The sequence below is a fragment of the Lissotriton vulgaris genome, chromosome 2_1, assembly GCF_964263255.1.
Source record: "Lissotriton vulgaris chromosome 2_1, aLisVul1.2, whole genome shotgun sequence".
Taxonomy (NCBI): domain Eukaryota; kingdom Metazoa; phylum Chordata; class Amphibia; order Caudata; family Salamandridae; genus Lissotriton; species Lissotriton vulgaris.
In genome coordinates, this window is record NC_141687.1 from 1,653,348,707 (window position 1) to 1,653,420,795 (window position 72,089).

The window sequence follows — 72,089 nt, forward strand, 5'->3', positions numbered from 1 at the left end:
CTACTCCTGCAAATTCAGCGGCACCGAGAACATCTCCGCTACGACCACACCACAGACTCCCGATCCCAATCACCTACAATGCATCCTTCTCAACACCCGATCGGTCCACAGACACGCCATTGACCTATGGAATCTACTAGACACCATCTCTCCAGACGTCGCCTTCCTAACAGAAACATGGATGAACGCTTCCTCCGCCCCAGACATCACCATTGCCATCCCTGAAGATTATAAGATCACACGCAAGGACCGTACCGGCCACACAGGAGGAGGAATCGCTATCGTCCATAAAAAATCAATCCACATCTCAACCAGCTCTGACGTCAACCTCGCCAACTCTGAACACCTTCACTTCCAGATCCACATCGACCCCAAGACCACACTCAGAGGCACCCTCCTCTACAGACCACCAGGACCCCGCGCAAAATTCAGTGAAGACATCACGGACTTCATCACTCCACACGCGCTCCCTTCCAAAGATTACATCCTTCTGGGAGACCTCAACTTTCACCTTGAAAAGAACAACGACCGCAACACCACCACCCTCTTGGACAACCTCGCCAACCTCGGACTTAAACAACTGGTCACTTCCCCCACCCACATCGCAGGTCACACACTCGACCCCATCTTCACCTCCAGCAACCATGTCTCCTTCAGCCACACTACGGATCTTCCAGGACTGACCACAGCTGCGTTCACTTCACCTACAACAAGCCGAAACCCACCAACCACCTCCAACCAACTCTGCAAAGAAACTGGAACAAAATCACCATCGACCAGATCTCCTCATCGCTCCTTCTAAACACCCCAGCCCACTCTTCTAACCCAGACCAAGCCGCCGCCAACTTCACCCTATGGCTATCCAACACCGCCGACATCCTAGCACCACTGAAAAAACGTCAAAGCAAACCTGGCAGGAAGAAGGCCTCATGGTTCACCGATGATCTTAAGAAGTCCAAGAAACTCTGCCGCTCCCTTGAGAAGGCCTGGAAAAAAGACCCAACCACTAGCACCAAGGACGCCTTCAAAAACGCCACCCGCACACACCACCAACTTATCCGAAAGGCCAAGAAAACAGCATTCAAGGATCGACTAGACAACAACGCCCACAACAGCAAGGAACTTTTCAACATCGTCAAGGAATTTACCAACCCCTCGGCCAACTCCAACGACATCACCCCCTCTCAAACACTCTGCAACTCCCTGGCTTTATTCTTCCACAACAAAATTGCAGACATCCACAACAGCTTCGACAACCAACCCGGAGATCAACCCACCCAACCATATGCTGAACATTCTCCCCCCTTGAACACCCTCAACGACTGGAACCCAATCTCCACTGAGGACACCATCCGCCTGATGAACTCCATCCACTCAGGATCCCCCACAGACCCATGTCCTCACCACATCTTCAACAAAGCAGACTCCGTCATAGCACCGCACCTCCGAGACGTCATCAACTGCTCCTTCAACTCCGCCACCTTCCCGGAAAGCTGGAAACACGCTGAACTCACCGCCCTTCTGAAAAAACCCACAGCGGACCCCACCGAACTCAAAAATTACTGCCCCATATCGCTCCTTCCTTTCCCGGCCAAAGTCATCGAGAAAGCTGTCAACAACCAACTCGCCGCTTTCCTCGAAGCCAACAAATCCCTCGACTCCTCGACTCCTCACAATCTGGCTTCCGAGCAAAACACAGCACTGAGACCGCCCTCATCGCAGCAACAGACGACATTCGAACTCTACTGGACAATGGAGACACAGTCGCCCTCATCCTCCTCGACCTCTCTGCAGCCTTCGACACAGTCTGCCACAGCACCCTTTTACAACGCCTCAGAAACATCGGAATACAAGGAAAAGCACTTGAATGGATCACCTCGTTCCTCACCGGAAGAAGAGTCCGCCTTCCACCATTCAAGTCCGAGGCCACTGAAGTCATCTGTGGCGTACCACAAGGATCCTCACTCAGTCCCACCCTCTTCAACGTATACATGAGCCCCCTTGCGGCCATCGCTCGCCAACACAATCTCAACATCATCTCCTACGCGGATGACACTCAACTGATCCTTTCTCTCACCAATGACCCCAGCACCGCCAAAACAAACCTACACGAAGGAATGAAAGAAGTTGCCGAATGGATGAAACACAGCCGTCTGAAACTGAACTCAGATAAAACAGAAGTCCTCATCTTAGGTACATCCCCCTCTGCATGGGACGACTCTTGGTGGCCAGAAGCCCTCGGAAAAGCACCCATCCCGACACACCACGCACGGAACCTAGGCGTTATCCTGGATTCCTCACTTTCAATGAACAGACAAGTCAGCGCCGTATCCTCATCCTGCTTCAACATTCTTCGCATGCTCAAAAAAAATTTCGCTGGATCCCCACTGAAACCAGAAAAACAGTCACCCATGCTCTGGTCACGAGCCGACTGGACTACGGAAACACCCTCTACGCAGGTACTACCGCTAAAATCCAGAAGAAACTCCAACGAATCCAAAACGCCTCAGCCAGGATCATATTAGACATCCCGCGTAACGAACACATCTCTGGACACCTGAAAGACCTCCACTGGCTACCCGTCAATAAGAGGATCACTTTCCGACTGCTAACCCACGCACACAAATCACTCTACGACATCGGACCAGAATGCCTCAACTCACGACTGTCCTTCTACACCCCCTCCCGCCAACTACGGTCCTCCAGCCAAGCCCTCGCCACTGTACCCCGCATCAACAAGACCACCATGGGAGGAAGATCCTTCTCATACCTGGCAGCTAAAACATGGAACTCACTCCCCACTTACCTTCGCCTTACCCAGAACCACCTAGCATTCAGAAAGCAACTTAAAACGTGGATATTTGACAAGTAATCCTCCTCCCCTCCCTAAGCGCCTTGAGACCCTATGGGTATGTAGTGCGCTATATAAATTCTTTGACTTGACTTGACTTGACTATGTACATGTTTTCAATTCAGATACCATTGTGCAAGCCTTACAACTGCCACATTTAAAATGGCCAAGTACGGGGGGAATGTTCCATAATGGTCTTTGGCTTTCAATCATTTGCTGTTTGAGCATAGAGTGAACTACATAGTCTTTGACACTTCTACCTTTACGGAAGGCATGCATGGGTGGTTCAGTCATACCTATTTCTTCTGCTGGTCTCTTTTATTTCCGTACTGCGTGTGTTGAAAGTGGTGACACATATGAGTCTATTTTCGTTTGAATCAGATCTTTGCTTGGGTTCTAGTAGGGATTCTCTGTTGCTAAACCATGCCCTTTTGCGAGCTTTTTTGGCTAAACTCCTGGGGTAACCTCGTTCGATAAGTCTTTTGATGAGAATGTCGGATTCCTTGAAATAGTCTGTTTTCTTAGAGCAATTCCGTCGCAACCTCAGGAATTGACCATAAGGTAGGTTATCCCTGAGGTTGCGAGGGTGGTGGCTAGAGTATCTGAGAAGTGTATTCTTTTCAGTGGGTTTCCTGAAGAGTGTGGTAAATAATGCACCATTTTCCTCTTTTGATCGTCAGGTCGAGGAAATTAATCGAGTTGTTACTACTCTCGATTGAGAATTGTATATTGTCATTCCTCTTATTGAGCCAGGAGTGGAAGGTCATTAACTCCTGCCCCGTGCCCCTCCATATGAGGAGCACGTCGTCGATATATCGACGCCATGCACCTATTTTCATTCTGTAAGGGTTGATGTCATCTAGGATCCACGTGTGCTCAAATGAGTCCATGAAAATGATGGCAAGATTTTGGGCAAAGCTTGCCCCCATGGCTACTCCACTCGTTTGTTCGTAGAATTGCCCATCAAAGATAAAGTAGTTTCTTTTCATAGCTATTTCTAGTAATGATAGAATGAAGTCGGTTGGTACCCTGTGGGGACGTATTCTATGGTTTAGGGCCTGTTCAATGGCAACCATTGCTGCCTGTTGTGGAATGCTGGTATACAAGGACGAAATGTCCATAGTTACCAGCAATTCCTGATGTGGATCAAAATTGGTGCCATCCATGAGTTGGATTACCTGCATAGTGTCACGTATGTAACAAGTTGTGGATTCTGCAATGGGTTTTAGAAAAATGTCCAAAACTGAACCACAGCCCGAGATAATCGGCCTCCCGGGTGGCAAGTCTAGACCTTTATGTATTTTAGGTACCGTATATATTGTTGGGACTCTGGGGTGTGCATTGTTTAAATAGTCACATTCTAATTTGGAGATTATGCCTTCCTGGTGTGCCGTGTCTGTCAGTCTTCTGATCAATGTTGCTATATCATTCGTAGGGTCTTTGGATAATTTCCTATAGTTACCCTCTCTAGATAACTGGGAAAGAATTTCCGCCTTGTATGCCTCTCGATCTTGAATCACTATTGCTCCCCCCTTGTCAGCAGGCTTTATTACTATTTCCTTATTCAAGTTTAAGTTGTGTAATGCCTGCCGTTCAGTCTTGGAGATGTTATATTTGACATATTTTTTCTCAGCAAGAAGCTTGGTAATGTCTCCCATTACCATTTGCTCATATGCTAGGATCCTAGGTGGCATCATGTGTGTTGGGGGGGTAAAGGTTGAGAGTGGTCTCAGGCCAGTGTTGCTGTTCAGATTTGTATGTGGTATCTTGTTAAAGTGGTATTTCAAACGAACTTTGCGAAAGAATTGGAGGAGTTCCAATTTTAAATTGAAACTATTCGGTAAGCTGGTGGGGACAAAGGATAAACCTTTTTCCAAAATGAGTTGTTCCTCACTTGTTAGATTGTACTTTGATAGGTTGACTAGAGGGCTGGTTTGTCTAGGTACCATAGTTGTGTCTACCATCTGTAATGTTGTGAGCGTGTCCTTATATCGCCATGGGATTCCTGTCTGAAATGTACCTGTTTCCCTGGTTTGTCTCTCCCTTGGTTCCAAGTTTGTTGTCCCCTGTTCTGTTTCCAGGATGCTTGGCCACGACCCCTGGGTCGACCCCAGGGGCGACCCCATCCACGTTGGTCCACCCATGGGTCCTGTTCTAAAAAAGTCTGGTCCCCTTCTTGTCCTGCAGTGCTAGTGGATGGTTGGTCTATTTCTGGACCACTGCTAACTGAGGAGTTGGAAAAAGTATTATATCTACGATACCCTCCCCTGCCTCTGGTCGTGTATGTGCCTCTTGATTCCTGGTTGTAATACCCTTCCGCTAGGTAGGGGTATACCTTCTTTTTATCAAAGAATTTTATGTCGTTGGCTAACTTGTCCAATTTAGTTGCCTGCGTAAATACATCAAATTCTTTTAGGGTCTTCTCTAGTCTCTCTAAGGCTTCCTTAGCGTTCTTTAAGGCTGAGTCTTCGGTGATCTCTTTTCTAAGGTCTGCAATTTCCTTAGTTAACCGGGTAACCTCTTCTAGGGCTGTTTCAACTCCAAGCACCATCCAGTGCCTGGAGCAATTATTTGATATGAAACTAAACTTTCCTTTGAATACCGGGTTATCCACAAATATGGCCGGTTCGTTGCGAACCTGGAGTCCTACTGGGATCACGTTAGCTTGGAGGAATTGGGCCAAAGCGTGTCCGTGAAGTCTAGTTCTTATAAGCTTTTTTTCAAGTCGCTCTAACTTGTTAATTTTGTCGTTTAGTGTAGGGTCTACTGTACTAACAGTTCTTCCAAGGAAGCTACCTCCTCCCTGTTCACCGATCAGATTTTTTATATAGTCTTCACTATATGTTAGAATTTCATTGTCAACTATGTCTATGGGTTAGGTACAGGTTTATACAAATTTAGACAAACTTTCTTACATATACTAAACATCAAAACATTAAATAAATCACAAATAACAAACACAACCCTCGCAGGGATTCCTGCTCAAGAGACCATTAAATCAATGGGGTATTACCCATAGAGTCAAAGGACCTGGGTGTCAAATGGTATAAAGAAAAACAGTGGTCCTTGACTATTGATCAAAGAAAATACTTGTCTGAGATTATTTTATAATTAGGGATGCAATTAAATCTGCATGTTTTGACTCAAGCAAGTGGGAGACATATATTTAATTTCAAACTGTTTTTTTACGCAAAACAAAAGGTAGTACCCAAGATTGGAAAAGAAGGGATATTACCACACTTCAATTATTTGTTCTTAACCAAATTTACATATTTATTTACAGTTTGATGGAAAACAATCATAATTATAAACGGCGCAAGTACAGTGAGGAAAGGAAAGGGGTGCTCAATTGTTTAGAAAGAAAAAGGAAAGCGTATTAAACTGTACAATTTCAATATTTACAACAAACAAAAGCGGGGAACCTTCCGCTTTCAAGATGGCCTGTCCATACAGTTTTAATGGGAAGGAAATGGGACAATATAGGTACAGGCACACAAATTAAAAGGCGTCGACGTTTTGACCCTGGTGTTTCCAATGTTAGCTTACTTTAGGCTGGCTTGCACCATTGCACCATAGTGCAAGGTTGTGTGTTTGATGTCAAGCATAGTTTTTATACTGGAAAAGTACTCCTCCATTACCGAATATTATGATTTGACAAAGTTTTACACTTTACCTCTTTGTATGTGTGCTGTACTGTGCAGTACGCATGCAACGTTGGAAAGGTTTGGAGAAAAAAGATCTTTTTCCAATTTAACACCTACTGGTTCAAAGAGGCATACTTTTTTATTCAAATCCCTTTTTACCAAAGTTATTACATAGGGATTAACATATAAATCCATGGGTGGACACATGGGATTGTCCATTTGCCACCCATGGTATGCTTCCTTGAATTAAAGTAGAACATAGTGCTACTTTCTGTTATTTTAATGCAATTTAGGATTTGTGCTGGAAAGTAAGCCCTAAAACAACACCTTCCATCGAGTGATACAAACATGCTGTGAGGTGTTTGTAAATCCACCTCATAACCTCAGGATCTGAAACGTAATACAGTGATTGGGGGTGTCATAGTTTTGTAATTGTATTAGTTCACAAAGAAACCACTTTTAGCAACCTTAGAATAAAGAAAGATTGTGAGGAAAAAAACAATATGCTTCTGAACCTATGCCTTTTACTTTGCATGCAGCAACTTGATGTCAGTTTACAGCTCAATGTTCTATATTATACAATCCAAGTACCATACCACGTGAGAGTCACGACTACTAAAACATGTTTTACTGTATTTTTATTTTGTGTATTTGAGTTATGTTGTTTATATCATGGTGGTAAGTTCCACCCTTTTTTATAATTTTAACAAATCAAATAAAAGTATTATTATCTATCACTCCAAGTAACCAATGAATCTCTGTGACAAAAGCAGCAACCCACTGATCTATCTACATAAAATACTAATATGTGATCTGTATGTCACACGTTGTGTTTGTGCTTTGAAGTGGAACCCTTAACCTTATATGCTACTTTATCATGAGTGAGTCCAAACTGTGACTAGAACAAACTACACATCTCTCCATTTAGTGCATTAACTATCACAGTTATCATGCCCTTTTAATTAACCTGTGAAAATGTAGTACACATTCAGATCTCTGCATTCTGCTTTTATCTCGCCTCAGCCTGTCATGCATAGGATGCCCCATTGAAGTTAGACCTGGTGGCACTGGTCCCACTGCCCTAAAGTAGGGACTTTTATTAAGCAGCTTCTGTTGATGTAGTTTGTCGGAATTTAGGTCTAGGGTGGGTGTAACTTGCATAATTTTGGGTGGCATAATTCTCTGAAATTGAGGAAACATTTTCAGAAATTACACAGAATTAGGCAAACTGCATCACACACTGAAATATTTACATGAACAGTCCGATCGGGTATAAATTCAACTCACAAATGTAATTTCATGTTGAATTCTGGTTGTTCGCGTTCAAAACACTGCTGCTTGCATTCAGATTTGCAGTTTTACATTTAAAAATTTTCTGAACTTTCTGCCCAAGTAAAAATATCTACCTAAAATGTTTGTTGACCACCCACAATAAAGGATCTGCCACTCACGTTCAAAGAACTGCCGTTTATGTTCAGATTTGGAGTTTCACATGCAAAAATTATCTGTATTGTCTACTCAGGTATAAAATCTACCTGAAAGGCTCCTCGTGTTAAAAAATTATCCAAACAGTACATCTTGTGTTAAAACTTCTCCCCAAAATTACGCAATGTGGAGTAATGGGCGTAATTTCTGTAATTTTACTAGATTTTGTTATTTGAAATTACAATTTTTGCCCAGGCTTATAAAGGTCCCATTTTAAGTCTCGCGACCTGCGTTGCACTCTCGCGACCTGCGTTGCACTGCGCAGCAGTGCACGCGCAGGTCGCGAGACCTCTAGTAGGTGAAAAAAGGGGTTTTCAAGCTGACCTGGAATCGCACACGCTCGTGGGTGTGCGTTTCCTTTTCAGCTACCCCATTGGCCTTAGCGTGCGTCTTTTAATGAAAGACTGCACTCTATTGGCCAAAGGCGGGCCCATTGCTCCGTCCACGGCCTATTGATGTCTATTACGCGCTTGGTGGGCGTAATAGACACCAATAGGCCATCACGTGGTTTCAATTATCTGTGCCCAGACACGAGCGCGATAATTAAAAGCACGTCTCGCTGTGGCGCACGCACCCCTCGCGAGCTTCTGTTTGGATCCATTTCACCGTGAGCTCAGCTAACCTGTGTCTGACAGCTGATACAGGAATTCTGTGGAGTGCTCTGTTGTGATAAGAGGACTGTTGTCAACGTCTCAGAGTGACGCCATGCCAGTGTGTAGTGTAGTTCCTATATTCCCAATAGGCTCTGCGCATTGGAATAACATAAACAGCAGTTTAGACGTAGGACTGAGGTCGACTAGGTCTCTACTGAATATGTTAGACTTAATTAGGTATGCCAGCTAGCTCAGAGGTCACTAGAAACTTTCTCAAATGAACAGGGAGGAGTTAACTTCCCTTATTAGACAAGAAGGGATTAGCTTCTGACAACCGCATAAACATGACAACTTTGCTCCCTCCAGAATAAGGAGTATATCTCCAGAGTTGTGTGAAAACAATAGATATCTATTTCACTCAGTCAATCGTGCATACTTAGTTTCACCAGAGTGCAGAGAAATAGAGAGACAGGCGTTTTCAATAAAAGGTGTTATTTATTGAGCAGTCTTCTTTCTCATGCAAGATAAATGAATTGCCACAATTGCAATACTTGTCATAAAGTAAAGTGCGTACAGTAAAAGGAGTATTATGAAATAATACTGTAAAAGCATTGATATGGTTTCTGAGCCATATGATACTTAAAACGGATAAAATATATACAATTACATACAATGATAAAAGTTGACTAAACGTACTCAACTGGTGCTTCTAAATACGCCTAGCCCAGTGTACCTAACCTAAGCCTAGTACGTGGGAAGGAGTAAGGGAGTTGCAGTTTAAGTTAAGTTAGTTTTGCCAAGAATCTGAATCAAGAATTCTCTAAGGGTCTAATCAGCTCTGTACCTTGGTTTTAGAATGAAGGAGGTCTTGTATCTCGTTCTCAGGACTCGATCTCCCAGTAACCTGCAAGGGTGACTGGAAACACTGGAGCCGGATTTTCTCGGCAGGAGAAAAGACAGCGTCTTTCTCAGTGCGTTAAATGGGAGGGACAGCTTCCTTCGGCACTCGCATCAGCTGGGCTTTGGATAAGTAGATAGCCGCTCTACTCCAAACCCCCGTGTGTTGCTTAAGGCAAATGCTGGTATATTTATACCTGGAAGGTGCTGTGTTTGACGTAAGGTTGGACATAAGACGTCAGTAAGTACCGTCACTAGGAACTGGAAGTTCTTTCAGGACTCGCAGGCGTTCTAAGAACTCGTTGTACTTTCTAGGAGTCTAAGGAAGTAGCCTTGCCGTATTTGGACTGCATTGGCTATTACTAAATATGGATATGATTTATATGCCTTTATAAGGAAATGATTTGTTTTAACTACATAAGGGCATAAATCGGGAATATTTAATTAGGGTCCTAGATACGTTTACAACAAGTGCACAGTGAAGTCTGATGCACTGCTGTAATATCGTGCAGTTAGTTGTGCAATGTTGTGACGTCATGCTCATACAGTAAGCTTGCTTGCACACTGCTTCATATCACTACATGCACAAACATACAATAATTTATTCTGCAATGCTACAATGCCATGTCCGTATTAGGCGACTTTATTTGTGTACTGTTGTGATTTCATGCCACCACCGCTGCACGAGGAGTTTGGTTGCACACTTTGTGACATTGCAGCCTTGCATAATGAATTCGAACACTTCTGTGAGCCTGTGATGTGTTCCAAATGTATAATAAGTTCGGCTTATTGCAGCTGTGATGTCATGCTAATGTACAATAACGTTTGCTGCGCATTGCAGCGAAGTCATGCCACTAAATAAAGAGTTAAGCTGGTCACTGCTCGGTCAGGTCAGTGTACACTAAGAACATGCCCTGCCATGCCATGTGTACCGAGAGTGTAGCAGCTCACTGCTGTGATGTCACACCAGCGTACAACAGTCTGGCTCGTCACTGCTCAGTCATGCCAGTGTACACTCAGCTAGGCCACACGCTGGCTGGTGTGTCGTCATGCTAGTCTAAGGCACCACGAGTCTGCTCATTGGTGTGACGGCATGTCACTTTACAACGAGTTCTGGTGCCTCCTACCTTTGTACATTGAGTGCCAGTGTACCGAGAGTCTAGCTGCTCACTGCTGTGATGTCACACAATGTAAAAGGAGCCTGCCAGCTCACTGCTGTGACGTCGTCACGCAATATAGAAGGACCCTAGATGCTGTGTGCTGTGACATCACGCAATGTAAAACGAGTCTGCTGTGGACAGCTGTGACGTCACCCAATGTACAAGGGCCCTGGCTGCTCACTGCTGTGACGTCACGCAAAGTACAAGGAGTCTGTCTGCTCATTGTTGTGACGTCACGCAATGTACAATGGCCCTGGCTGCTCACTACTGTGACGTCACTCAGTGTACAAGGAACGTGTCAGCTCACTGTTGTGAGGAGCCTATCTGTTTATTACTGTGACGTCACAACGGGGCGTGGCTTCCACATTTCTCCGCCGTGAGATAACGAACCGGGGAGTGTCTGGCAACCAAAAAAAATGCCCTAAAGTGGATTCCGGACTACGCAGATTGTTATTCCTCACTGTGGCATTTTATAGCGTCGGCCACGGATGTGTGAGCCACGCTTTGGACACGAGCAGTTATTATTTTACAAAGAAAGCACTGTAAATGGGAACCCTTTGGATCGATCACATGTGGCCTAACGGCTAGAGAGGCAGGAAACCAGGTTTGAGTCTCGGCAGGGACACTTAATGTCCTGTGATTCTGGGCAAATCACGTAATTTCCCCACACCTAAAAGGAGCGTGTCCGCCTGTAACGCAACTGGTGCTCATGTAAAGCGCTCCAATACCCTCGGGTCGTGGTCGCGTTAATTAAAACTCCAAAAAGAACCTGAACTTAGATCAAGTATATGACATTTAATTGAAACAGTCAGAGGTGGATGTGACAATCATCTGCCGAATTTTATGCAAATTCATTGTATGCAGGGCTATTAGCAAAACAAAAAGCGCTTTCTGTGTAAATAGTCACTAAACCAAAATCATAGAGCTACCTCCGAAAAATGTACTTGTACGACTTTTATCTTCAAACTGATCTTCTGTAGCTCGGACACGTTTAAAGGTCAAGGATTTTTTTTAATGAATTAACATTTTAAATACTCTGCACTACAGAGTTAGTTGTATCAAGAGTTCTCGTTTCTTCCCCCCCCCCCCCCCCCACCCCCCCTCCCCAGAAGTATTATCATATGAGTTGACACTGAAACCTGTGACCTTCGAGTTTGGAACCACTTCTCTGCAGCGGCGGCTGAACCCACTAAGCTTTCCTACATACACCACTTGCATCTTTCTTCTCCCATTGCTGCTCTCACTTTTCTGTTTTGATGGGCTCAAGACACAGATGAAAAAGCACATGAACATTAAGAAATTGTTTTCAGATAAATGAAACCAGCTAGCCAATTATTGCATGAAAAATAAAGATATACACACCCACACATTTCGAACGTGCCTGTGACAGGAACCTTGCGCAATTCACCAGTCATTTTTGCAAATAAATATGTTCTAAAGAGCAGAAGTTACCAAGGAGAAGGTGTCTCAAGGTGTGTCTCTGAACACCAGTGCAGCGGACGTTTTATATCATTTCAGGGCAGTGGCTTTCGGTTTCGTTTCTCTGTAATTTGTAGATTTAAAAAAAAAGCATTTGCAATGCAATAGGTCTCGCATTACTGAAAGTTTGAGCTATTGGCTTTGCAAATAATAAGCAACACCAATAACTCAAACTTTTAGTAATGCGAGACCTATTGCATTGCAAATGCTTGTTAAATATGCGTGTGAAAGAGTTGCTTTTTTTGTCAAAGCATAAAATGGCGAAATTGTGTATGAAATGTTATCCCCATTCTTGTAGCAATGCCTAGTGTGTGGCACCGAGGCATTCAACATATGCAATCTTAGTTTTGTCAGCCAGATTGGATTATGCGAATGGCCTCTTCTGCGGACTTCCGGCCTATCTGATTCATTGTCTCCAAGTCATTCAAAATGCCGCGGTGCGGCTTTTGTTTAATATACCCAGAAGTTCTAGTGTTCGTCAACCTCTTAGAACCCTTCACTGGCTTCCAGTTGCTCAGAGGATTTTATTTAAAATCCTTGTTCTGGCATACCGTGCAGTCCATCAAACTGGTCCAGTTTATCTAAGGAAAAGATTCTCCCTTTATGTTCCTAATCGCCCTCTCAGGTCAACTAATCTTCACCAAATGAATGTACCAAAGTTTAAATACAGCAGGCTCGGTGGCCAATCCATCTCTGTCAGAGCTGCGAGAGCATGGAATACCCTTCCTCTCCATTTGAGAACAACTTCATCCATCATGGTGTTCAGGAAGGGCCTAAAAACCCATCTCTTTAACATCACTGTTTAATGGCTGTTTCTCTACTCTGGATTCACTCCGATCTGTCTCCCCTCTCTCTCGCGCCAGGATACTATTGGTTTAGTAACAGAGCGCGCTACAAAAGCCTCTATAATAATAATAATAATAGTGCTTCGAGCAATACAGGAGATATCGGATGGGAGTGAGATGGAGGCGGCTTGGAGTTTCAAGATTGCATGGGTAATGTTGTTGTGTTGGTCTTGGCCCAGAAGCATGCAGTGTTTGCACAATGTGATATTTTCTGCTTTATTCTAAATCTTTGGGTGCATATCTATGGAGATTGCTAGCTGCAGAGTGTTGACACAGGTATGCTTGGGGGGTTGGTTACTCGGCTGACAGCTGACAGCTGACCTCTGACCTAGACATGTTTTTATTCCCTACCACGCTGGGATAGTCATGTCTTTCCTTATTTATAACCTGAAGCATTAATTTTGCAGTTCTGTCCTTTTTGGAAATGGTTCAACGTACATTAAGAGGTGCAATTATTTAACCCATTGCGTGCTCGTGACGGAACCGTTCCGTTACGAACCTTGGGTGGGCTGTGCAGGTGATGGAACGGTTCTGTCACGGCCCACTCGCCGCACCTGCGCGGCGCGAATTCCACGCCTGCACTGAAGGTTCTATTAGGTGGGCGGGGCCGTGACAGAACCGTTCCGTCACAAGCACAGCCCACCCGAGGCTCGTGACGGAGCGGTTCCGTCATGAGCATGGGAGCGCCGCGCGGCCCCCCTCCCCCTTAGCACTGCAACGGAATAGCCGCCGCAGCTAAGGGGTTAAACACTCAAAGATCTGACTGCAACCCTACTGTGAAAAATCAGTTACAGCAGTTACAATTTCAATCCTTTTTGCAATGTTAGGAAATATACTACATTTCCAACCTTTCTTGTCAGTCTTGTGCTGTAAAACCAGTTTGGTTGGGTATTTTCAAATGTCCTTCTCAGGCTCCCTGCATTTGTGTAAAGTGATGCTTTTCTCAGCAGGAAGCACAGGGGCTGGCTGCAGGAAGGAGTACCTACAGCATGAGGGTAATGAAGTGTAAGATCATTGGACCTGACTGTCATTAACCTTTCTAAAGCAGCAATTACAGTACAATCACAAGGCAGGGGTGGCCTAGAAACTTCCTCACCTTGAGCAACAGAAACTATTATCCCGCCCTTCATCCAAACCATATACCAAATAGCAGAGCAAAGAAACAACTAATAAGCACCCTATTGCTATCAAGGTTCATAGAATTGCCAAAAGTAGGCCTACCTACAGCGTCTTCTCTTCATTGTGTGGGTCCCCATCCTCCAGCAACAGGAATGCAAACAATACAGTTTCACTGTCTGGGAAGCAATCCACAACCTCTTGTGCCATGCCACCACCAAGGGAATCCAAAATGGATTCCACTTCATTTTTCAAATGAATACTGTGAGACAATCTCACCAGAAGACATCCATTTTAGCATTTTGCAGGATCTCCTTGTCAACGGTTGTGTTATGTACCTTTATACTCTCTCACATTAACCTGTATAATCGTGGTTGCTATAATGATGAAGTTATGGCTGCCTTTGAGTACAGCCTGTACTGGTGGATATTGTCCTGTGCATGCATCCAGGCTTTACTTTGCTCTTTCAGCCATTGAGCTGATCAGCCATTTTTGCAAAAGCAGTGGTCTGGGCATAGGTGATAGAATATTCACCTGCTTCTAGTGCTTATGAAAAGAACCAAATACAGCACAATAGCAAATGCAAATAATGTTTCTCTCTACAATTTAGCATCCTAAGTCTGAATGAAATATCAAGAAAAGACTCCTCTTTAGTCCCATGAAAATTAACTTCAACTTAAAACTTCAGATTGTTGTCTTCCTTTTTTCTTTTTAAAAAGGTCTCCTTATTTTCCATCCTCTGCATGCCTCCTCTCTCTGAGCACAGCCTACTCTAAGTCATATACCTGAGCGTCTTCATCCATATTATTGTCTTTCTGAAAATTTCTCACACCTCCTCTCAAAGATCACAATCTCTCCTTTACAAGTGATATGCCTACAACCTAACAATTCCTAATTTCCTGTAGTTCACCTACTAATACTGCTAACCATTTGCATGACTACACATACTCCCCCACTAAAGACCACACCTATCCCCTATTCATTTAAATCTCCTACATACAAACTGGAGCAAGTATATGGAATAATTTCCTTAAGAGCACAAGATAAACAATAAGAACTGGGAAAAACACACTTACCTTGGAATCCAGCGAAGCATGCTGTTTGGAGTAAAGTGTTTTAACACTTAATCAGGGGTAGTAATCACTATATAATTGCAATTAAAATTCAATAAAATATATAACCATCCTGGGTTACACTAATACTAATACCATAACACTCAGCAGTCGGGTGTGGAGCTCATAAAGACTGAACAATAATTTCCTTATAGTACTTGACACTGACACATAAGACAAAACTGCAATGGGTCAGGTCTATCACCCAGTACTGTACCAGTCCACACCAGCAAACTACCCATCACCAACTAAACAGCCATTAAATAACTGAAGAGTTCTGCCACCTGCCGCTGGAAGACTTTAATTTAGTCCACCACTGCAGGTCCCAACAAACTGCATACTATGACTGCTTCTTGACAACTCACAATGCCCATCATATATAGGATGATAATACCCTCCAAGCAGATTTCTCAAATATCCTTTGCCAAACCTATGCCTACTCAGGACCATAGACTTTGAACAAAATATCTCAGAATATACATCCTGGTAAAATGGACATCCTCTTTCAGAAAGCAGCTAAGTGAACTGTGATCACAAAATGTTACTATAAAGGGACCTGCAGACCTGTTCCAAGCTGCTAGTTTACTGAAAGCCATAAATGGTGCGCCTCTTTCTCACACTTCCTCGTCTAGTACATTACTAAGCGCATCATCCCATACCACAACTGCACTTTGGTGGGTATCACGCATGACATTGAAATACTTCCCACACAGTAGAAAGAGAAAGGCAACTCTCTTTCAACCACACACCCTACACAGTATAGCTTGCTTCCCTCGTAGACAAGCACTTTAGCACCCCACAAAGGGGTGGTGAGAATGTATAACTGGTATACAATGTAGTACAATATTATATAGAAGTAAATCCCACGCAAGGGTGCAGAGTGGGTATCCCAAGGCATTGTTTGTTTTCAAAATGTATGAAAACCCACAAATATGTGTGTTTGTATATATAGTAACTCCCTTGCTCACACATTCCCATCTCTCGAAATGTCTACCGCTTTAATCCATTGAAGAGAAGGATTCAATCACTTTCCAGTGTAGAGAGAACGGAACACCCCCAAACTTCGTGAGTGGAAGAGGAAGTGGTTTCTTCACGGTGGAAACTTTTTTCCTCAAGGAGAAAAACAATATTGCAAAAATTGACAATGCACAAAGGTGCTGGCATTGCATGATGCATAATTGTACCTTCTATTCAATTACTCATTGCTGATATACGGCCGCCCACTTGAGAAAAGCAATTCATCAGACATTTCGAGGGTGACACACTGAAAACTGCAACTGGTGCAGTTTTTCTGTGGGCAAAGATTGAAAACGTTTTGTGAATTCTGAAAAAACACGAAAATATACCCATGTACAGTAGGGGCCAAAATGTGTGCATGCGGTTTTGTGAATCTGGCCATGCGTTGTTTTCTACCAATTAATCGTTTTTATTGTATTTAACGTGGATGTAATGGCTTTATAATCAATGTTATTGCCACAATGTGTTTCTTAAATGTTACTTTGTAAAAGGCCATCCGTGGCCACCCTAATGCCAGTTTCCATTTGCAACATTTAAAGGTAAAATGAGTGAAGTGCTGAGAAACTCGATGCAACTAATTGTGTTTCTAATCTTAGTGAGTTTAATCAAAAGGGGTAATTCAAGGCCGCTCTGAGAAACATTTGAACTTTTGTGTCTGTGGAAGGATAGGAAAGATAGGAAGGTGCGAGTGGGTCAGGAGCATTGTTCTTTCTTGTCTAGGGTATTTAAAACGCTGACAACCTGACAGAACACCTGTGGGTTACTCTGTACGGTGCACTGCAGAAAGATTCTCATTCACTCCTTCACCTTCAGCGGGTTTTTTATTCATCTCTATCAGGCTGCACTACAAAGCAAAGGCGTAGATTGCTCTCTGTGGAGCTCAAAATCCCCCGGATCCAAGACGTGGGTGAATGTTAAAGACTATTTAAAGATGATTATAATTTTAAATGCAAATTTCTTGCATGAATATTAAAGTTTTTTTCCCCAAGAGTTTCTAGACTTGAGTCCCTGCGGATAAAGTCTTTTGAAAGAGCAAACTCTGTAGTTTCATGGTTGATATTGCTAAAAGAAATTGCAGGGTCTACAGAGTTCAATTTTCCTCTAATTGACAGAGTTTGCGCAATTTCTTAATGTGATGGGGAGGGGGGCTGTGGGGGGGAGTGCAAGCAAATGAAAGCACAACAAAAACACAGCAGGGGTTCGCGAATAATATTAAAAGAGGACTGAAAATCTGACTGACATCCTGACAGTAAATGTGGTAATCCGAGCAGGCCCTATTTGGGCACAGGTCACATATTATTTTGAAAAAAAGTATTACTTAGCTGTGGCTTCAGTTCTAAAGCTCTGATCCGGATTCAGGCACATAGTGGAGAATGATACCCCAAGGAAATATTTTAAAACAAATGCGTCTTCTGAATTTTAAATCAATCAATTAATAGATTTGTAGAGTACGACTTGTCGCTTTTGGGTATCGAGGCCCTGCCAGGGTCCAGAGTCTCAGTCAAAAAGCCTGGTCTTCAGTGTCCTTCAGAATTCCTGGTAGCGGGGGAGGTCCTGAGGTTCAGGGGTAGGCCGTTCCAGGCCCTAGCTGCGAGGTAGCAAAAGGAGCTTCCTCTTATCCTGCTCTGGCGTTTGCCGGTGTTGTGGGACAGCTAGAGGGAGGCAGAGCAGATGTGTCTGGCCAGGTTGTGCAAACTCAGGTTGCGGTTGGTGTAGGCGGGCACGGGACCGTGCAGGGCCGTGAATGCATGGAGGAGGAGCTTGAAATGGCATCCCTTCTGTACAGGCAGCCAGTGGAGCTCTCCAAGGTGGGGGGTGATGTGGGTATGATGAGGGAGACCTAGGATGAGTCTTGCTGAGGCGTTCTGGATGCTCTGGAATCTTTGGATGAAGAGGGCCTCGATTCCAGCATAGAGAGCGTTTCCGTGGTCCAGTCGACTGGTGATGAGGGCCTGGGGGATGATACGTCTCATGTTTTGAAAGAGCCACTTGAAGAGTTTGCATAGCACACGCAGAATGTAGAGGCAGGAGGATAATATGGCATTGACTTGAGATCTCGCAGTAAGTTTGCTGTCCAGGATGATACAGAGGTTCCTGGCGTACTTGGGCTGGGTCCGAGTTCTCTGGACCACAAAGAGGTGTCCAGAGGGATTCTTTGCTGCTGAAGATCAGGTCTACCATCTTCTCCATATTGAGTTTAAATCAGTTGTTCCTCATTTAGCTGGCGATGCATTTGTGGAGTTTTCAAAGAGGGAGAGGACGAGTTGTGTGTTGTCAGCATAGGAGATGATACTGAGTCTGTGGGACCTGACTATGTTAGCCAGGGCTGTCATGTAGCTGTTGAAGAGGCTAAGGCTTAGTGAAGAGCCTGAGGGACTCCGCAGATGATCGGTTTGGGTTCGGAGGTGTGGGGTGAGAGATGGACTTTTTGAGTTATTTTGTGAGGAAGGACGCAATCCATTTAAGGGTGGTTCCTTGGATACCTGTGTCGTGATTAGTCCTTAATCGCGATGAGCGTGTGGTGAGAGTCGGTTTTGAAGGTCGCTGAGAGATCGAGAAGGATGAGGGTGGCTATCTCCCCTTGGTTGAGCAGGGCCCAGATGTCATCAGAGATCAGGGCTGTTTCAGTGCTGTGTTGCTGCTGCAACTGGATTGGCAATCACCCAAGAGGTGATTATGTTCCAAGCTAATGGTGATTTGCTGGTTGATTGCTTTTTCAATGACTCTGGCTGGAGAATGGAGCAGGGAAATGGGTCTGTAGTTGCTTAGTTAGTTGGAATCCACTGAGGGTTTTTTCAAGAGAGTTTTGTTTTCAGGATGCTTCCAGTCTCCTGGGAAGGTGGCTGTATCCAGTGTGGTGTTGAGTAGGGTAGTAAGTTTGTGGCCAGTCCTGCATGTCCCTAGGTTGAAGATGTGGCTGGGCAAGGGTCGGAGGGGACTCATGAGTGATTAGATTTTATGATGATGATGGTGTCCGGGGTGAAGAGTTGTTTCCAGGTAGTCAGCCTTGGGTCAGTCATGGTGAGGAGTAATTGCAGTTGAAGAAGTCCTCTGGCTTGGGTTAGGGGTTGTAGTTTTTGTAGATTTTGGCAATATTTTTGTGAAATAAGTTTGCAAGGCTGTTGCAGTGTTCCTGAAAGGGAGTGATGTTGCTCATTGTTGCTGCGGTGTTGGTGAATTCCTTATTGATGCAGAAGAGCTCTTTGTTGTTGTTGGAGCTCGTTTCAATGCCCAACACCAGGGCTGTACTATTTGTCTCACGTAGTTGGCGGTGGTATAATTTGAGAACTGTTTTGTAGGAGGTTCTGCCAGCTGTGTCTTTGCTAGTGAACAATCTCCTCTCAGAGTTCTTTCCTTGGTGCTTAAAGGTCCTGAGGTCTTTGGTGTACTACCTTGCATGCTTGGTGGTTCTTCTTCTTTGTGTTTTTGATGGGGAATGCGCTGTTGGTGAGTCCTTGATCCAGTTTTTGAAACTCCTGATGTCCAAGTTCACTTTGTTGTGGTGTTTGGTCAGGTTGAGGGCATTGGTCCATTAACCCCTTGCCCACGGACAGAATTCTGCTCCTGTGCTGGACATTCTGATCGCGGGCGTGGTCATGACTGCTCCCGGCCGTCATCAGCACAGGAGCACTGTGACGCATGGCGGACGGGAGCCGTCATCAGCACGCAAGGCGTTAAGTCTCTGAAGCCATATTCCGCTGGCGATGGGCGGTATTGGGCAGCACCTGCGGGGTGGGGGCCTTGTGGTAGTGATATTGAAGTGGTCAATGAAGTTGCCAGTCCTTGTAAGTTAGGTGGTGTGGCTGTATTTGACATGGTCACTGGAGGTTAATATAGGGTTGAGCGTGTGTCCTGCAATGTGCATGGGATTGTGGATGAGTTGGGTGAGGCCGAAGTTGTCCAGGTTGTCAATGAGGTTGGTGGCGTTCAAGTCGGTTTTGTTGTTGAGGTGGGAATTGAGTCTCCCAGGAGAATGTAGTCCTTGGAATGTGTGGCGAGGTTTGTGAGGAAGTCAGTTATGAGGTTGCAGAAAGTGGTTCGAGGTCCCGTGGGAAAGTAGGCGAGGATGCCTCTGATGGTAGTTTTCTCGTCCACTTGAATTATGAAGATAAGGTATTCCATTGCTGGGATGATGTTGTTCTGGGGAGGTGGTACATCTGATGGATTCCCTGTGGATGATAGCGATCTCTCCACCTGGATTGTTGATGCAGTCACAGTTGAGGTTCTGTAAATTGCGAATTCGTTCGTGCTCAGCCTCCATTTTGTAGCCGCCGCCATTTTGTGTTGCCCTTACTCAGGCAGCACGGCGAGCGCAATGTTTGTGTCGTCTTTGCATTTACGTGGCAGGTGGTTTCTTCGCCCTTGTTTACTGACGAGTGTCAGGGTCTGGCCGAGTACACTAATTCCTGTCTGAGCTGAATAATCCCCGTCCGGACTATTTGTTGGTTCACACCATTCTTTCCTGTAGGTTATCTTATCTGCTGTCCTTCGCTACACATCTCATGCATTCTCCTGTTTCATGACTGTCCTTCTAGAACATACAACTGTGTTTTCTCTACTTGTAAACTGAATTGTGTGGATTCATTTGTAATTTACTTAAGGGGTCGAGTGACAAACATAACCACGGGAACTTGGGTTACTTTAGACTTAAAGTATTGTCTATAACATTTGCTTATGCCTCGTGCTCTTGTGTGTTTGTATTTTGCATTGTATTGTACCGTATATAAGCCTGTGCGCCACGGAGTTAAGTGGCAGTCTCTTTTGAACCTCGTTATATCAACGACTTCTAAGACCACTGTACTAGCTGCAGCTAATAAATACGATCTTCTACGCCAGACGAAGAGTCCGTGTCTCTGTATTTGACAAGGCACGTGAATTCCGGGGATTTCAGGTGTACCCTGCACCGCCAAGCCTAAAGGCTACGGTTCTCCAACTGGCGCCCAATGTGGGGCGACTTCAGCGGTAGCAGTTGAGCCCGAGGGTCGTGAGGAGCCCCGCAAGAAAATACCGGAGGAAGCGCACCACGTGACCGACCCCTGTATGTCGAAAGTGGAACGAAGGTCTTTTACAGTGCGGCTACTCCTTTCTGACGGCTGCTGACGACTGCTGCCCTGACTGTCGCCCTGCCTTGGACCCTTTGATGACGTTTGGTAAAGCGAGACGATAGACGGACCTCCGCTGGTGTAGGACGATTCTTAGTTAAGTATTTGGTGGGTCGCTCCCACAAACTTTGTTTTGTTTTGTTTTTGGTTTTTATTCAGTTATTGCAATACCTGAAGCCAAGGGGTGAGTATGTTTGTGCTGTTTTATTAATTTATACCCCTTGTTGTTTGTGAGCAGTCTAGAGAAGTAACGATGCCTGGACTGAGTACGTTTAAAATAATTTGTTGTTTGGGTTGTACTAGGGATTCCCAGTTGGAGGATTCATGTCCGATTCCTCCAGTTGGAACTCCCACTTATGAGCTCTATTCGAAACATGGTATTGGTCCCATTACCTTTAATGAGACATGGGTCCGATACACGAGAAATAGTGGAGTTTTAAGATGGCCCCAAAATGGTAGTTTTGACCCCGCCTTATTAGATAATTTGGAAGCGATTCTGTTTAGAAGGAAAGCCCGGCCGGCGATGTTTGACTCTTTTCGCCTTTGGCGTAAGGAAGCCAAACAGAAAGAAATTAAGCAAGCAAAAAAAGATAAGAAAGCACAAGACATGTAAATTGTACAGGCTGTGCAGCAGTTTAAAAATAATGAAGTAGATGGTGCGAATGAGATACTGGAAAGACAACATCGCATGGCGATAGATAGATGCTATCCGATGTTGCCTACTTCTCCTTCAGATAAAAGCAAGGAATTGGAAGAAGATTCCCTAATGTCTTGTTTATTGAATTCACCTTCGCCCCATGTCCAAACTCCTAACGTACCTCCATTACCCCCCCTGTTGCTCAACAAGTGGTTGCTCCATTTCCGGTTGTTCAGCAACTGGTTCAACCTAATAATGCTCCTTTGCTTGCCCCTGCTCCGCCTTCACATTCTGTAATCAGCCCCCACCTTCTCTACAATCCCCTGCTCCTGTTCCTCGATCGGCTACGTCTCAGTCTCCGTTTGCCTTCTACATCTGTCATGTCTCCTGTTCTTTTGAGGGATTCTCCTACCTCACAGAGGAGAATAGCAGATGCTGTCTCGAATTTCTTCTCCCCTTTTCTTGGGTCCTTGAATATGTCTCCAGCTTTTTCTAGACGACAATCTCGCTGTCAACTTCCTCTTACGGACGAGAAAGTAGTTTTGGGATCTCTTGCTCGTAAATGGATTGAGAAAGGACTAGAATATAGTACAGAGGACATTATGAGTTATTTTCATCAGTCGGTAGAGCCCACACAGAGATATGTTTTTAATGTTATGTGTCAAACTCTTATTAAAGGACACGGTGAATAAACTCGTTGCGTTTCGGGCTATGTTTCTGTCCCTGACTCTTTCCGAGACTGATTCTGTTCATAAACAGGGTATTAAAAATTATCTGATGCGTGAAGTTCCTCCCATATGTAGAGAAGAGGTAGCTGGTCCACCACAGATACCTGCCCATTTCCAGCGTATATGGGTCCACGAACCCTGGAAAAGGTCTGAAGTATTGGCACTTAAACCGACTCTTCCGGGCCCCCGTAAAAATCCTGCTGGGTATTATAAAGAATTGTCTCAAACAGTTGAGGCTTGTATTATGAATTTGGCCGATATTGATATTTTATTTGGAAATGTTGTCCCGCAAGCATTATGGGCACGGATTCGTAGAGAAAACCATGTTGCTGAATTAGGTGGTGATTGGGTTGCTCTTAGAGCCGCCGATGCAGGTCAAGTGGGTGGTGCGAAGCCCGATGATCTGATTACTGCCTTACCTGGCAGAATAATTGAATTGATGAAGACACTGATGCCTGCAGTGCGAGTAAATTGGGATAAGCTGGCCGCATGCAAGCAGATGAAAGACAAAAGCGTTTCGGATTTCTTCACTCGTTTTGAAGAGACGTTTATTGACCATAGTGGTCAGGATCTGAGTGTAGAGGGTGGTCAGCGATTGTTTGTGGATAAGTTTGTATATAATGTGCTTCCCGAATTATCGAATAAATTAAAGAGTTCTGAAAGTGCATGGGCTGTTTCTTCCCCTGCTAAAATATTGGCTACTGCACAGTATTATGAGAATAGAGATAAGGAGGAGAAAGAGAAACAAGAGAAGAAAAATAAAGATCTGAAAATGAAGGTTCTTTTGCAGCAGGTTTATCCTCCACGTCCTGCACAGTCTCAGTTTTCTCAACCTCCACAGTTTCAGAATGTGTTCCAGAAGCCTGAGTCTTTTGTACCGTGATCTTTGGTAGGTCCTAATCAATGTGCGTACTGTAAGGAAGAAGGACATTTTAAGAATAGTTGTCCGGTTTTATTACAGCGTAATAATGGGACATCTGCTCCACGAGGTCGTGGTCATTTTCAGTCAGGATCTAGAGGTAGAGGACGAGGTGTGTCCCCTCAGGAGCAGCGTTCTTTCCCTCCATCTGCTACGAATTTCTTTGATCAGCTGAGAGTTCAGTCTGCGCAGTATTATAATGATGATTATCGTGTTGAAGATAGGATTGAAGATTTCCATACTGAATAGAACAGCCAGGGACGAAGCAAGGGAGTTGTGTCGATTCCAGTAGATCAAAAAGGACTGTATGTTACTGTCAATGCTATGGGTGTTTCAGAGCCGTCTCTTTGGATACTGGTGCGATGAGAAGTTCTATTATTCATTCTAAACTCCCTGGGGCACCTTTGTCTGGATTAAAAAATACTTCTGTAGGATTTTCTGGCGCCCCAGTTCGTAATCCAGTTTCTTGTCCCTTGCCTGTTTCGATTGGTCCCTATGAATTGGATGCTTCACTTCTTTTGACAACTGGTTGTGGTAAGAATTTGTTGGGTCCGGATTTGTTGAAAAGGCTACATGCAACATTGTATTGTTCTCCTTCTGGTGTGGATCTTACGTTAGGGAAGAAATTGACATCTTCTATGTGTTTATCCCGAGATCAGTTTCCACCTGAGTTGCTCTCTCTTCCTGAAAGTCTTTGGGCTACGGGTCCAAATGATGTGGGTCGTCTTGCGATCCCACCGTATGTTGTCACAGTTAAATAAAACGTTAGAATGCCACGCATTCCCCAGTACCGTGTTTCTAGCGATGGTGAGAAAACGCTTTTGGCTATTGTTGATGACTTTATTCAGAAGGGCGTGGTCGAAGAAACTAGAGGCAATGTTTGTAATAGTCCTGTTCCTCCAATTCTTAAGAGAACTGATCCTTCACAGCCCCCTGTTTATCGATTTGTTATTGACCTTAGGGAAGTCAATAAAATTGTTGTGCCACAGTTTCCTGTTGTTCCAGACATTACAGCCTTATTGACGATGATTCCTGCATCGACAGCTTGGTTTTCAGTGATAGACATCAAGAATGCTTTCTTTAGTATTCCTATTGCTGAAGAAAGTAGGGATATTTTTGGTTTCTCTCTAGGTGGCTGAAGTTTCCGATTCAAAAGAGCACCTCAAGGTTATTGTGAAAGTCTCTCCATCTATAGTAAGGCTCTTAAGTCACAACTTGATGCTTTTTCCTTTCCTCCACGTGCTACGCTCATTCAGTATGTGAATGATTTGTTGGTGGCTGCTAATACGGAAGACGTGTGTAAGAGTGTGACTGTTGCATTGTTGCATCATTTGTCTGCTCTAAATCATAAGGTGTCGCCCGCTAAGTTGCAATATGCCCGCCAAGAGGTTACCTATTTAGGTCATCTCTTGTCGAAGGAGGGATGGCGATTGACCCCAGAACGTATTCAGACTATTTCTCAGATGTCTGTACCTCCTACGCAGAGAGAAGTGCGTGCCTTTTTGGGTATCACTTCCTACTGTAGACAATGGATTCCTAATTTTTCACTTTTGGCCAAACCATTGTTGGCACTTACGTTGAAAGATACGGCCCATCCACTACCTTGGATGGATGAATGTCAGAAAAGTTTTGCTGACCTACGTACTGCTCTGTGTTCTGCTCCGGTGTTGGGTTCCCCAGATTTTAGTAAGTCCTTTACACTGTACGTTCACGAGAGAGAGGGTTGCGTATTCTCAGTCTTGGCACAGCAATTTGGAGATAAGCAGAGGCCGTGTGCCTATTTCTCCGCTACAATAGACCCAGTAGCTAAAGCTTTGCCCAGTTGCCTCAGAGCTACAGAAGCTGAGGTGATTTCTATTAGACAGTCTGCTGGATTAGTGTTAGATAACACACTCATTGTTATGGTTCCTCATGCAGTGGATACCCTGTTGATTAGAACAAAAACACAGCATCTCACGAGTGCTCGTTTGTCTGGATACGAGCTGACACTCTTAGCGAGTCATGTGCATATCAAAAGATGTAATACATTAAATCCAGCTACACTGTTGCCACTCCCAGATGAGAAAGACGTTCAGGAAAAACATGATTGTTTTCTTCGTACGGAAGAAGAAACGAAGGGTAGGATTGATTTGAAGGATACTCCGCTCAAGGACCTGGATGGAATCCTATGGGCGGACGGTTCTTGTTTCAAGATTCCAAATGGGGAAACTACTTCAGCCTATGCTGTCACCACATTATGCACAATTGTTGAAACGGCACGTGTCGGACATGATTCAGCCCAAGCAGCTGAATTAATAGCCTTGACTAGAGCGTGTGTGTTGTCAAAGGGAAAGAGAGTAAATGTGTACACTGATAGCCAATATGCTTTTGGCGTTGCACATAGTTTCGGTAGATTATGGATGGAGAGAGGATTTTTTACCTCTCATGGGACAAAAATCCAGCATGGTCAATTGGTGACTGATCTACTTGAGTCACTTATTTTACCTACACAGATAGCGATCATAAAGTGCAGTGCACATAAGAAAGTTATGGATGATGTTGGTCGTGGAAATGCGTTTGCAGATGAGGTAGCAAAAACTACAGCTAGAGACACTACTAGCCGAATGTATGTGGCAGGTCCTGCGAATTGGGTTAGGGAGATTGGAATGTGTGAAGACACGATTGAGAGTGTGAAAACGATTCAGGGAGAAGCTACTGAGAAGGAATTGAGTACGTGGAAAGAAAGTACGGGAATGTTAGATTCGATGGGTTGTTGGACGGAGTTGTCGGAACATCAGCAATGGTTATTACCAGACGCTTACGTGTTGCCAGCTGTGACTATGGCCCATGGTCCAGCTACATTAGTGCGAAAGGTATATGTAAGCTTTTGGCTCCTGTGTGGCAGAATGAAGGAATTATGAAATGGGCCGAGAATGTGGTTAAGCATTGCATTGTTTGTTTAATGCATAACCCAGGAAAGGGTACCCCAACTCCGGCAGGTCATTTTGCTCCCCCATCATATCCTTTTGAGGTGTTGCAGATCGATTACATTCACATGGATCGATGCAACAACCTCAAGTATGTTTTGGTGGTGGTATGTGCCTTTTCCCATTATATAGAGGCCTACCCCTTGAAAGATAACACTGCTTTGTCCACTGCTAAGGTTCTACTTAAAGAGTTCTTTCCCAGATTTGGTTTGCCGCAAATTGTCTGGAGTGACAATGGAAGTGAATTTGTGGGGCAAATTATGCAAAAAGTGTGTTCGGGTCTTGGTATCAGATAGAAGTTCCATGCGGCAAACCATCCACAGTCAGCGGGTTTGGTTGAGTGCTACAATGGTACACTCAAGCTTAAACTAGCTAAGATTCAAGCTAGCACAGGTCTTGCCTGGCCTGATGCCTTGCCCCTAGCTCTTTTGTCAACCAGAACTACTGTGCACTCTTGTATGGGACTTAGCCCATATGAAGTGGTATTCGGACGCCCAGCTAATGTTTGGGGTGTCCCTCGTCCCAGGAAATATTCAGATATACCATATCCTTTGTCAATTGACTACTTGTATGACTTGACTGCTAAACTGAGTGTTATTCGCGAACAGGTACAAAGTGCTTTGCCAGAGGCTTCCACAGACCCAAGTCACACCATCTTGCCCGGCGACTGGGTCTGCGTCAAGAATTTTCAGCGGACTAAGAACTTGCAGCCTGATTCATGAAAACCGAATTCTGCGAATTATAAATTGCGATTGACAGCGAATCGCAATTTAGAATTCGCAGAACGGCATTCATCAAAATCTGCGATAAAATAAAGCGAATCGCAAGCAGCTGCAAAATGCGATAGCGATTTTTCAAATTCGCAGAAAAATCGCAATTTCCGTCAAAATCCGTGTAGGAATTGCGATCTCGCAATTTGCGAGATCGCAAAATGCGATCTCGCAAATAGCGAGATCGCAAAAACGGGAAGTCGCATTTCGAGCACAGTGATGACATCACAACCAGGAAGCAGGCAGTTCCCACCCCTATTCAGAACAGTGAGGCAGATATCGAAGCTGCATCACACAGAGCACCTTCCAGAACACCTCCAAACTTAGAAATCTTTCACTATTGAGACTGCAGCAATGGCAGAGGATGCAGCACCAGGGCCCAGTGACACCGGGCGTAAGCGCAAGCTTAGATTTTCTGAGCAGGAGTTGGAGCACCTAATAGATAGAGTGTGTGAAAACCACACAAAACTATTTGGTAAGGACTCCAGGAGGGTGCCAGAGGCGGAGAAACGCCGACTGTGGCTGGGGATCGGCGCCAGAGTCAACGCTGTGGGTGTGACACACAGGTCGATAGACGAGCTAAAAAAGAGGTGGTACGACCTCCTAGGTCGTGTCAAGGAGATGGTGGCAGAGAGGCTGGGCGAGAGCCAGGCTACTGGAGGTGGAGAACCAACAGTCCCTCCCAACACCCCCATGGAGGACCGTGTGGAGGACACACTTGAGCGAGAGGCGTGTATAGGGGTCATCACTCTGGACTCATCCCGACCCACCCAAGACAGCCAAGGTAAGTGGCATGCGACTGCGACCCTGTCCCCTAACAATGGCCATGACCCTATAGCATCCCATAATCAACCCAAGTCATGCAAACCATGCACATTAGGATATGCCCAAAAGCATTGTGGGACATGTAGTCTGCCCACAATGTACAAAAACTCCAATGCAGCCAGACATGTCCCAAAGTACGCAATGCCCCAGCCAGTCAGGGAATGTCAGCCAGCATGCATGTAGCAACTGCACATGTGAAAGATACATGCAATTAATCTACGTCCACTTTCCCTCACAGGTGACGCTGACAACAACAGCAGCGGCAGCGATAGGCTGCTGATAGACGAGGCACCAGAGGATGCAGATGAGTTGCTAACAGCCACACATCCATCACCATCAGGCGCTGCTCCATTGCCTGCTGCTAGAGCACCACCATCTGCGCCAGCTCCATCAGGCGCTGCTACAATCCCTGCTGCTAGACCACCACCATCTGCGCCAGCTCCATCAGGCGCTGCTCCAATCCCTGCTGCTAGACCACCACCATCTGCGCCAGCTCCATCAGGCGCTGCACCATTGGCAACCGCAACACCACCACCAGCGGGACCCTCAACATCTGGTGCTGCTAGAACGGCAACAGTGCGCACACCCACTGTGGCCAGCGAGCACACAAGGCATGGCAGGGATCGCCAGCAGAGCACAGCACGCAGCGGCAGGAGGGGGATGGCTGTGCGCGTGCCAGGGCTCAGCATAGAGCGCCCGATGCTGCGCATCCATCAATTGCAGGCACGACGCCAAGGGGCAATCCAACTCCAGCTCCACAACATTGGCAGAAATATAGCAAATGTGTCGGATAGGATAGAGCGGATGACAACTGCCATGGAGGCTAACACTGCGGCCATCATCTCGCAGCGCAACATCGCCCGCCGCCGCCACCGCCAGCTACTTACGCGGCTATCTGCCTGCACGCGCTCGAACTACGTAATTGGTAATGCCACCTTCCAGCTGTCACGTCGGTCCCTGGCTATGCAGCAGCAGATGGTGCAATGCTGCGAGGATGTGGCTCGAGTACTGGAGCAGGTCACAAGTGCCGTAATGGCACTACATCCAACTGGCCCAGCCAATGGTGGTGGGGACGACACTAGTGAGGGGACCTCCAGTGTCAGCAGCCTCTCTGCCTCACAGGTCGGTGTCCTGCGCCGCAGCAGCAGGCCCACTGCGGGTTCACGTGCCGTCCCTGAGGATGAGCCTGAGAGGCGATTGGGTGCCGCGCGCCGGAGGCGCACTTGACTTTACTGTCCATTGGCAGGGACATGCTGATTATAGAAGCATGTCCTGTGTATGATTTAGAGCATGATTTATACTACTCACATGTATATAATTGCAAAATGTCATTATTATTGTGCCTTCAACAATAATATTTATTCAAGCATCGTACATCGGCCTCCTGTCATTATTTCCATTGGCATGCATTTGTGAATTGTTGGGTGAGGGGTGTGGGTGCACTAGAAACTGTTCATTGTGATGTGGTTGCGGCGTCTGTGTCCTTCAGCTGGATTCTCCCCGCGTGCATGACGCACATGTGCAGGTGGCCGGTCGTCCCCTTCCGACTCACTGCCAGAGATCTCTACAGGTATCCGGCGCTTGCTAGCAATGTTGTGTAGTATAGCACACACAGCCACAATGCGGCAGCACACATCAGGACTGTAGTACATGGCCCCACCAGTCTTGTGCAGTATGTGGAATCTGCTCTTCAGTAGCCCAAATGTCCTCTCAATGCAATTCCTTGTGCGTATGTGTGCTACATTGTAACGCCGTTGCTGTGGTGTAGCAGGGTTGAGGTATGGGGTGAGGAGGTATTCACGGAGGGCGTAGCTACTGTCACCTGAATGAGAGGAGCAGAGGGTGAGTGCCTGTGCAGCGCAGCTACTTCATCACAGTGTAACATTGTGGGCCAAGTGTACTTACCAAGTAGGTGTCGCTCACCAAAGTCTCCCCTGGCCAGTCGTGTGTGGAGGCCACAGTGCCGGAATATGAAGGAGTCATGTGTGCTCCCCGGGTACTGAAAAAGAAACTTAAAAGAATTGAAGCACATGGGGAATTTATGCTGGCCTATCTTAGGCCTATCTTAGGCTAGGCATTATCCCCATGGGCCTCAGGGTGAGAAACATCCCGGGTCTATTTGTCCACTATAAAGCTTTTTTAGATAAATGGAGCAGAATCGCTAGTAGATGCTCAAGGGACCTGATGATGCTCATCGTGGAGACCGCAAAAGAATTAGCAGCAGAAGTAAGGTCCGAGGTAGAAGAATTAGAAACCAAGCTCAAACAAATAGGTAACATAGAAGAAGCCAAAAAGAAAATAGAGGAATGTAATAAAGAAATAGAATCATTTACGAGCTATTTAGAAAAAAGAAAAAATGATAAATTGTTGAAAGACAAGAGATATGCCACAATTGAAAACACATACCCCTACTTAAGAACTGATTTCTACCAACAGAATCATTACACCACTGAAAATAATGAACACCAACAACAGAACCAACGAGTAAACACCTTTTCAGAAACTTCTGACTCTGAAAATGAAAGTAATGAAGGTTACTATGATTCTGATTTACTCTACAATCAAACATCTAATAGAGGGAATCGCAGGCAGCCTTTTTTAGGGAACCGCGGGGGACGTCGGGGACGCCCCAGAGTCCATTTCCAGGGCCAACCGAGAGGCAACTACCAACCGCAGCACCACCATCAACAGGAAGAACCACAATTTGTACGAGAAACAAGAAGCAGACAGTATTGGAAGCAGGGCATATAATTCCTATCTTTAACCTAGCCAAATTAGAACTAGATGAACATAGTACAAATTTACTATCTAAAGGGTTATCTTATGTCCCACACTCTACAGTCAATTTGTTTGAACTGTACTGCGACATTATTTCCTTCTTGCGTAAAATTCGCCTGAAAAAATTCTTTGCCTCGAATACTACATCAGATGAGGAAAACTCCCCCGTCAAACCACTTTGCCTCCCATCCACCTTTTGTCCGGGTCTTGAACAACTAGGGCCAGAAGTAGCCACCTTCGAATTAGTAGTCCTAAAAAAATTAGATCAAGCACTTAGATTCATTCCTAAACCTACTTACAACCTAAGGAAAGAGGAACATCAAGCTTTAATATCCCTTTCTAACAACAAAGACCTTACCATTAAAGGATGTGATAAAGGTGGAGGGATTGTAATTGTAGATACCCCAGAATACGAAGCCAACATGTTAAAAATGCTGAATGACCCCAAATTCTATGTTCCTCTTAAATCTCACTCCACAATTAAAATATCTAAGAGAATTTTGTCTCTAACCAAAACTGCTCAGGAAGATGGCCTAATCAGTGCGAAAGAATATGACTATCTGAACCATCACCAAGGAAAAATTGCCTGCATTTATGGTCTACCAAAGATCCATAAAGATGCTAACAATCCCCCATATAGACCCATAGTTTCTACAATAGGAACACCAACTGAGCCACTCTCCAAATACGTAGATAACTATTTACGTCCTTTTGTCCCCAAGATCGAATCCTACATTCGAGATACAGGACATATAATCCAAAAAATTGAAGGAATTCCCTTCAATTCAAATAATGAATTATTGGTCACAATGGACGTAGAGTCCTTGTATAGCAATATTCCCTTGACAGACGCATTAACAACCACAAGTTGGTTCATTGATCTTCACCAAATACCATGCCCAAAAGAATTCCTGCTTAAATGTCTAGAAATTGTATTGACGGAGAATGTTCTCGAATTTGGCAATCATTTATACCGCCAAGTCAAGGGCGTAAGCATGGGGGCTTCAGTAGCCCCATCAGTAGCCAACATCTTTATGGCAGCATTTGAGAAAGAATTTATCCATAATGAAGTTGCCCCTTTCTATGAGTCTATCTCCCATTGGTCCAGATATATTGATGACATCTTTTTTGTCTGGATCGATGGGAGAGAGAATCTCCACGAATTCCTGCAATGGATAAATGGAGCGAATCCCAACTTAAACTTCACTTCTCATGTTAGCAACAAGAAAGTCGAATTTCTGGATATAGAAATTTTAGACAATGAAGGAACCCTGGAAGTAGACCTCCACATAAAGCCTACGGCAAGAAACACCCTACTCCACTACCAAAGTTTCCACCCTCGGACTCAGAAAAATAGCATCCCCTTTTCACAGTTCTTACGTGTCAGACGTAATTGTACAAATATTAAAGACTTCGATAAACAATCAGCAGTGATGAGAACTAAATTCCTTGAGAGAGGCTATCCACATCGACTAATAAGAGAATCATATAAACGAGCCCGATACTACGATAGGGACTGCCTACTCAGAACAAAAACTATTAAACCCAATGACCAATTAGTATGCATTACAAGGCATTCAACAATAAACGAAAAAATAAGATATGTCATAAATTCAAATTGGCATATATTAAATAGCAACTGTACAAATGATCAGAAACTGATGAAACCGATTTTTGCTCACAAAAGAAATAAAAATCTAAAAGAATTCATTGTTCACTCTCGCTTTGCGAATAGTTCCCAAAAAGATGTACTGAATCAACGTTCAATTCTAACCAACCACCCATTAAAAGGAACTTTTCCATGCTCATCGTGCAATTCATGTAACAGCATCTTGTTAGGTGAAGAATTTGAGCACAATGGCCACAGAACCAAGGCAAAGGAAATGTGGAATTGTAAAACAAATAACGTAGTCTACTTCATACAATGTCCATGTCTCCAAGGATACATAGGTGAGACCTCGAGAGCTATTCAAACACGCCTAAATGAACATCGTTCGGCGATAAGAACCAAAAAAACTGTATGCCCAATGGTCAAACACTTTTTAGATAAAGGGCACAGTGCTAATGATTTCAAATGGAGGATCTTAGAGAAGATCCACGTTCCAGACTCAAAAGGAGGCACATCTATCCGCAAGAAACGAGAAGTTTTCTGGATTTTTGTCTTTAACACCTTTAGACAAGGCCTAAACAGCGAAATCCCGTGGGAACACGCGATTCTTTAAAGTGAGTAACCCCAATATATAAATGACACACATTTATGTCCATATAACCAAAAGATAATGTTCAGTTAATGTAATCATATATGTTAAGCAGTAGACCCTTGATCCAACACATACTCATCATTTTTTTATGAATCTTCTACATAGATTAACATCCATAGCCCCCTTGAAATAATAACATACACCGGACCAATTTAGAAATCAAAACAATAAATTATAAACACTAAGATAAAAGTAACCAAACCCTATAATCATAGTCTAAGTTAATACCTATATGCAAGACTGAAATACGGACAAAGACTTCCTTTATTTGCATACTCTCATCATCTGAAAAGAAAAATCGCCGCGCTTTAACGCGACTTAGTAATAGGATCGATAGGAAGACCTTAAGTGAAATCACCCATTGTGCCTAGTAGTGGTTTTACGTAGATATATCTTTGTGATGCAACAGAGATATCACATCTTCTACGCTAGATATACTATATATAACTTAACATCGATATGTCAACATAAGATATTGACAATTTCATCCAGTTCCTTAACCGATCAGCCACAAAATAAAAGAATTCCACTTTAAACGTGAACTTTGAGAAAGAATTGAAAATATGATCTCACGTTGAACCATTGAGTCACCCATTAATTGTTTAAAGCATATATCGCTTCCTTGCTATCAAAGTACCATACTTTCATGTTAGAGATATAAACCACAAAAATATTCATTAATAGGAGCCATTCGGAACGCTCCATCTTGTAGTTGCTTGGGAAAATAGCGCACATTATAACTTCGACAAGAATGTAAACATTGCCGAGCCTCTCAAACATGAGAACAACCAATTACAAGTACCGAACGAGCGTATGCCAATCAAACGCGAGTTTACGAAATTCCGCTTCCTTCACAGACCCAATCAAATAAGAGCTCTCTAAACTCCGCTACTTCTAAATCAAAACTCCGCAACTCCGCACCCTCACGTTCTAGCTACGTGACTGCAGGTGCAAACAATTCAGAGTACTTAATGACCACATAAATACCGGCGCTGGGAAACAGGCTTCTGACCTTCATTTTTCCCGCGCTTGCCGCTCATCAAGACGTCTCATCCCGCCACCGGACATAGGGAGCCCTGCCGACCAATTACAGGTATGATCCTCACCACAAGCCCCCAAAAATAGATCACTTGAGAGAAGTAAAAGTAGATTTTGGTATTTAATTTCTAGTGACACCTGTCTCCCTTCATTTTTTTAAATCCATAGGCAGGGAGATCTTTTAAAAAAATTTTTTTGCTCGGAATACACCTAAGGATTAACATCCTTCCTACATCTGAAACCTGAAAAAGACAAGCATCTTTCTTCTTCTTAGGTAAGGCATGGTGTATTACTAGAAGGAGCATAGTAACCACTATATATACAGCATATGTTTAACCACTGATCATAATATTCATGTACTCCCCTAGGTTATCAGATCCTTAAGAAAAATACCAACAATAGACCAACTATCAATTTGAAGTCTATTTGACCAAACCCAAAGTAAACTAGATAAAGTCTAGGAGGTAAGAACCGTTAACCCATATATTCCAAATAAGTATGTTAAATAATGAGATAGATCATCTTTATATAAGAAAAGAAGCTGATAATAAATAAAACGCCTAAGCGTCCATTATGTTTATTCTCCCTACCATGGCATCAATCAGAAATCCAGAAATACCCAAGAACGAATTTTATCCAATATCATCATAAAAGGGTTCCGGTTGGCGGGATTTACTATCTAATCATCGAAACAATCAGGTAAAATAATCACCGAATTACACACCTAATTTGGTTTGCAAATTATAATTATCAGACAAACATGGTATTGTCCTTTCTATCCTCAGTTTTAATCCATTTATCATCAAAAGATTTTGAATGAGAGAACGAACATTTTTCTTAAAGCAACTCTTTGATAAAACGAACCATTAGTAAGTATTAAACCATCTAATATAAAAGCTTATCCCTGCAGTCTGAGATATAGGAATACCATTAATTAATTTGAAATTTCTTGTATCTATTGCGTAATATTGGAAATTGGTTACTCAACTCTGTACTTCCTGAATACCTCCGGAAATCCAACATAGACTAATACAGAATGTGCCAAAGATAAATGATAAGTTACAGAGAAAACATTTTTTCACAAATGCCCATCAATGGCATCTACCTTTTCTCTAAAAACTCCCCAACCTACAAAAAGAGACAGAACTAATTCTTTAAGGAAATGACATGACATATGTAAACTATTAAGTTGTCCTCTCTCTTTCTACAGCTGCTAAAATAATTTTAAAGCTTTTCTTTGTACTTAATGAGAATGTTTAGAAACTTGCTTTTAATCTGTGAGTTGGAATTGATATAATTTATATTTTATGCATCTTGACTTTGTAGATATTGTGTGGCTGCTCCAGGAAGAAGGCGCTGGCCGCCGAAACGCGCGTAGAGACCGAATTTTCATGCCACTTATCCCCATATTTTATATAAAAAAACTGTTTATGAATTTACCATGTGTAATTGTTAAGTACATAATGTGATTTTATAATTGTCATTTGATGTTACATAAATGATTTTTTTAATTGTGTTAATTGTTTAATAAAAGCCTGTTTTTTAGCCAGCTGTAGTTTACTTTTACATCTTTTTTGATCTATATGTGATTTGTACCGCCAAATGTCCTAGGTTGTTACTTTTCATTCGTGCTTATTTCCCTGGCCTAGGAATTGTGAGATTCGTTAATTCAGGGGGTCCTTGATACATACACATTCATTGGGGCTCCCCGGGTACTGTGCCACTATGTCCGTGATGTATGTCTTAGCATTGCACACCATCTGGATGTTGAGGGAGTGGTAGGACTTGCGGTTGCGGTACATGTACTCCGTTTCAGCTGGTGGGCAGATGTGGATGTGGGTACAGTCAATGCATCCTATCACATGTGGGAAATGCGCAACATTGTAGAATTGATGCTTGGTCTCATCCAACTCCTGTTGGCTGGTGGGAAATTTGATGTGGTGGTGTAGCTGGGTCAGCATTGCATCTAGGAAACTCCTTAGTCAGCGGGACATAGTGGGCTGGGATATCCCCCCAGCAGCGGCAACTATCCCCTGGAAGCTCCCGGAGGCCAGAAGGTGCAGGCTGCACAATACCTGGACATGTGTGGGCACGGCATTGGTCCGTCTTGTTGGGTGCTGCATCAGGGGGTCAAGGTCCTGAATTAGCTTGATGATCATTGGCCCATTCAGGCGGTACTTTGCGTATATTTGCTCTAGCCTCTATGGTTTGGCCCAGCAGGGTGACCCGCTGGCGGAATATCCTCTCCTGGATCCTACGTCTCATCCGTGCTGCTCGCTGTAGCCTTCGCCCCCTGACCACCATGTAGAGTCCTGGCATTGTGAGACTCCTTATGCTGCTGCTGCATCTCCTTAAGTGTGTTTGGTCAGGCCAGCACCTGTTACTTATTGGCAAATGGTTTTTCAAATATTTTTTTCCTAGGCTTTGATGGTTACCACCTGCTTTGGGTTGTCCTTAAATTGCGCCTCGCAAATAGCGATTGACGGGTTTTTCGCAAATTGCGATTTTTCTTTAATAGCGATTGCGATTGTATCGTGATTTCGCTATTTTATTCGCAAATCGAAATTTCCGATTCGTTAATGGGCTACTGCCGGGATTCTGCGAATAATTTTGCGATTTCGCTATTCTGTGTTTACGAATTCGCTTTTTTCATCAAGAATACCGATTTTGACAATTGCGCTCGCAATAGCTTTTATGCAGCTTTTGCGATCGCAATTTTGCTTCATGAATCAGGCTGTTGGAGCCTTGCTGATCAACGCCTAGACAAGTTCTGCTTGTCACTCGTACAGCTGTGAAAGTGGTCGGCAAGAAAAATTGGGTTATGGCATGCACTGTAAGAAAGTGCCTCTGCCATTACCCTTTGATCAGTGGATCCGCAGTGGCATAAGAGAATCCGAATCTGCTGCGATTCCTTGTTTTGTGCCTTTCAGTGACGCTCAAATTTATGGAACCCAGTCTGAGAAAGTTGATGACGACATTCTTCAAGCCGCTGTGCCTGCGCATCTTCGAATAGACACTACCAATCCAGAGACTTTGTTTAAGGACCAGACTGTGCCGAGCAAAACACGCTATAAACTGAGGTCGAAAGTTGGCTAGAAGAATTGAACACTTTGACATTTTATTTTTTCCTTTTTACCCAAAGACATTTCTTTTTTATCTTTTTGCCCCTTTTTGCCCCTTGTTTATTATGTGATATTTAGTATTAGATGTGCTATCCGTCTCCGTCGCAGTGTCACGGTAGGAGACTCAGACTGTAACCTGGTTTTTGTTCTTTTAGTAAGTGGCAAGTGCCTCAGAATATACAGAAGTGAGTAGCTGAGTGATTGAGGAAGATTGCCGTGAGCAACATTTTTTTAGATAAAGATGGATGGTACAATAATTGTAGGCAGGGAAAATAGGAAGCATGAAATGAGATCGAAGTATTGTAAATTATTACATAGTCGTTATGGCGTAACTTTGTGTGTTTCTATGCTTCTGTGTATTTTATTAGCTTGCACAGGTTGGATCGTACATGTTCTGCAGCAGAAAAATGCTGTTAATTCTACGACTTCATTGCCTACTCATCTTTCTGTCCTTTCACATAAAATGCATACTCTACCTCCGCATGAGCAGATAAGGAGAGAAGAATATATGAACAATACGTTTGTCCAGCTGTTACACCAGCATCAGTTGGCTATCAATATGACTGATTGTTGGGTGTGCGGACTTATGCCACACAATACACATAAGGGAATGCCATATCTGGTTCTTCCTTTTTCATATGAGGGTTCAGCTTGGGCTTACCTGGCTATGTTTTCGGCCGCATACCACAACAGACTTAGAAGTTCCGTCAAAACGTTTGGGAATGGATTGGATTTTAGCCACAGCTCTTTGATTAAGGGTATAGTGGTGATGGCTAAGATTGTAGAGAAGAACAAGGGGGCATATTACCAAGCAATAGCGATAATTATCGCTATTGCTTGGTTAGAGACAAAAATTTACCGCTGAGCTGCGGCGATTTTTACCGCAAATAAACCTTGGTATTACCAAGGTTTATCGCAAATGCGATAAAAATCGCCGCAATGCATTGAATATCGCTGAAAAGTCCGCGATATTCATGCATTACCGAGCTAATGCTCTTAGCCATGTTATCCACCTCCCATTGGATAACATGGCTAAGAACTGCTCAGGGCAGGTGTTAGCTTTTGGAGATATTCGCGCTTAGCGCGAATATCTCCAAAAGTTGGTAATAGGAAATAGCGATGTTAGCGACTGTTTTCAGTCGCTAACATCTTGGCACGCCCACTTTGCATGTCATTAGTGATAAATATCACTGACATGCAAAGTGGGGCCCAAGATGGTCGCTATCTCCTACTAGCTGTCTCTAACTGGTGTTAGCGACAGCTAGGTAATAGGGAGATAATTTTATCTCCGCTTTCTTGGCTTTTAAAGCCAAAAAAGCGGAGATAAACCCCTTGATAATATGCCCCAAGATTGCATTAGATGAGAAGAGAGCTTATGATGGATGGAATCTTACCCATTATGTTACTAGACTTGGCGACAAAACTAGAAAGGGTGGGTCTTCTCCAGTATTGACTGTACCCCATCAAGGTAATTTTTGTCTCCAAGTTAATGACAAAAAGACTGACAGCAAACAGAGTTGTCAGTACACTTACATTTTCTCGTCTCCTGACTTCCCTCCATTGGTTCCGTCTCAAGGAACATATTTTGTCAGTAATGACAGAGCTTATACGTGGCTCTCTTCTAACTTTTCTGGAACTTGTTATATAGCTTTTCTCCTTCCCCCTACATATACGGCTCGGTCAGACCATCACAGAATTAGATATAGCCAAGGTATATTTGATGCCAAAGACACGGCAGAACAAGAGGGAGGAGACTTTCTTAAAGGATTCCTTCCCTTTTGGGGTCCAATGGCCAACAGCAGACACATCAGACAATTGGTTTGCGTGGTTGAGACCACCATTAATGTTACTGCAGGTGCGCTAAGTAATATTACGGCAGAGCTTCAGGCTGACCGTTTTATGACGTTGCAGAACCGAATTGCGCTAGATGTGATCTTAGCAAACCGAGGAGGTGTCTGTAGATTGATCGGATCTAGTTGCTGCATTTATATTCCTGATGATGCTCCGACAATATACCAGGCCATTTCCAGATTGCATACCGTCTCCGGGTAGATTCATCAGGAGGAAGGAGATTGGTCTTTTATGGGATGGTTTTGCGGAATATTGTCAACTTGGGGATGGTACATCCTAACTTTCCTTGGAGCAATTTTGGCCATCAGATTCTCTTGTTGTTTGTGTATTCAATGTGGTCCTGCAGTATGTGGCCTACTGGCTACTCTATGTGTTCCACAGTCCGTAACTCCAAAGAGAGAGAATATTAGGATGATAGTGCAGCAACAGTCTGAGGATTTTATGAACATTGACGTTGATTCCGTCTCAGATTAGCATGAGTTGGTTTGTCTTTGCCTGAGTAATGGCAAAAGGAGGGGCTGAGGTCCTGTAAATTGAGAATTCGTTCATGCTCAGCCTCCATTTTGTAGCCGCCGCCATTTTGTGTTGCCCTCACTCAGGCAGCAAGGCGAGCGCAATGTTTGTGTCATCTCTGCATTTACGTGTCAGGTGGTTTCTTCGCCCTTGTTGACTGACGAGTGTCAGGGTCCGGCCGAGTACACTAATTCCTGTCTGAGCTGATTAATCCCCGTCCGGACTATTTGTTGGTTCGCACCATTCTTTCCTGTAGGTTATCTTATCTGCTGTCCTTCGCTACACGTCTCATGAATTCTCCTGTTTAATGACTGTCCTTCTAGAGCATACAACTGTGTTTTCTCTACTTGTAAACTGAATTGTGTGGATTCATTTGTAATTTACTTAAGGGGTCGAGTGACAAACATAACCACGGAAACTTGGGTTACTTTAGACTTAAAGTATTGTCTATAACATTTGCTTATGCCTCGTGCTCTTGTGTGTTTGTATTTTGCATTGTATTGTACCGTATATAAGCCTGTGCACCAAGGAGTTAAGTGGCAGTCTCTTTTGAACCTCGTTATATCAACGACTTCTAAGACCACTGTACTAGCTGCAGCTAATAAATACGATCTTCTACGCCAGACGAATAGTCCGTGTCTCTATTTGACAAGGCAGGTGAATTCCGGGGATTTCAGGCGTACCCTGCGTCGCCGAGCCTAAAGGCTACGGTTCTCCACAGTGGGTGATCTTGTATCCTGCCAGTTTATTAGTGGCGATGTCAGGGGCATACATACAGTTGAGCCAAGTTTCAATGAGAAAGAATATGTCTGGTGCGAGAGTGTCAATGAGGTTCCAGACCTCGGTGGTGTGTTTGCAGAGAGAACAAGTGTTGAGGAGGGCGCATGCAAGCTCATGGTGGGTTGTGGGTGTGGTGGATCGTGTTGTCTGGGTGGGGATGAGAGGGTTAGGGGAGAGCATATTGCAGCAAGTGAAGTGGCAGTGAGTAAAGGTAAAAGAGCCTACGGTGCATAGTGGAGTGGTGCAGCTGCAGGTGTTGACATGGCATCCTGGGTCAAAGGCATGGGATAGCAGCGGAATCTGATAATGATAGCACAACTTGGAATTCTGATCCCTTTGCTTACACAGGGATCAAAATGTATCTTTGAACTCTGAATCAGGTCGTAAGGCAGTAGACATTAGATGGACGTATTAAATCATTTACTCAGGTGGCGTAACCTGCAATAGCACTGAGTTCGTACACATCTTCTTCGTATTTATAGAAGGAACCACAAGAGTGTGCAATACCTCTAGGTAATAAAGGCTCCCATACAAGCACTTGCATAATTTTGTGGTACATTCTCTCGATCCAAGCGATTATGCCATGCGAATGAGTGATCCCCTTTCCTACTCTGTAATCTACTGATACAGAAGCATGCACAAGTGCAAGAATCACTCAGGCAACGCCCAGATTGCCCCCCACCCAGAGGGTGCCAGACATTTAGCAAGCGTCACAAGCTGGTAATTGGGAGAGTGCCTGGAGAGCCCCAGAGACACTTTAGCCTAACCCCAGAGAGGAGGAGGCCTTCCGGGCCCCTTCGAATGTTGGCTGATGTGCACTTCCGCTTGGTTGCTTGCTGCAACCAAAGCTGCAAATCCGGATGTATGCATTGAACAGCCTGCACCCTGGCCACTGGTGAGGGGTTAGGGGCGGGGAGTGGATTCAGCGGGCCTTCTTCAGGGTCTGACGTCGCAGGCTGCTCTCTGAGTCTAGACATGCAAAGAGACTGAGTGCGACTACGAGGAAGAACAAGCACAATATTTTGAAAGACAGGGCTCATGTACAAATGCCATCCTCATTTTGCCTATTTTCTTTGCTCTTCTACCCACCTTGCAATTGGCCTCAGAGTGCTTTGGACCAATATGAGAAAGAAAGGTGAGTTGCAATAGTTAGGGGCAGATTTACAAGCCCCTTGCGACACTTTTATGCCGCCGTTGCGTCACTTTTATGACGCAGCGGCGGCGTAAACAATGCTCCACGTTGTGACTTATTTACAACGTGACGCATTTAGGCAGATGTGTCACGTTGTAAAGCCCTGCGCCACATGAAACCTGCGTCAGGTTTCATATGGGCGTTCTGTCGGAGGGTGGGCGTTCCCTCACAGGAAAGCCCCATAAAACGGACGCAGTGAAATCTACAAGATTTCACTGAGTCAGTTTTACAACGCTGCTGCGTCAAATCCTTATGCCTGCTTGAAGCAGGCGTAAGGAGTGACGCACCACGTTGAGTATGGGTGGCCCCTGTGCCTTGCAGGAGTTGCGTGCGCTTGCGACGCGACTCCAGCAATGCACCACCCGTACACCACAAGATGAGTCACGCATCTGCCCTTCCTTGCACCATCGTGCACCGCAATGTAATTTTGGCGCATCTGTGGTGGCGCAAGGAGGGGATTGCGTGACGCATCTGTTCTGGCGCATCCCTGCTCATTTGCAGAGATACACCAGAGCTTGTAAATATGCCCCTAAATGTTTAAGAACGAGGTGGTGGGGACCAATTCAAATATGACAGTGATTAAGAGTGCCCGAATTTAATTTCTGTTCAATGTGTCCCAAGATGATGGTAAAGCTCTGAAGAAAATAGGTCAAACCAAGGTACTAGGACCTTGGATGACGAAAGTCAGTTTTGGGGTTTTGACTTGGCAGAAATTAGGAATCCAACTGGAAAGAGCTGTCTAGAAGGAGATTTAATTATGCAAATATTAAAACTAATCGATTTACAGGTTCAATTGTAATGGTGGGAAATTTTACAAAGGCTAGCCCTGTACATGAAAGTTCTATCACTTTAGCTCATGTTATTTGATTGCTTGGGTCACCAATGGGCTTTGGGCCCGATTCACAGAATGAACTTAAGACTCAATCCCAAACTTACTACTATTTTAGTATTGACAGAATGCACTTACTACTTTTGGCATTCACAGAATGAACTTACTACTTTTGGTATTCACAGAAGTTAGGATTTTGTCTTAAGTTTGTCTTAAGACAAACTTAAGACAGACTTAAGACAGACTTAAGACCGACTTAAGACAAAATCCTAACTTCTGTGAATACCAAAAGTAGTAAGTTAATTCTGTGAATGCCAAAAGTAGTAAGTGCATTCTGTGAATACCAAAATAGTAGTAAGTTTAAGATTGAGTCTTAAGTTCATTCTGTGAATCGGGCCCACTGTATGGAGTACTCGTCTCTTCTGGTTGGCAAATCAGAAACCTATTTGTAAGATTACCTGGTGAATGGCTATGGAGAACCTTGTGTACATAAACAAGGACCTCAGTAGGCGATCCCTCGAAATCCCAACAGCCCGGCAACAGGACATACTGATCCCATCTAAATTAAAAGGCTCGATGTAAGTCCATGGGCCCTTTGTTTGGCCCTTGGGAATTAACACTGCTGAAATCCACTAATTTGGATTTAATAGTGCAATTGGAACCATAATTCCCAATTGCCCCATTAATTCCTCATTTTTAGGGGGACCCTAGTCATCTCACTTGTAATCCCTGTTAACCCTACCCCCTGTGATTACAACGACCTCCTATGTAAGTAATACTGGAGGCGGAGTTTCTGGGCTTCACAATGGGTACCTTTTAATAAGACCTTAGGTGCCTTACTGACAACAATATGACACTGTGCGGTGTTGCAAGCCATTTTGCTGCGTCATTTTAAAAGCTTTCACCTGCGCTGCCATGGGCCAAATTTAGGCATCCTTGCACCATGCAAGCAACACCCATGGCATGCTCCTTTCAGGCAAAGAGATGCATGAAAAAGGGTTATATTTTCAAGGCCATGAAAAGCCACGCAGAGTGGCTTTGCATGACCTTGTAAACATGGACCAGCGCACTGCGCCACCGGTGGGTCAAAAAAATGTACGCGCCGGTGGTGCAAGAGGCTTGTAAATAAGCCTCCAAGGTCCATATTTACTAGCCTCTTGAGCTGCCGGTGCAACACTTTTTGTGACGCACCGGTGGACCAGTGTGGTGCTCCATATTTACAAGGACTCGTAAAGCCACCCTGTGTGGCTTTTCGTGTCCTTGTAAACACGGTCCCTTGTCATGCAGAACTTTGTGTGAAAGGATTGTTCCATGGGTGTTGCTGTGGGTGTTCCCACGCAACACCCATGGATACTGATGCATTCCCAGATTTACAACATTTTGTAAATCTGGGAATGCGTCAGAATCCTACGCCTCCCAGGGGAGGCGTAAGATGTGCAACTCGGGGAAACACTTTTATTTGTCCTCGTTTTTTCCTCTTTATATGTGTGCCGCATTCTGCAGCATGCATAGAAAGAGGAAAACACCTCCTGTGATTGTTTTTGTGCAGGAAGGTGTCCCTAGCTGCGCAAAAATAATCATTCCCGCAATGCAGGCACCCTTGCAACATGGTGCACGGGTGCCTGCGTTGGTGCATGGCAGGCAATTGTGCACCAGTGCAGGAGAGAACTCAGGGATACGTCATACTGTTGTAAATATGATGCATCCCTTTGCTTCGGAATTAATGCTGCGCAGCGCATCCGAATGCCTTGCAGCTCCGCGCTGCTTTACTTCATTGTAAATATGGCCCTTAGTGTTTTAAGGGTTTCCGTGTCAATGTGATTGCATTATTTCAAATCAAATAACCGGTGAGCTGCATTGTTTTGAATTCAAGAGATTTCAGAGAGATATGCTGGGAAGTAAGCGTACAAGCAACTATAAAAATCCGAATGTAATCCAGGTAGGAGAAGGATCATTTTCTGAGAAGCATGGAGCAAGAACAGAACCCCCTGTGGCAAACATAAATGGTGGCTGGCTGTATTGGAGAAAGCAGTTATATGGTGTGTAAGTGATAGATGATCACTGCCACTAATCACTATTACCAGACTAGTTAAATTGACATTACCCTCTCAAGTCTCCTGACTGTGTCTGTCGTCAGTGTCGTAAATAGCCGCAGGCTATAACCAGAGGGATGGAGTGTGGGGAGGGGGCAGAGCAATTGGAGGGATGCCCACCTCAAACCATGACCTCCGTGGCAGTCGTCAAATGCTGTGCAGTGGACGGCTTTCATCAATGCATGCTGAGCACCCTGTTGTAAAGAAAGGTACGCGGTAATCAGGTTCTAAGATTTATTGCATACAGCCCACAGGGAGTAGCTTCATTTAGGTTCAGCAAGAATGATGACAGTTGGGAACAGGGGGAGAGGAGAGGAGGCATTAGAATGTTGGGAGAGCCAATGGGAGGGGGTATACACATAGTGCCAACATGGGCTCATACCCAACCCGCTCACAACAATTTCCCATAATAACAGACAGCACACAATGCTGCAGCTTTATTTGCATAAAATTATGCCAACATGTTGGGTCATCTTACGGGCGATCCAGGGCCAGGCCACCCCTCGCCACATGCCCACTTGCTGAGCCATAAACCCCTGTGGTGTTAACCTCGGGGTGTTGTCAATTTTGGGGGAAGGGCTAGCCCCTCCCCGGGGGACCTGCAGTCCACCCCTTACTCATGCCCCTCCCCACTACAGGGGCGGAGCATTGCAGGCAACCCCCTGTTGCTCAGGTCCACAACCGCCTGAAGAACTAACGGGGCACCGTCACTCCTCCAGGATCCCACTGGGGGTCTCCCTGGGGATAATTGGCTCTTGCACCCTTACTGCGCTCCTGTAGAGGGTACCCTTCTGTACCTTCCAGCGTTGGATCGCCCTGTAACTCCGCCTGCAACACAAAGCAAAATAGTATTAGATAACTTCCCCCCCTGCTGCCCAACCGCCGGGTTCGCGGTAGGGAGGGAAAAACAGCGTCCGGGCAGCACCGCTCATTCATCGGGGTCAAGGGGGGAGGATCTGTCCACGGGGGCTACCAGGGATCAAAGAGGGTGCCAGGCCCGTGACCCCAGCCCATATACCCTAGGCCCCGCCCTTCCCCTGCCGGGAGTAACATCACTGGGGACCCTCCAGGTCCCAGACACTAGAACACTTCCAGAGGGCTATGCCATCATGTGGCACTAAGGATGGCCGACCTCTTAGGTGGCCCCCTTCGGTGGCCCGGGGCAGCCTGGCAAAGGATGCTCTCGTGCAGGAGAGTCCAGGCAGTTACTGTCACACGCTGGCAGAAGCGCGTGACAAGAATGCAAGTTGATTACAACACACCCCTGTGAGGAGCGGCTGGAGATGTTTTACATAGGCCGAGAAATGGTTTACTTCACGTTGACACTCCCAGTCGTAACACGGAGCGGCTGGATGCCACATTTCAGGAATTATATTTCCTGCCACTTCCATTACCTCTGAGACAGCCAATAAGCACAGGGCCAGATTCTGAGCAGGATGCAAACTCCACGCTGTGATGCGATTCCTTCAGCTACTGCAATGTGAGTTATAGGAGGCAAAAAAACAAGATGGCCTCATGGAGAAGGGTGGTTGCTCGAATAAAGATGCCTTAGTGCAAGGGGTTATTGGGATAGTCACCACGAGGCAGGGAGGTTAAGAACACCATACCTGAAATGTTATTTCATTAAGAATCAATGAGCAGCAGTGGTGTTACCAGTCAGGCAGAGAGATGACACTTCAGTTGCTGGTTTAACTTCATTTGTTTTTCGAGTATGCCACAGATTCGGACATTATCTGCTAAACAGAAGGCCAATACTTGTAGAGCAGGCGATTTTATTTTCAAGCCCAGATCTAGAATTTGACTTGCAGTTTCATTCACAAGTGGGCAGTGATAGAGCATCTGCCAAAAAAGAACAGATGTCCCTAAATGTAGTTATGATACATTTTGGTGCTCACCCAGCCGTGCGTATCCAGCAGTGGAATAGCTATTTATATTAATCAAAATGCTTTGGGTTTGAATGGTGGGTCAATAGTGCATCTGTAATACTAATCCTTTCTCTAATCATAATGATTTTCTGGCTGGTTGTGTAATTTGAGTGTGAGAATCTCTATGATTGTGTGTTATGGTGCACATCCAGGGGCGGTAGCTAGCACACTTGGTGGATGGAGATTAGCACTCTGTTGTGGCACATTTGCACTGTTCGCTTCTACCACCTTGTTTAGGAAGATGGGGATGCAGAAGTTCTCCAGGCTAATCTCTTACACGGCTTTAGTGTGCGTTTGGATCATTTTCTTCCCTCTCAATTGTTTTTATTTGATTGGAGCAAGTATTGTATTGTACTGTAATTGCATTTATATAGCACTCACTATCCCCGATGAGGTGTTGAAGCACGTCATAGTGGGTAGCAAGCTTTTCCATATGCCAAAATCAGGTGTTAACCCAGTGGGTATCAGCTACAGGAGTATATTGATGGTTATCGGGGTAGTCTTGTGCACTAAAGAACGGTTTGCAGAATTTCATCCAGTTTCTAGTGTGGATTAAGTTAATAGTAGTTAGGTGTGTCTATAGTTCATTGGAACTGGACAAATGAGAAGAGTAAATAGGGTAGAGGAGGTTAGATATTGTGAGTCTACACAGAGCAGAATTTGTGATTTAAGTGAATGTGGTGAATAGATTGACTAGAAAAGGTGGGATATTGCAGGAATGGTTTGTATGGAATAGTACAGTCAGTTTACTGTAGTATAGCACTGAGAAAGGCAGGCTGGCATGAGATTCAGAATGGTACACTCAGAGGGCCCAATTCATAGAACTAACTTAAGACAAAATCCTAAACTCACTACTTTTGGTATTCACAGAAGTTAGGATTTTGTCTTAAGTTTGTCTTAAGACAGACTTAAGGCAGACTTAAGACAGACTTAAGTTAGGATTTTGTCTTAAGTCTGTCTTAAGTCAGTCTTAAGACAAACTTAAGACAAAATCCTAACTTCTGTGAATACCAAAAGTAGTAAGTTTAGGATTTTGTTTTAAGTTAGTTCTGTGAATTGGGCCCGTGGCACTAAGGCAGGCAGGAATGGAGCATAAGGAGTGTATCATTCAAATGGAAATGTAGGAGAGAGCATAATGACTAGCATCAATTTTTATACAGGTCGTTTAGGTAAATGGTGGAGGTAGGTGTTAGACCTGGTACCATTGGCGTGAGTCTCCCTTCCATTATTTGATGTTGTCTCCTCTGTTTTGATATGTTTTTGCTGGTTAGATGCTTTGGGCACTGTGCAGTTGCTATTCAGTCACACAGTGCAAGTGCTCCCTGTTTTAAATTATTGTAATGGATTAGTGTGATATTGAGATAGGATGCAAGCAGAGAAAGTAGAAAAAGTAGAAAGAAAGATTGAAAGTTGATTACCTGTGGGCGGGTAATATGTATTATTGCATATTTAGCTGCTCCATTTGGCTTTTATTTTTTTTATAATTCTTTTTATTAAAACAAGCATTAATAAAATATATAATACAGAGCATTTGTGTCTCAAGAAAAAAATTACTTGCAAAGGGTAAGGTGGCCAAAGTCAAATACAAAATACATATTTATGGGGATGAGGGTACATCAAAAACTGCATTTCTAGGCGGTAAACAGATTTCACCTCTGTACAAGTTCCAAGGGCCCCACACAGCAGCCCATTTTCGAGGCCGGCCGCTTGCAACATACACAGTTATTTCCCGAAACATACACCAATCTAAGATAGTTTTCCAGACTTCGAGAGTGGGGTGTTGTTCTGATCCCCATAGTTGTGCAATGTTTCTCTTGGCGAGCATGTAACTTAATGTGACCCACCGTGTCTGCGCTGAGTTAAAGTCAGTCGATTCCCATATATTAAGAAGGCACCTCCTAGCCTCAGGGAGCAAGGAGGTCCCTAAAACATCATGTATGGTACTGTGAATCTTACTCCAATATTCCGCAACATGTTGACATTCCCAGATAACATGAAGGAACGTACCACTGAGACCGCATTTACGTCGACATAAATCAGAATCGGAGAGTCCCATCAACACCAGGCAGGGCCCAGTGACATATATCCCGTGCAATATTTTTAGGTGGACAAGTCAGAGTCTCGCAGGGATGGCCACCACCTTCGGGGATGAGATTGCTGACTGCCAATCCTCGTCATCCAGTTCTAAGCCATCTCTGACCCACCTATCCCTAAGCTTGCCTAGAAGGTCTGCTCTATGGTTGATTAACTTTTTATAAATCAGAGAAATCGTTTTTTCAAGAAGGTGACCATCCAATATCCTATCCTCGAGTGGGGAGGCGTCAGGAGGGTCAGCGTCTTCGGGCAGGGCTGCCCGTAGCGCATGTCGTATTTAAGCATAGCATAAGTTTTCGGAGCTTGTCAGTTGGAATTCCTTTCGCAAGTCCTCAAATGTCTTCACCTTCCCTTTACTCCAAATGTCCTTAACAACAGAAATACCTATCATGTCCCATTTATCAAACTCTCTTGTTTTCCAAAGTTTACCAAGACGATCCGAATCAAATAGTGGGGTCGCCAATGTCAGTCTATTGCTCCAACCCAGCGAGCGTGTTGCATCATGCCAAATCCGAACCGCATGGTTGGTCGGTCCCGACAAGTCTAGTTTAGAGTACTGAGAATATAAAGCCCTGTTGTATCTGTTATTTGGCAATAACCATTTATCCATGGCATAGCCAGGGTCCATTGCGGGGCCATAAGTGCAGTGGTTAATCACTGCCAGCTGAGAGGCCCAATAATATTGCTTAATGTCTGGGAGAGAAATCCCCCTATCATACCAAGGCAGGGTTAACTTTGCTAATGCAATATGGGGTCTGCCCTCCCATAGCAGACTATGCTGTAATCCCTCCACCTCTCGGAAATAGCTAGCCGGAACCACATCCAGGGAGTTCTGAAGGGCATACAGAAAACGAGGCAGGGCCATCATTTTAAAAAGTGCAGCTCGCCCCAACAGTGAGAGCGGAAGTCTCCTCCAGTTAGCTATGTCTCCCCTAAGTCTTTGTAAGGGTGGCAAGAGATTCATCGTATATCTGACAGTCGAGTCAAGAGAAATATAGATAGTATTTGAACCACCCCGAGCCTAGCTGGATGGGGCAACCATGTGGGGGAACCGGGGGAACAAACAACACTGATCTACCCCAATTAATGGAGAGCCCAGAGTTTTTACCAAAAGACGCAGGAACATCACAGACAACGGCTAAGGACGCACAAGGAGAGGTCAAATAAAGCAGAATATCATCCGTGTATGGTGATCCCCGGTCTTCCCACTTTGGGGACCACCGTATGCCTCGGATAGATGGTTCCCAGCGTAGCCAAGCTGCCAAAGGTTCCAGAGCCAAGGAGAAGAGGAGAGGAGAGAGAGGCAACCCTGTCAGGTTCCACGGCTGAGAGGAGAAGTAGAGGAAACCCGATTATTGACAACAATCTGTGCTAGCGGGTCAGAATACAACAAGCGCACCCAGGATATAAACTCAGGGCCGAACCCAAATTTAGCCAAAACTGCCCATAAATAGGGCCACTCGACCGTGTCGAATGCCATGGTTGCGTCGAGAGAAGCAATCACCGCCGGTTCCTGCAGGGTGTGAGCCCTTGCTATGACTCATTGCAGTCTACGTAGATTCAGAGCGGTGTTTCTATGCGGAAGAAAACCTGATTGGTCAGGATGTATAAGCCCACTTACCACCTTTACTAGCCTATTAGAAAGGAGTTTGGCCAAGATTTTAGGCAATGCGTTCAACAATGAAATCGGTCTATAGGAGGCGCAGGCAAATTTAGGCTTGCCCACCTTATGGATCACCACCACCAAAGCGATTCTCTGAACCAAGGGTAGGGTTCCCCTCTCACGAGCCTGAGTAAACATGCCGTTAAGATATGGGGCAAGTTTGTCGGGTCTGAGCTTATAGAGTTCAATAGGAATCCCGTTGGGCCCCAATGCTTTCCCTGATTTTAAAGATCGGATAGCTTGGGCCATTTCATCAGGGCTGAAGGCACTATCCATGAAGTCGCGGTCCTCATCGGACAGGCAGGGGAGTTGTATATCTCTAAGCAACGAATGGGAGTCTTCCTCTGGTCTATCCGAGACCGAGGTATAAACCGTTTGAAAGTGTGTCGCAAAGCTATCAACTATAGCTTACGGATCGCTAAGTGTGACCCCGTCATCCGTGGCAATCTCAGGGAATACCCGAGATGCCCAATCTTTTTTATCCAGCCAGGCAATGAGTTTCCCCGCCTTATCTCCAAGGTGATAAAGCCTGCCCTGTTGCTCTCTGCCAAGCGCCCTCGCCCTGTCAGTGACCAGAGATCTGTAATCATGCTGTTTGAGGCTTAATAGATGCGAACCAGCCTGAGTCACCCCCTCCTCCAGTTCCTCCTCCAAAAGCTTTATCTCGTTTTCAATAGCCGTCACCTCCTTGTTCCTCTCCTTCCTGACACCAGCTATCAGTGAGAGCGCATGGCCCCTAACAACTGTTTTGAAGGCTTCCCAAAGGGACACAGAAGAGGAAACAGATCCCACGTTATCAACAAAATAACACTCAAGAGCCTGGATAAGGTCCCTACGAAGCTTGGGGCTCGGAGATACCAGGGGTTGATGGGGGCTACTCTACCTTCTGAACCCGGTGTGATACAAAGTCGAAACCAGAGTGGTGAGTGATCAGATATACCCCGGGTGAGATGGGCCACCTCAATCAAATAAGAAGCCTTTGCCGCCGGAACCAAACAGTAGTCGAAGCGAGAGAGGCTTCCATGATCTCCAGAGTGAAAAGTATATTGCTTCTGATCAGGGTGGAGCAATCTCCAACCATTAACCAAACCCATGGCGTTCAGAAAGTCAGGCAGCCACTGGACATTACGTCCCGGATCACGTGGGGGATGCCTGCCCATAGTCCCGGACAACACTGCGTTGAAGTCACCCCCCAGAACCAACAGTCTTTCAGGCTCCTTCTTCTGATATCTTCGGAATTGCGCTGATGCTATATGGGTTCCACCTCTCGACGTCCCCAGAGTCTGAAGTGAATATATACAGACTACCGGGATAGTCAAGCGAGGGAAGGAAAGGAAGGGAACAGCGGGGAGGGAGATCTGAAATGACAACAAAACCCACTAAGTATACACACTAACTGTTTCAATTTAACCTGACTACCTTTGTCCCTCCTTTACAGTACAACAGACTTCATCCCCACAGTCCTACATGTAAAGGAATATAATGATGCCTCAAATATAGGAAGAGAGTAGGGGACTATCAGGGATTATACCAACTGTAAAAAGAGACAAAAGAACACATTGGAAATACTGCAGCTGTGTCTGTTATTTCGTCTTATGAGCTATATTCCACAACATACCAAACACTGATTGTGTATCTTCTGAAGTCAGACAAATCCCATATGTCACCCGATAATTCTCTCTTCTGTGATAGAAACAAAATAGAAAAGGTTGTGGAGAGAAATCAAATATGAACAGCAAACATGGTTAATGAATCCTTAACGTTGTCTGCACCACGGCAAGGTTTCTGAAATCCAAAAGCATCAGCAACCTTTAGGCTGACCAAGACTTCAGGTACTCCGTGGGAAATCCGAAAGTACCGTTTGAGCCCAAACCATGTATAGTACTTATTACCAAGACCACAACTGCCCCGTAAGCAAACAGGGATTGTAGTCACCTCCAACAAGGATTTCAATACATCTTTGTATGTTTTCCCCGCATCAAGACGGCGGATTGCCACTCTTGCCCAACGGGGAAAAAGAGCTCGCTCATCCGAGAGAGCCCAAAGCAGAATCAGTCACGGCACGAAATGCAAGCCGAAATAAACGCTCGCTAATGTGATTACTTCAGCAAGTCTAAGAAACGCGGACCCAACCCAGAACGGGGTACCACTTGGCCAGAACAGGTCACAACAATACTCTTACGGCCTTCCCTGTAGTATACCATCCGCTTGAATACTTCGGTAGTAATAATCGGCAACGCCGGCTTTCCCCACATGATCTTTATTTCCTGTGTTTACGCGGCTCATGTTGCAACGTGAAGTGCTTCCCGGGCATGCTGGGAAACGTAGTCTTTTGGGTCAGAGACCTCCGTGTGTAGTGCGAGAAAGGTCAGCGCTTACCGGGGGCATAAATCCTGACAGTACATCCCCCCTCACAAGGGACGCTGACCGGCATCAGGCCTCTCCGGATGTAAGCTATAGAACTTCGCCACCAAACGAGGAGCATGTACTGATCCAGCAGGTTCCTATGAGTTCTCCTCCGGGCCATAACCTTTCCAGTAAATCAGATACTGCAACCGCCCCTCACTAACTTAGAATCTAGCACTCCCTGGACCTCGTATTCTTGATCCTGTTGCACCCATATAGGCAAAGGAGCACGTAGTACTGGGCAATGAGAGGGTTTCAGGAGGGACACATGAAACACTGGGTGAATCTTGAAATGCGCCGGCAAGCGCAAATTTACTGCCACAGGGTTAACGTGTTTTATGACACGATACGGACCAATGAACCTGGGGTTAAATACACTGTATTTCTTAAACCTTATGTTTTTCGTGGATAACCACACTCAATCACCCTTATTATACACAGCACAAGGTCTACGGTGTTTATCCGTCTGTGTTTTATACCTAGTCTTGACTCATATAAGGTTCCTACGTGTGGCAAGTAGAATGCTGCGGACACGCAACAACCTCTCCTTGACATCCGGCAGCCTGGCGTTGGTACTCGGGAGCAGCAGAGGGTTGAATCTAGGATGATGGCCATGGGACCTGAAAAGGGGAGTGTGAAGTGTGGAGGAATGCTGCGTGCTGTTATAAGCTATTTCCGGCACCCATAACCAATCCACCCAGGACTCGGTGTTACCCTGAACTTAACAACGCAAGAATTGTTTGAGTGTTTGGTTTAACCTCTCCGTTTGACCGTCTGTTTGGGGGTGAAAACTAGTTGAGAGGGAAGAAGTTATTCGTAGTTCAGTGCACCAGGTTTTCCAAAAACGTGCTGACAATTGGGCCCCCCTGTCAGAGACTATAACCCTTGGGAGTCCATGTAATGGTACTTTGTGTACCAAAAGGATGTGTGCCAACTGGCCTGCTGTGGGAACCCAGTTGCAAGCAATGAAGTGTCCCATCTTGGTAAGGTAATCTATGACTACGTCTATAGCTGTTTTTCCTTGATCTCTGGGGAGACTGACTATGAAATCAACAGGGAATATTTCCCAAGGCAGTTCTGGAGTGGGCATGGGTTGTAACAACCCTTGGTTTTGTTGTCGATCAGATTTCATTTGGGCACACATTGAACATTCTTTCACCCATCGCTGTAGATCAGGACGAATGGAAGGCCACCAGAACTGTCTTAGCGCCTTCTCCAATGTTTTTGCATATCCAGTGTGATCAGCACAAGGCGAGTCGTAACACCAGGAAAAAACGATTCTTCGTAAGGCCGTGTATGGCACTAACACTTGTGGTCCTTTCACTGGTATGCCTTGTTTCATCTTCCATTCTTTGTGATGCCTAAGCCAGGTTCTCCATACACAGGTCTGTACTCCTGTTTTTATGCCCAACAGGAAGTCCCCGGTTTGCGTAGCACACAAAACCTTAGTGGGTTCAATGATAGCTCTTTCTGGCGTGATGGTATGCATGGCTGGGTTTTCCTGGTGTGTCAATGCATCCGCTTTCTTGTTGTTCACACCTGGCCGGTAGGTGACCACGAATCGGTATTCCTCAAAGAACAGCATCCAACGTAATTGCCGTGGTGTAAGATGACGAGCGGCTTGCATGAATTGCAAATTACGATGATCTGAGTAGACCGTCACCTGATGTTTTGCACCCATGAGCCAATGCCTCCATTACAGGAACGCATCCCTTATAGCCAGGAGTTCCTTCTCGGCAATTGTATAGTTAAGTTCAGTAGGTTTCAATTTTCGAGACATGAATGCAATCGGATGCAGGTGTCCTGTGATTTCGTTTCTTTGGGACAGGACTGCTGCCAAAGCGACTTTGGATGCGTCAGCTTCCACCAAAAAGGGTATTCCAGGGTTGGCATGTGTGAGAACCGGAGCTGAGGAAAATTCTGCTTTCAACTGGTCGAAAGCTACCTGGGTTATCTTGTCCCACACAAAAGGAGTTTTCTTCCTAGTGAGCTAGGTTAACGGAGTCACCATCTCGGAAAATCCCTGGATAAACCTCCTATAGAAGTTGGCGAAGCCCAACAGGCTCTGAATATCCTTAACGTTGCAGGGACAAGGCCATTCTTTTACTGCCTTGACCTTTCTTTCGGCCATAACCTGACCAGGCGGTGTAAGCATCACTCCTAAAAATTCTACTGTAGTGACATGAAACTCACACTTGGTGATCTTTCAGTGAAGATTGTTGTCCTGTAATGCTTGTAAAACTCGTTTCGCGTGTTCCACGTGTTCTTCAGTTGTGGCGGAATAGATCAAAATATCGCTGATATAGACAATAACGTACAGGTCAAGGTGTTCCCTCAACACTTCATTCAGGAAGTATTGGAATGCGGCGGGGGCATTACAAAGCCCAAAGGGCATTACCATATATTCAAAAAGCCCATACCGCGTCTTGAATGCCACCTTCCATTCATCCCCCAGACGTATACGAACAAGGTGATAGGCACCCCGTAGATCAAGTTTGGTATATATCTTGGCCGCTCGCACTTGCTCCAGTAGAACAAGGATTAACGGCGACGGATATTGATTCTTCACCGTTATGGTATTCAGAGCCCTGTAGTCAATGCAGCATCTTTTCTCACCATTCACCTTCGGGATAAAACACAGAGAGGATGCCGCAGCGGATCTTGAAGGTCGTATAAACCCTGCAGCAAGATATTTATCCAGATAGTTATGTAGAATAACATTCTCAGGTATAGTGAGGGCATAAATTCTTCCACTAGGGACCACGGCTCCAGGGAGAATATCAATTTTACAATCGTATTCCCTGTGAGGCGGGAGGACCTCTGCCTGTGTGTCACTGAATACTGCTTCATATGCCTCGTAGACGGTAGGCAGAACCACATCCTTTTCTGCCCCGGTGGCAACATGTTGTATGGAGGCTAACCCCGAGAGGGACTGCACAGCTCTTGGTTGCAATTACTCATGCAATACGTGGACGTAAAAGGCACGGATTTAGAGGTCCAATATATGGATGGTTCGTGTTTTTGTAACCATGGAAGACCCAGTATGATTCCATATTGGGGCACTTTTATGATGTTAAAAGACAGCTTCTCATGATGATAGCCATCGTAGGTAAGGTCGTATTCAGGGGTGTTGTATTTGATGGGTCCTGCTTCCAATTCCTTTCCGTCCACTGCGTACACTGTTTCTGGTATGCTCTTGGTTTTAAGGAGGGCTCCTAGCCGCATTGCTTCATCGAAATCCATGAAGCTCCCTGTGGCTCCGGAATCCACCATTGCGCTTATGTCTTTTTCTTCAGAATTTATCATCATTGATATTTCGAGAAACAAGTGTTTGTTCTCTTGAACACAACCCAGTGTCATAGAAGGGATGATGTTTTTGCTCGAGGGTTCCCCTTCTTCCACCTTCAAGCTTTGGAGTTTTCCGCCCCCTTCTCAGTGATTCCTGCCGCGGCTTGTCCGTTCCTAAATCTTCCAGGCTTAGGTTTTACAGGACAGTCTCTTAGATAGTGCCCTTTTTTGCCGCAATAAAGGCACAACCCTTGTTTTCGGCGATGATCCCTTTCACTCAATGTCAATGAGGCCTTTACAGCTCCTATTTCCATAGGTTCGATGGACGTTGCGGTATTCTCTCCTTGCCCGACACGTTCGTAGGGCTGAACAGGACGATCTTTTTTCTTGTGATCTCCTTTTCGCTCTTTCATCCTATGGTCAAGACGTAGGGAAAGGTCTATGAGAGCGGAGCAGGTGCGTGGTTGAGGATCGATGTGGGCCAATACATCATTTTAATTCGTCAGTAAGACTCTGATAGAAAATAGCAGATTGTTTGGACTCGGGCCAATCTGTCTCCGCCACCAAACGACGGAAATTGTTGAGGTATGTCACTAAATCAAAAGGTCTCTGTCAACAGAAAACGTTTCTGCTCTCCTGTCAAATGTTTTCTCGAATTCCAGACGGAATTCATCCCAATCGTAAAGCAGAGGGTCATCACATCTAACTACAGGGACTGCCCACTGTGTTGCTTCTCCCCCTAAGTAAGAAATCAGAAAAGCCACTCTAGCTTGGTTGGTAGAGAACATTTTGGGTTTGCACATGAAATGAAGCAACACCTGAGTCATGAAAACCTGCACCTTTTTCTTATCCCCAAAAAAAACTCTCAGGGGGAGCCAAGGGTATTTGTGCTGGCATCTCAACAACTACTGAGGTAGAAGGGGCCTGGGTCCCACCTGCATTAAAGGGATTGCCCTGTAATCTGTCTACCCTGGCTAGTAGTTGCGTAGTTTCTACTCTCGAAGTGGCTACTTCTTGTCTGGAACTGTCAGGATTTATGCCTCCAGTAAGCGCTACCTTTCTCGCGCTACACACGGAGGTCTATGACCCAAAAGACTACGTTTTCCAGCATGCCCGGGAAGCACGTCACATTGCAATGTGAGTCGTGTAAACACAGGAAATAAAGATCATGTTGGGGAAGCCGGCGTGGCCGATTACTCTGTCAGGCTCCTTCTTCCGATATCTTCGGGATTGCGCTGATGCTATATGGGTTCCACCTCTTGACGTCCCCAGAGTCTGAAGTGAATATACACAGCCTACCGGGATAGTCAAGTGAGGGAAGGAAAGGAAGGGAACAGCGGGGAGGGAGATCTGAAATGACAACAAAACACACTAAGTATACACACTAACTGTTTCCATTTAACCTGACTACCTTTGTCCCTCCTTTACAGTACAACAGACTTCATCCCCACAGTCTTACATGTAAAGGAATATAATGATGCCTCAAATATAGGAAGAGAGTAGGGGACTATCAGGGATTATACCAACTGTAAAAAGAGACAAAAGAACACATTGGAAATACTGCAGCTGTGTCTGCTATTTCATCTTATGAGCTATATTCCACAATATACCAAACACTGATTGTCTATCTTCTGAAGTCAGACAAATCCCATATGTCACCCGATAATTCTCTCTTCTGTGATAGAAACAAAATAGAAAAGGTTGTGGAGAGAAATCAAATATGAACAGCAAACATGGTTAATGAATCCATAACGTTGTTTGCACCACGGCAAGGTTCCTGAAATCCAAAAGCATCCAGCAACCGTTAGGCTGACCAAGACTTCAGGTACTCCATGGGAAATCCGAAAGTACCGTTTGAGCCCAAACTATGTATAGTACTTATCACCAAGACCACAACTGCCCCTTAAGCAAACATGGATTGTAGTCACCTCCAACAAGGATTTCAATATGTCTTTATATGTTTTCCCCACATCAAAGCAGCAGATTGCCACTCTTGCCCAACGGGAATAAGAGCTCGCTCATCCGAGAGAGCCCAAAGCAGAATCAGCAACGGCACGAAATGCAAGCCGAAATAAACGCTTGCTATTGTGATTACTTCAGCAAGTCTAAGAAACGCGGACCCAACCCAGAACGGGGTACCGCTTGGCCAGAACAGGCCACAACAATACTCTTACCGCCTTCCCGGTAGAATACCAGTCGCTTGAATACTTCGGTAGGAATAATCGGCAACACCGGCTTCTCCGACATGATCTATATTTCCTGTGTTTACGCGGCTCACGTTGCAACGTGACGTGCTTCCCTGGCATGCTGGGAAACGTAGTCTTTTGGGTCATAGACCTCCGTGTGTAGCGCTAGAAACGTCTGCGCTTACCGGAGGCATAAATCCTGACACAGTCCAGCAGGCAAATCAAGCAGAAGTTTTCCTAGCGTGGCAAAGGAGGAGGACTGTAAACCTGGGGGATATAGACAGATATAAGGGTAAGAATGTGCCCTTCCCATCGACCTGTGATGCCTACATATCTGCCTCTATCATCCTGTCAAGAAGGCCTGGATAATCCACAGGAGTCGACGATAGTCCCAACGCCCCACCGCCTCAACCGTCACCCGAAGTATAATTCGAGGGAACTTTTAAAGTAGGTGGGGAAGGGGAAGTGGAAGAAAAAGAGAGACAGCCTCAGTTGAACAGTTGTTGTCTTCGCTATTGGGTTTCACTGGCGTTCTTGTTTGTGACACCTGCGGACAAACATTGCATGTAACCACAATACAACTACTCTGCAATTAACATAAGTAAATACTCTAAAATGTTCTTACCCTGTGAACCTGGGCTATTGCCTCTCTCTCTCTGTAGTTGAAGTATGAGTATTCTTTGTCAGTACCTGCACAATACAATACTATTAGTGCGCTATCCCACAGGTATCAGTGAATAGTTTATATCTAATAATCGTATCTAAATTACCTGATGCTGACAGACACTCAATCTTTAATAATCCAATTGTATCAAGAAACGGATAAAAGTTCCAATGCTCCAAAACTAATGGCTCTCCCTAACTATGAGTAAACTAAAATTTAATTTTAGAAATTAGTATCGGATAGTTATAGTCACTATCGTTTTTGAAAAGAAAAATTCAAAGACTGTGACGTCGAAGACACTTGGTAACTTTCAGCAAAGTCAAAGAAAGATTCTCCAAATTGTGAATAGTCAGTCTCTATAGTTACAAAAGAACTTGCCTTCGAAATCCCTCGTTGCGCATGCCTTATTTTAATCTCACCAATGCTTTGCTAGCTGAATTTCCTCAGGTAATTTTGGACTTGCCGAAGAAGCGTTGCGTGCCTTGGAGTCACACAGTTGAAGTGCGCAGTTCGTTAGTTGAACGTGCGCTTTACTGCTGCTGCTGTCCGCGAGACCAGAAAGTCTAGACCGGCTATTTGAGTTCAGCCGCGTCTTCCTTTGGCAGCCATTGGCCATTGTGCGATCTCTCAATACGGACATACATTGCTTTAAGAATAACGATGTCACTATATGAAGCCTTCTCCTTTGTGGATATTTAGATTTAGTTTTAAAACTTGAATTCTTTTTGTTCCACATTCTTACTGAACAGGTGGTAGCCGCAGAGGTCTTGACTGTACCTCCCTCCAAAAAGGGTTCCCCCAATTTGGGTTTCTTAGGATGTGCCTTATGAAAATTTTGAATCAGTCTTGGGGCATCTACATTAGAAGAAGGCTCCCACGATCGTTCCTCAGGACCAAATCCCTTCCATTCAACCCGGTAGAACAATTTATTTTTGGTCAATCTAGAGTCTAGGATTCTGCTGACTTCGAATTCTTCACATGACTCTACTATTATGGGTTGAGGAGTGTCTTTGAGTCTAACCTTCTCTGGATTCCTTTTTAATAGTGAAACATGAAAGGTGGGATGGATTTTTAATGCTTTCGGCAGTTGTATTTTTACCACCACCGGATTTATGACCTTCAAGATCTTAAACGGACCAATGAACCTGGGTTGGAACTTTCTATTCCCATTCAGCCTTAAGTGTTTAGTGGACAACCAGACCTGTTCACCCACTTCAAACTTAGACCCTACTCTTCGCTTCTTGTCTGCCTGATTTTTGTATGAAACCTTTGCCTTACTTAGATATTTCAAAGCCTTCTCATAAGAATTTCTCAAATCCTTTATCACACTGGTAACGGCAGGTACATCTGTATCCTGACTGGCCATAATCATTTTTGGATGCCTGCCTGAGTTCAAATAGAAGGGTGTGTACCCGGTGGAGTTATGCACCGCATTGGTATAGGTAAATTCTGCTGTCCACAATAATTCTGACCAGTTTCCCGACTGTTCCAATGAATAGAGACGCAGGTATTGCTCCAATTCTTGGTTCAATCTCTCTGTTTGACCATCTGTTTCAGGATGATAACTGGTAGAATATCGTGAGTCGATACCAAAATTGTGCATGAATGTTTTCCAAAACTTGGACATGAATTGAGTACCCCTATCTGATATGATTACCTGGGGAATCCCATGAGCTCATATTACATGATGATTGAATGCTTGCACTAACTGGGATGCTGTGGGAACTGACTTAAAAGGAATGAAATTACCCATTTTCGAAAACGAGTCCACCAACACCAATATGACTGTATTACCTAGGCTAGATGGTAGATCAACAATTAAATCTAAGGATACAGAGTGCCAAGGGTAAGGGGCATTAGGCAAGGGTTGTAATAAACCTTGAGGAGCTTGTCGATTGGGCTTCCCTTTGATGCACAATTCACAGGTCGAAACATACTGCCCTACCTGAGCCGCCATGCCAGGCCACCAGAAATGTCGCTTGACCAATTCTGCAGTTTTCTTCACTCCCTTATGACCAGCCAACCGATCATCATGACATCCTCTCATGGCCTTGTCTTGCATCTCTTTGGTTGAAAGATATAACTTCCCCTCATAGTAAGGAAGGCCATTGGTAAATGTCTTTTTGTCGTCTGAACCAACCCATTCTTTTAACTCTTCCGCTGAACAAGTTTCCTGAATTTCCTTTGTAAATTCCTCTAAATGGATGGTTCCGATTATTTTATCCAACGGAACTATGGGTTCTTTCTCAGGAGTTCTAACCTCATCCAAAGAATTCATTTGCGACAGAGCATCAGCCTTGCCATTTTTTGCACCAGGTTTGTTTGTTATCACTAAATCAAATTCAGAGAAGTACAAAGACCACCTCAATTGCCGGGGTGTGAGTGTTTTTGCGGATTTCAAAATTTGTAAGTTGCGATGATCTGTGAATACAGTCACTGTATGTTTCGCTCCCAAAAGGTAATGTCGCCAGTCTTGAAATGCTTCTTTGACCGCTAACAATTCCTTGTCCGCTATTGAATGACTGTATTCTGGGTCCGACAGCTTCCTGGATCTGTAAGCGACTGGGTGGAGTTGTCCAGTTTGTTTGTCTCGTTGAGCTAAGATTCCACCTGATGCAAAGTCCGACGCATCAGTTTCCATGAAGAAAGCCTGATCCGGGTCTGGATGCATTAAGATTGGCACTGTGATGAAGGCCCTTTTCAGATTTTGGAAGGCCAGTTCCGCCTCTGGAGACCAATCAAATTTCTTCCCTTTCTTCAACAACTGAGTAATAGGCGTAACTTTAGTTGAGAACTTAGGAATGAATCTCCGATAGAAATTGGTGAAGCCAATAAAGCTCTGTATTTCCTTCACGCTTTTAGGCGACAACCAATCTTGTATTGCTTGAACCTTTGATTCATCCATCGCTACTCCCTCTCAGCGGCGTCACTAGGGGGGTGCGGGGGGTGCGGACCGCACTGGGTGACACCACTGTCATGGGGTGACACCAATGCTGTGCAAGCGCAGCTGCTTACAAGCACCAAAGACTGCAGTGTGCACGCACGCCACGGCCACGCACGCACCACCTTGCTTAGTGATGATGGTGCGATGCGCAGTGGCGGCATACCTAGTAGTTTGTGGGTCCCAGGGCCGTCAATCTTATAGCACTACCAATGACGGCCCTGGACCAGCCCGCGCTGTGCTTCTCTGACGTGCGCCACCTCCACGCGATTAGACTGAGAGAGGAGACAGTCTCGGGGTCGGGGGGAGTGCTGCTGCTGGGCGGTTTGCACTACAGAGCCCCTAGGTTAGGGCCCCAGCCACCACCACAGTTGAGTCGAAAGAAAAGGAGAGCTGTGTCCGCGTAAGTGTTTTTGCTAAACTTACGTTTTCGGCAAAGCTGTTGTCAAGCCCCCACTAGCTGGTGACGTGACATTCAAAAACCAATGAAAAGACGTTAATATGTCACCGTGTTGCTAGATTTGGAAAATAAAAGGAGGACTTCAGAAGAGTTGGGAAACAAGTTTTATTTCTGTTTTACTAAATGGAGCAACTAAACAACGTGAAAGATTGTGGTTACAGCCCCGGCTCGGTACTCAGCCTCTATTGTGTCAATTTAAGAATATTTGTCCTTGGTGGTTGACAGGTGGTGCGTATTTCTCCGGTGGCACTGACGCTCGTCTCAGAAACTGTATTGATGACTTGTTTCAGGGCTAAATAACGGGCGTTTTATAGATTCAGGCAGTGCTATAAACGAAAATAACTGTTTCAGGGGCGTCACTTCAAATGTCCAGGCCTCTTCACCTCTTACAGTCTTTGACCCTTATTGCAGTATTCCAGAGCACGTGCAGCTCCTATCTGCAGTTTCTCCCAGCCTACTTTCTTAGAATAATAATATGTAACAATCTAGAACTATTTCACCCTCTGTGTAGCTCCTGGTGTGCTGCTAGGGAAAATCGGCGCTACACCACTGAATTGATTCTTCTGCATCATCATGGCTCACCACACCTCCAACTCACCCTGTTCAGGAAACCCATGACACATACTCACTGTTTCTCTCACTGGGCACTACACCTGTAACTATAGTGGTGTCACATTATTACAGTCCGATTGCCAGGGCAGGTGTTGCGCTCTTTCTTATTACACAATTTCACTATACTGATCCACTAATCCTTTTTGGGTTCATGTGCTACTCGCTGAAAAGCGCTCTGTCGCCTCGTCAGGGTCAGTAAGCGCTATATAAATGCAATTACAGTACAATACAATACAAATAGGCTCAGTCTTAGTACGGATGCTTCAGCACACCTTTCTTGTGTGGTCACATACCTTATAATACCTTGCAGTGCCTCCCTTGACTATGCAGATGGGACACTCTATAAAACTTTACTCAGACACAGTTTGTTAACGCCAGCAGTCTATTACAGTGTATTAAAAAATAAAAATGGTTTCCCAACATATATGCCTTCTGCCTCTCAATCAGAGTAGGGTTGAGTCAAGTTCAAAGTTTCTTTCAACCTTTGCAAGGGTCTGTGGAAAACGTTGTGAAGCTGGCTAGCTTTTCCAATTCACGTTTGCAGACAAATTGCGACTTTTTGGACACTTTATTTGCATTTGTGTCAGACTAACACAATGGTTGTGCATAATATATACTTTGCAAGACACTCTTAGAGGGTCATGTAGACCTGAGGAAGGTTTACAGGCTACTGGTGTTGTACAAAACTCAACTCATCCTGACATATTTTGGTTCCTTGCCCCTCTTGCTTGACATGTAGGATTACGTTGCATCCAGTGACATAACTGACGTTCTTTCACCACTATGTCATGGTCAACTGCTCAACAATTCTTTTTTGTTTTATAGGAGCAAACCGCAAAAGTTGGAGTTTGCTTCTGAGAAACGAAAGACAAATGTCCCTGGACAAGCAGGGAACTTTCTCCCACACACCCCGGGCGTGTTTTCTTTTTCCTGCCTGGGTCAGCCAAGCCTTGCAAATCCTATGCAGACAACTGATCATAGGAATGCCTGCCCTAAAGGTCCACAAAATGTTACCTCTGGAGTTCATGGGCAATCAATAAACAGTGCTTAATTTAAGAATTTGAGCCGGTGGTTGCTGGTGTAGGACACTGCACTCTTTTTTGGGGGACTGGCACTTATTTTTCCTCATGTGGCATTTCCTGAGAGCAAGAAAGGGAAAATACACTGGCACAATATTTCCTCAAGTGGGGGGCGGGGGCTTACTGCGGCATTGTATGTATTTACTGCCACTCGGATGTCGGATCCGTGGGAGAGTCTCCTTGGAAACAGGACTGCTCATCGAGACGGGATGGACAGACGAATTACCTTTTGTACGGACCGGCCCTGGTGCTCGGCATACCTTTCTCATTGGCCCTGAGCTGTCTTCACAATGCTCAAGCGGTATTTTTCCGTTTTGTGACTTCTCTCGTGACCATATTTGTCAACATTTAGCCAAAACCACAGTTGCAAATAATCCCTCCGCAGACAGCCGAGCACCTGCTGCTTTCTAGGTAACCACTGTTACCACCTTAAACCTGATCTTCCAAGATGTTGCTACATATGTATATATATATATATATATATATATATATATATATATATATATATATATATATATCACATTAGCTAGAATTCGTGTATTAATCCATTTCTCTACACGTTGAACGAACAATGTAAAAGACAACTCTGGTCGATTCACAGAAACGTTCCGGGAAGTAGAACAGGGCACTCTTTTCTGATCTTTTACGGGTCTTTGGGCAGTGCTTAATTTGAGCCGGTGGTTACTAGGTGGGGCCACCGGAGGAGGTCCATGCGGTAAGTCGTGAGGGGGTGACACCATGAGTTACCCGCACCGGGTGACACCAACCCTAGTGACGCCACTGCTCCCTCTGCGGACAGTACAAATCCTAAAAATTCCACCTTCTTCGCATGAAATGAACACTTCTCTAGTTTGACAAATAAATGGTTTTCGAGCAGACTCTGCAGGATGGCTCTCACGTGCTTAACATGGTCCTCCATACAATCTGAATAAATCAATATATAATCAAGATATACCACAGCCACCCGATCCAAAAATTCTCGGAGTCAAGTCAAGTCAAGTCAGTAAATTTATATAGCGCGCTACATACCCAGAGGGTCTCAAGGCGCTTGAAGAGGGGTGGGGAATTACTTGTCAAATATCCACGTTTTAAGTTGCTTTCTGAATGCTAGGTGGTTCTGAGTAAGGCAAAGGTGAGTGGGAAGTGAGTTCCAGGTTTTAGCTGCCAGGTAGGAGAAGGATCTACCTCCCATGGTGGTTTTGTTGATGCGAGGTACAGAGGCAAGGGCTTGGTTGGAGGATCGTAGCTGGCGGGAGGGGGTGTAAAAGGACAGTCGTGTGTTGAGGCATTCGGGTCCGATTTCGTAGAGTGCTTTGTGTGCGTGGGTTAGGAGCCGGAAAGTAATCCTCTTATTGACGGGGAGCCAGTGGAGGTTTTTCAGGTGACCAGAGATGTGTTCTTTACGCGGGATGTCTAATATGAGCCTGGCTGAAGCGTTCTGGATGCGTTGGAGTTTTTTCTGGAGTTTTGCGGTGGTACCGGCGTAGAGGGTGTTTCCGTAGTCCAGTCGGCTCGTGACCAGAGCGTGGGTGACTGTTTTTCTAGTTTCGGTGGGGATCCAGCGAAATGTTTTTTTGAGCATGCGAAGAATGTTGAAGCAAGATGAAGAAACGGCGTTGACTTGTCTGTTCATCGAGAGAGAGGAATCCAGGATGACGCCCAGGTTCCGTGCGTGGTCCGTTGGGATGGGTGCTTTTCCAAGGGCCTCTGGCCACCAAGAGTCATCCCAGGCGGAGGGGGAGGTGCCTAGGATGAGGACTTCTGTTTTGTCTGAGTTCAGTTTCAGACGGCTGTGCTTCATCCATTCGGCTACTTCTTTCATTCCTTCATGCAGGTTGGTTTTGGCAGTGTTAGGGTCTCTGGTGAGTGATAGGATCAGTTGAGTGTCGTCGGCGTAGGAGATGATGTTGAGGTTGTGTTGGCGTGCGATGACCGCGAGGGGGCTCATGTATACGTTGAAGAGGGTGGGGCTGAGTGAAGATCCTTGTGGTACGCCGCAGATGACTTCCGTGGCCTCTGATTTGAATGGTGGAAGGCGGACTCTCTGGGTTCTTCCGGTGAGGAACGAGGTGATCCATTCCAGTGCTTTTCCTTGGATTCCGACGTTTCTGAGGCGTTGTAAAAGGGTGCTATGACAGACCGTGTCGAAGGCTGCGGAGAGGTCGAGGAGGATGAGGGCGACTGTGTCTCCATTGTCCAGTAGAGTTCGAATGTCGTCTGTTGCTGCCATGAGGGCGGTTTCAGTGCTGTGCTTGGCTCGGAAGCCGGATTGTGAGGAGTCGAGGGATTTGTTGGTTTCGAGGAATGCGGCGAGCTGGTTGTTGACCGCTTTCTCGATGACTTTGGCCGGGAATGGAAGGAGTGAGATAGGGCGGTAGTTTTTGAGTTCGGTGGGGTCAGCTGTGGGTTTCTTCAGGAGGGCGCTGAGTTCGGCATGTTTCCAGCTTTCCGGGAAGGTTGCGGAGTTGAGGGAGCAGTTGATGACGTCTCGGAGGTGCGGTGCTATAATGGAGTCTGCTTTGTTAAAGATGTGGTGAGGGCATGGGTCTGTGGGGGATCCTGAGTGGATAGAGTTCATCAGACGGATGGTGTCCTCAGTGGAAATTGGCTTCCAGTCATTGAGGATGTTCAGGGGGGGTGGGGGTCCTGCAGGGGGTTGGGTGGGTTGGTCTTTGGGTCGGTTATCGAAGCTGTTGTGGATGTCTGCAATTTTGTTGTGGAAGAATGAGGCTAGGGAGTCGCAGAGGGCTTGAGAGGGGGTGATGTCGTTGGAGTTGGCTGAGGGGTTGGTAAATTCCTTGACGATGTTGAATAATTCCTTGCTGTTGTGGGCGTTGTTATCTAGTCGATCCTTGAAAGCGGCTTTCTTGGCATTCCGGATCAGTTGGTGGTGTATGCGGGTGGTGTTTTTGAAGGCGTCCTTGGTGCTGGTGGTTGGGTCTTTTTTCCAGGCCTTCTCAAGGGAGCGACAGAGTTTCTTGGATTTCTTAAGATCATCGTTGAACCAGGAGGCCTTCTTGCTGCCTAGTTTGATTTGTCGTTTTTTCAGTGGTGCTAGGATGTCGGCGCTGTTGGATAACCATTGGGTGAGGTTGGTGGCTGCTTGGTCTGGGTTTGAGGAGTGGGCTGGGGGGTTTTGAAGAAGCGATGAGGAGATCTGGTCGATGGTGATTTTGTTCCAGTTTCTTTGCAGAGTGGGTTGGGGGTGGTTGTTGGATGTGGGCTTGTTGTAGGTAAAGTGAACGCAGCTGTGGTCAGTCCAAAGGAGAGCTGTGGTGTGGCTGAAGGAGACATGTTTGCTGGAGGTGAAGATAGGGTCGAGTGTGTGACCTGCGATGTGGGTGGGGGTAGTGACAAGTTGTTTAAGTCCGAGGTTGGCGAGGTTGTCCAAAAGGGTGGTGGTGTTGCGGTCCTTGTTCTTTTCAAGGTGAAAGTTGAGGTCTCCCAAAAGGATGTAATCCTCGGAGGAGAGCGCGTGTGGAGTGATGAAGTCCGTGATGTCTTCACTAAATTGTGCGCGGGGTCCTGGTGGCCTGTAAAGGAGGGTGCCTCTGAGTGTGGTCTTGGGGTCGGTGTGGATCTGGAAGTGAAGGTGTTCAGAGTTGGCGAGATTAACGTCTGAGCTGGTTGAGATGCGGATGGATTTCTTATGGACGATAGCGATGCCTCCTCCTGTGTGGCCGGTACGGTCCTTGTGAATGATCTTATAGCCTTCCGGGATGGCAATGGTGATGTCTGGGGCTGATGTGGCGTTCATCCATGTTTCTGTTAGGAAGGCGACGTCCGGAGAGATGGTGTCTAGTAGATTCCAGAGGTCAATGGCGTGCCTGTGGACCGAGCGGGTGTTGAGCAGGATGCATTGTAGGTGGTTGGGGTCGGATATCTGTTGTGTGTTCGTAGATGAGGAGTTGTTCTTGGTGCCGTCGAACTTGCAGGAGTTGCAGGAAAAGGGTCCATGGGTGTGTCCAGGGGCGGCTTGGACGCAGTTGGGGGAACGGCCGGGGTTAAGGGCTAGGAGGGTGGTGGCATCGTAAGTAATGCGGGAGGGGTGGACATTACGAGGACCAGGGGCTCTGGCGCTGGGCGCGGTCCAGGCGCGGACGGGCGTAGACGGGCTTACCTTTGGCGCACCTTCGGCGTGGACGTAGCGCGTGGACGCTGCGCGTGGGACCATCCGACATAAGTGGACAGTGGAGGGGGCGGAGCGTGGGAGGGGCAGCTGGGAGGCGGGCCAAGGGAAACGTTATCGCAAGATGGTGGTCGGGGTAGAAACCGAAACTGAGGCGATGTAAATAAACAGGAATGGCGATTACACAGTAAACATAAACAAAAGCAGGCTGAAACAATGTTTTAGGGCAATCGCGCTATGAGCCAATGATAAGGTGCGGCGCTACAGTGACGTGCTATGGAAGCTGACAATGAATGACAAAATGAAATAAAAGCAGCGCGCTACGATACCATGGGCTGGTAGCAGGGTAAAGCGCTTCTGGTGGTGCAGGATTGGAGAGTGGCTAAAGCGCTTCAGGGAAGGCACTCTGAGCGGAGGCAGGAAGCGAGGGGAGCGACCGTTTAGGCACAAGTCCAGACGGTCACAGTGGAAGGTGGAGCGAGGTGAGCTATATGTTCGTGGGTGGGAGGGGCAGCTGGGAGGCGGGCCAAGGGAAACGTTATCGCAAGATGGTGGTCGGGGTAGAAACCGAAACTGAGGCGATGTAAATAAACAGGAATGGCGATTACACAGTAAACATAAACAAAAGCAGGCTGAAACAATGTTTTAGGGCAATCGCGCTATGAGCCAATGATAAGGTGCGGCGCTACAGTGACGCGCTATGGAAGCTGACAATGAATGACAAAATGAAATAAATGCAGCGCGCTACGATACCATGCGCTGGTAGCAGGGTAAAGCGCTTCTGGTGGTGCAGGATTGGAGAGTGGCTAAAGCGCTTCAGGGAAGGCACTCTGAGCGGAGGCAGGAAGCGAGGGGAGCGACCGTTTAGGCACAAGTCCAGACGGTCACAGTGGAAGGTGGAGCGAGGTGAGCTATATGTTCGTGGGTGGGAGGGGCAGCTGGGAGGCGGGCCAAGGGAAACGTTATCGCAAGATGGTGGTCGGGGTAGAAACCGAAACTGAGGCGATGTAAATAAACAGGAATGGCGATTACACAGTAAACATAAACAAAAGCAGGCTGAAACAATGTTTTAGGGCAATCGCGCTATGAGCCAATGATAAGGTGCGGCGCTACAGTGACGCGCTATGGAAGCTGACAATGAATGACAAAATGAAATAAATGCAGCGCGCTACGATACCATGCGCTGGTAGCAGGGTAAAGCGCTTCTGGTGGTGCAGGATTGGAGAGTGGCTAAAGCGCTTCAGGGAAGGCACTCTGAGCGGAGGCAGGAAGCGAGGGGAGCGACCGTTTAGGCACAAGTCCAGACGGTCACAGTGGAAGGTGGAGCGAGGTGAGCTATATGTTCGTGGGTGGGAGGGGCAGCTGGGAGGCGGGCCAAGGGAAACGTTATCGCAAGATGGTGGTCGGGGTAGAAACCGAAACTGAGGCGATGTAAATAAACAGGAATGGCGATTACACAGTAAACATAAACAAAAGCAGGCTGAAACAATGTTTTAGGGCAATCGCGCTATGAGCCAATGATAAGGTGCGGCGCTACAGTGACGCGCTATGGAAGCTGACAATGAATGACAAAATGAAATAAATGCAGCGCGCTACGATACCATGCGCTGGTAGCAGGGTAAAGCGCTTCTGGTGGTGCAGGATTGGAGAGTGGCTAAAGCGCTTCAGGGAAGGCACTCTGAGCGGAGGCAGGAAGCGAGGGGAGCGACCGTTTAGGCACAAGTCCAGACGGTCACAGTGGAAGGTGGAGCGAGGTGAGCTATATGTTCGTGGGTGGGAGGGGCAGCTGGGAGGCGGGCCAAGGGAAACGTTATCGCAAGATGGTGGTCGGGGTAGAAACCGAAACTGAGGCGATGTAAATAAACAGGAATGGCGATTACACAGTAAACATAAACAAAAGCAGGCTGAAACAATGTTTTAGGGCAATCGCGCTATGAGCCAATGATAAGGTGCGGCGCTACAGTGACGCGCTATGGAAGCTGACAATGAATGACAAAATGAAATAAATGCAGCGCGCTACGATACCATGCGCTGGTAGCAGGGTAAAGCGCTTCTGGTGGTGCAGGATTGGAGAGTGGCTAAAGCGCTTCAGGGAAGGCACTCTGAGCGGAGGCAGGAAGCGAGGGGAGCGACCGTTTAGGCACAAGTCCAGACGGTCACAGTGGAAGGTGGAGCGAGGTGAGCTATATGTTCGTGGGTGGGAGGGGCAGCTGGGAGGCGGGCCAAGGGAAACGTTATCGCAAGATGGTGGTCGGGGTAGAAACCGAAACTGAGGCGATGTAAATAAACAGGAATGGCGATTACACAGTAAACATAAACAAAAGCAGGCTGAAACAATGTTTTAGGGCAATCGCGCTATGAGCCAATGATAAGGTGCGGCGCTACAGTGACGCGCTATGGAAGCTGACAATGAATGACAAAATGAAATAAATGCAGCGCGCTACGATACCATGCGCTGGTAGCAGGGTAAAGCGCTTCTGGTGGTGCAGGATTGGAGAGTGGCTAAAGCGCTTCAGGGAAGGCACTCTGAGCGGAGGCAGGAAGCGAGGGGAGCGACCGTTTAGGCACAAGTCCAGACGGAGGACATTGTTTACCAAATTCTGAAAAGCTGCGGGAGAATTGCTCAAACCGTACGGCATCACTTGGTATTCAAATAGACCATATTTCGTTCTGAAGGCCGTTTTCCACTTGTCGCCTTCGGCAACCCTTACCAATTGATAGGCCCCACGTAAATCAAGTTTTGATAGATTTTAGCCCCCTTGACCTGATCCAAAAGTTAAGATATGAGAGGCAATGGGTATCTATTCTTGATAGTAACTTGGTTCAGGGCCCTGTAGTCGACACACAAGCGAAGAGTTCCATCCTTCTTTTGTCGAAAAAATAGAGGTGATTGAGACGGTCGAATAAATCCCATTTTAGAATATTCTTCCAAATATTCTTTAAGATAAATATTCTCTGCCTCTGTTAGTGCGTAGATGCGACTGCATGGTAGCACCGCTCCGGCCTCCAGTTCGATTTTACAGTCATTATCCCTCTGGGGAGGAAGCTTTTCTGCATTTTTTTGTCAAACACACTTGCTAGATCTTGATACTCTCTCTGTAGTTCCTGTGTACCGACAACACAAATGCTAGCAGGAAGCTGAGCTAACTCAGTAGCAGGAGATCCTTCAAACTTCTGTTTAATCCTAGAAAAGCAATTTTTTCGACAATGTTCTGAGTCCATTTTTACAGTTCTTCTTTCCCAGTCAATGACAGGATTATGTTCGGTCAACCGCGGCAATCCCAAAATCAATTGAAAATTGTGGGGCGTCAATCAGATTGAACCTAATAAATTCTCGGTGACCCTGTAATCTTCTAATTCCAACGTTTTCGTTTCTTCAACTATAGGTCCTGAGGTTAAATTGGTGCCATCGACAGCCTTCACCACATCAATATGCTCCTTCTTCACAGTCTCAATTCCGATTTCTTGAGCATACTTCAGATCACAAAATTACCGGTAGCACCGGAATCAATCATGACTGAGACTTCTTTTATTTTTTGTAGACCAAATTTCACTGAGAAAGAAACTGTGAGGTGAGGGGCCGCCGACTGCAACGTGTTGACCAACTGTTGTTGTTCTTGAGTTGACTCTTTTAAACATCCCACCAGGGCAACTCCCTTTACTGGTGGGATTTGTCTTTTAACCCATGATTGATTTTGGGCTTTTTTGGACATTCCTTTACGAAGTATCCAGAACCCCCGCAATACAAACATAAATGATTAGTTTGCCGCTTCTCTTTCTCCTCATTAGAGAGTGGACCTCGAATGGAACCAATTTGTATGGGTTCTTCTCCTGTACTAATGTCAGGCTTATTGTCTTCAGATTTGATGCGATCTAGACGAGGTATAAACGGTCTGAACTCCTTCTTCTTCTCTGACCGCCTTTCAAAAAGACGATGTTCAATCTGAAGAACCAAATCAATTAACTCTGAAATGTCCTGTGGACGCTTTGGAATCTGTGCTAATGCATCTTTCAATTCGTCTTTAAGGCCAGGATAAAA